The sequence below is a fragment of the Dipodomys ordii genome, unplaced genomic scaffold (assembly GCF_000151885.1).
Source record: "Dipodomys ordii isolate 6190 unplaced genomic scaffold, Dord_2.0 Scaffold30, whole genome shotgun sequence".
Classification (NCBI taxonomy): Eukaryota; Metazoa; Chordata; class Mammalia; order Rodentia; family Heteromyidae; genus Dipodomys; species Dipodomys ordii.
In genome coordinates, this window is record NW_012267246.1 from 4,018,376 (window position 1) to 4,090,464 (window position 72,089).

General features: G+C 45.9%; 1 pseudogene; it reads left to right on the forward strand.

Annotated features, from left to right (window-relative positions):
* The first annotated feature begins 32,110 nt into the window (after positions 1-32,110).
* LOC105985641 lies at positions 32,111-36,859 on the forward strand (annotated as a pseudogene).
* Positions 36,860-72,089: the final 35,230 nt, after the last annotated feature.

The following is a 72,089-nucleotide window of genomic DNA, read 5'->3' on the forward strand; positions in this document are numbered from 1 at the left end:
GGTCCTGAGTTCAAACCCCATTACCACCAAATCCCCCAAACTAAAAACAGAAAAAATAAAATAAAGAGACAAAGTAGTTGAACAAGTTTACACTTCCACCAACAATGCAGTAAGGTTCCCTTCTGTCTACATCCAGCATCTGTTGTTATTAGAGTTCTTGATTATAGCAATTCTAACTGGAGTGAGGTGGTATCTCAGTGTTGTTTTGATTTGCATTTCTTTTATGGCTAGGGAGGTTGAGCATTTCTTTATGTGTCTATTGGCCATCCTTCTTTCCTCTTCAGAGAAGTTTCGCTTTAAGTCTTTAGCCCACTTATTTATTGGGCAGTTGTCTCTTTGAGGATTTGTTGTTGGGGGATTTAATTTTTGAGTTCCAGGTATATTTTAGATATGAGACCCTTGTCCGTTGTATGGCTAGTGAAAATCTTCTCCCCATTCGTGGTCTTGTTGGCATAGGCGGAAATTTTCTTAATAGAGACCCAAAAACACAACAAATCAAAGAAAGGTTGGACAAATGGGATTGCATGAAGCTGCAGAGCTTCTGCATGGCAAAGGACATAGCTAGCAAAATCAATAGAAAGTCCAGCATTCTTCTTCCTTGGCCAGAAAGATAAAGAGCGGCGGGGTAGGCTGGTGGCTTTAGGCCGCCCTTCCCTGTGTGGCGGATGGCTGAGAGGGCAGACTGCGCGAGCGAGGGTGGCCAGACTCTCCTCTTTCCTTAAGCCATCAAGACCTAGGGATTGGAGCAAATTTGTAAAAGAAAATCTGCCTAGACTGAAAAGAATGAAAATGGCATTCGCACCTGAGAACCATCCTAGCTCTTCCTCCCCTTTCTGCCTCAGTCTACTGGTCTATTAAGAAGACAAGGTCAGTGCTTGAATTATGAACTCTTGATGATTGCCGTCCTGCCTCCGCTCCTGGCATGGCTGCCATGCTCACGCTAGTCTAAGGAGGAGGCGAGACCACTCTGCGTGGCCACTGCCATCTCAGGAGGAGACTGGGAGCCCCAGCCTCAGGGACCCAAACAGCCCCCCTTAAACACTCCCCTCGCTCTGGTCAGATCAGCAGAGCAGCCTGACGGAAGGCTCTGTGGGGGAAATGGCCTCAGAGGCAGAGCTCTTCAGATGGCTGGTGATTTATCCTCATTAGGGGGCTGGAGCCCACGTCAGCCGGCCGGACCGCCTCCCTCCACGCCCAGGCGGGTAAGTCTAACTGTTTGGGCCTCTGTCCTGAAGGGCAGTCCAAGGGCACACACACGGCTCAGGCATGCCGTGCAAACCACAGGAGAGACTTTCAGAAAAATACAAATCTCTGCGTCCACAGCTAGAGATTCTGATTCTTTAGATCTGAGATGAAAATCCCAAGAGCAATCTGTAATCTTTAGAAGCTCCTCGAATGAGTCCATGCTATGACAGCCTTGAAGAACTTCTGGGAAGAATTAGGAATTCATAATTAGGGATTCATCCCCTTGTTAACACTTCAAAAATCTAAGTAAGAATCTATCCCCCAAAAACCTTTTTACCCAAAGGCAATCAATATTTACATTTTAGACAACATTTTTTTTCTCCAATCCACTTGACATGCAAATATATATAATTAAAGTAGATGTGGCTTCCCTCGATGAACCAAACACATCTGTAATAAGGAGCCTGTTAGCCAAGGTATTTTAACAATGGGCTTTGGAAAAAAAATTTACAGCAAAATTAGGAATAATATAAGGGCCTACATAGGACTTCTGACAGAAGGAACTATTTAAAAACAAACTATTTAAACACTATTTTAAACAACTATTTAAAAACAAAAGTGTTGGGGCTGGGAAGGTGGCTCAGTGGTAAAGTGCTTGCCTTGCAGGCATGAGGCCCTGGGTTCGATTCCTCAGCACCACATAAGCAAAAAGAAAAAACCCGGAAGTGGCGCTGTGGCTCAAATGGTAGAGTGCTAGCCTTGAGCTGAAGAGCTGAGAGACAGCGCCCACACCCAGAGTTCAGGCCCCATGACCGGACCCCCCCCAAAAAAAAGTGTTAATGTTTACTAAGTGGTTTTCAAGCTCATTTCACACTAGAATTGTCCAGTTTACTGCTAGTCAAAAGGCCAGCAAGGGAACCAGAAATCCTCAGTTCCAAACAGAGCAGTGTTCAGGCTACGAGAAAGGAAGGACAAAGGAAGCTGTCAGAGAGAAAGTGACCGCAGGTGAGAAAATAGAATCTTCAGGTAAAATACAAGATTTCCAACTTGAATTTCAGATGACCTAGTTAGTTTCTTTAGCATCAGTGTGTCCCAATTGATGGATCCAAAACTCAAGTGTGTGGAAATGCTCTGTAGTTTGGGATGCTAATTCTGAAGAACTCAGGAAAAGGGGCCTGCCCTTTGCCATGGCAGAGCTAGCCATAGTGGAGCTGGTGGGCAGTCATGTGTCCGGACTCGAAGGCCAAAGCCTACCGACATGGCAGAACTCGGCCTAGACTGGCACAGTGAGAAATCGAACCATGGAAGAAGAATCCCACACCCAAAGGGTACAGAAGCCCAGTGTGGGAGAGAACTAAGCTCAGCAGAGTGGAAGGGCTGCCTACAAGTTTCCTTCTCCCTAAGGAAGTTGTGAGTGAGACTCCAGCTGAGTTCTTCAGAGCAGTTGTCTGGGTCCTGTGGTTCAATTCTCACTAACTATGTAAACCAGCTTTGGGCGATGGGTCACTTTCCATCTCTTAATGCACTTCTCATTTTTGTGGTCATTTGAACACATCTGGTGAGGCTAGAAGAAGCATGTTCAACCAATTTTTACATAAAGAAATTTCCCTGAACTGGAGCAGAAATTACCTGGTCTGGCCAAGAACATCAAAGGTACTGCTGTCCTTGGTAAGTAGATACAAATCAGAGGGGCCGATTGAGGCCAAGTTCCTGCTGTATCCTGTGTCTCTAAGCTAGCAATACTGTAATGTGATGTGACACAAAGCCTCAGAGCATACGGGGAAAAGATGCCGGAACCTCACAGTATAGAAAGCAGTTGTCCGTGCGAGATATCCCAGTCTCTAGGGGATATCCTCAACTTGTACTGTACTTGGTTTTTTTGGTTTTTTGTTTTGTTGTTTTGGGTTGTTTTTTTTTTTTTGACTCCTAGGGTGACAAAGAATTCTATCCTGGGGTATAAAGTTTGAATAAGCCTTCTAAACATATCACAGTTTTTTTTTCCCTTCTTCCTGCCCCCTTGTCTTCAAAATCCTTTCCACGTATCCCTCAAGAGTACAGCCAAATCTTTCCTTTTTATGCACACCTTGAGCCCTTTCCTACCCCAGTACCTTGGCATGTACAATTCCTGCATACAGTCCTGGGGCCTTGTGTGTGTGGAGGGTGTCTGTCCTACACATTCCAAGTCCAGTGTCTCTTCCTCTGCCAAACCTTCCCTTGCTCCTCAGGCCCTGTGCTTAGTTTATGTAATGCTCTGTACCAAACCAAAGAATCCGGGATGATGGCTGTACCCTCCTCCTCTTCCTTGTTGGGATGTGCAATGTTTGTCCCAGTGGTGTCACAAAGTAACTGTGGCCCCCCAGGGGAGCAGGTCTTAAGGGGAGGAGGCATCTGCCTGGCCCAGTGGGGGGGGGGGACTTAGTTTGCAATGTCGTCACAAGAATTCAAGGGCACATTGAGATAGAGTAGGGAAGTTGGTTAGTAAAGCAAGGTGAACATAGAACGGTGGTGCACATGTACACTGCCCACACACGTGCACGGGCACACCTCATAACAGGGCAGCGAGGGCTTGACCACTGTAGCATTTATGAGGAAGACATGGACTGGGGTTTTGAGGCCCAAATTCACCTCAGCACAAGTGCCGTCTCTTTTGCTCATACATGCCGCATTCCTTCCTTCCTGCAGTGAGGCCAGAGACTCCCCGTGGGCCTGCTCATTAAACTCGGGCACCAAGCATGGTCTCTGTCCCTCCCTCCCTCCAAGACCAGGGTCCAACCTTTAAGACGAGTATTTTCAAACACGTTTTCTGCCCGAGGACTCACTTCCCCAAAGGCTTGTTTCTGTTTGTGGCTTCTTTGTACAAGATACCCTTGCCCAGTTCCAGAGCGGTTCATTCGCTGGGTGAGTGGACAGAAATGGAGAGAATTAGAGAGAGCTGTTCTTCCTCTGCTCTTCTTTTTTCTTTTTTATTTCTTTTCTTTTTTTCTTTTTTGTCTGTCGTTGGGCTTGAACTCTGGGCCTGAGTGCTGTCCCTCAGCTCTTCAGCTCAAGGCAAGCGCTCTCCTGCTTGAGCCACAGCACCACTTCTGGTTTTCTGGTGGCTTATTGGAGATAAGAGTCTCACAGACTTTCCTTCCCTGAGTTGGCCTCCAACTGGGATCCTCTGGTCTCGGTCTCCTGAGTCGGTAGGATTACAGGTATGAGCCACTGGCGCCTGGCTCTTCCTCTCCTTTTCTTTCTTTTACTAAATAAATGCTGCTGCTTATGAGGGAGTATAAGGCCTAAAGTGAAGAAAATAAGGCTTTAATCAAGCTGTTCAGTACTCATTATCATCATCATCATCATGATTATTCAGGGTCTCTGAATGCCTGGCTGCTGGTGCCCATGCCTCATTTTCCCTAAGGGACCACATTTGCAAATGCTGTACAGTTCTCAGGACCACTGAGTCAGAAGAGGAACATGGGTGGCTGTGCTGTGGGAGAGTTTGGTTGTTTTTCCATGCACCTGGATTTTCTTCCTGATGTGTGAAGTGGTGAAGAGCAAAGGAGACAGGCCTGTCTCCAGAGCCCCCGGCCCCCAGAGGCTGCACTCATCCTAGCTAGCCCCGCCCAGCAGGACCGCTGTGGCTGGAATCAGTCCAGGATTGCCCTGATCACCCCTGGCCTCCCCGGCGTGGAAGAGGCACCGGCCCAGCACTAGAAACCGTCATAGACTCAAGATACACAGCCAGCCACGTGCACCTGCTTCCTGGATCCATGGGGTTAAAGAAACGCTGACTCAATACAGAAGGCAAATATCCCAACAAAAGCTGGAGGCGGGCTTTGCTGGCTGGGCCAGTCATTTAGAAGAGAAAATCATCCAGTAATTTTTGCTGAGTGGGTTTTGCTTTGTCTGTGAACATTTTCTCTCTCTTGTTATGTCAACAGGTTAATTGCTTTGGATATTGAGTGGCAATGAAAGACGTCCACCTGCTAAGAGCAAGTTAACTGAAGGAAGCTAGTGATGCAAATATTGAACTCCATCCCTTCCAGGTAGCATATGACACGTGAAGTTATAGCCAAAAGGACTCCCGACACCCGCCTCTAATGCTTCTAAGAGCTTGGCTTTCCCTAAACCAGGCCGTCAGCCACCCAGGGCTCCGTGTTTGTCACAGACGACCCAGAATCCATGCACCACAAATCCTGGACGTCACTCCCAGTCGGGAGCTGTGGCGCTCGCCACGAGAAACCCCACTGCCAGCCTCATTGGCAGAGAGGGAAGCCGATTGTTTCTATATTTAACTACAATTTTATTTCTGAATATAAACTCAGATGGCAGAGAGCATTCATTTCTGAAATATGTTTACCCCAAATACACAAGCCGCACAGCCGCCACATCCTTCAGCGATGGAACTGCTCCCACTGGAGCGCACAGCCCGGCTGTTGGCTTCATTAGCTGCTGTGTGGTGAGATCCACAGGGATGGGAAATGGGGAGGACGGCAGGGCTCGGCCTCTGTGTTGATCAGAGCCTCACTTGCTTAAAATACCTCCCAAATCACTCCATTTCTGAAGGGCTTTTTGCTCAGTGTCTCTCATTAATTCAAGAGCCAGTACCATAATCGCCCAGCCAGTGTGGAGGCAAATTGAGAGGCAGGCAGGCAGAGAGAGATGAAGTTCCCAGCTGGGCAGGGTGTGTGAGGGGAGGGAAGTGCAAGCATGCGGGCCGTCTCTAAATGCCTGCCCAGAAAGGGCAGGGCTGCACTGCTGGCCTCCGTGGTCTTCGTGTGGCAGACACATGACAAGCGTCACTCTACTCCAGTTGTCTTAAAATGGAGGGACAGATGCCAGGCTGTCAATGGAAGAGACTGGAGGGAGAGTCACTACAAACCGCCCAGGTGTGTTCTCTGATCACTCAGTGATGCTATGTCTGCCCTGGTAACAGAGCCAAGCCCAGACTAAGCAGCGGGCACCCCACGCTAGTGAGGTTCTGCAACTCCAAAGCAATCCATCACCTTACGCCAGTACCTGAACTTAGGATGAGCCACGAGTGACAGGAGGGAAAGAGATACAAGTTTACAAGGGAGGTGGACCATGCACAAGGCTTTCTGGGATCTGTCTTATAAGTACATTCTGTTGTCATGGTATTGCTTCGGCCATTGTACTTCCTGATAGGAAACCGATGGTGAACTTCAGCTCGTGAGGAGGAGAGACTCTGGCAGACACATTACTTTTCAGGGTTCGGGGGAACCAAAACGTGCAGTGTCCTGGGGTCTAGCCAGTGTGAGGAGCCTCCCCAGACTTAGAGCTGAAAGGGAGAGAGTTCAGAGTGGTCAGCAGAACCCAAAGAGGGGAGCTGTGCAGATGAGCTGCCTACCCAGAGGTCTTGGGCCCACAAGGAACGTCCCCACGGCTCATGGCCTGGCCTGTCACCGCCCATGCTGGTGCCTCTGATGGGTCCTACCCCACCCGCAGTCAGAGGCCTGGGAAGCCTGTGGATTCCACCTCCCAGTCCCAGAGGTAAAAGCTTCCCCGTTTCTCAGAAGAAGGAGCTGGGGCCCAAGAAGGACAAGGTTCACAGTGAAAGAGCCAGCCCCCAAATTCTTAGGAACAGAGAGCTCCACAGGGATCTTTGTTCATGGAGAAAAGTGGGTGCATTCTGGGTCAGCGAGGCTCTGAACACCTCATTGTTAGGGAAAGCCCATGAGGAAACAGCTAGAAGGAAAGTTTGGGAATCGAGGTCCCTCTTTATGGCAGATACTTGTGTGTTGAACATGGAACTCCATACATAATGACATCTTACTTTCATTTAGGATTTCACTGATTTCATAAAATTTCATATTTGCTATGATAGTTTACCCTCCTAAGAGTTCTTAAGCCAAGCAATGGTGACTCATGCCTGTAACTAGCTAATAGGAGGCGGAAATCAAAAGAATCGTGTTCAAGACCAGCCTGATCAAAAAGTTTGTGAGACCCCAGCTTAGTGGAAAAAGCTAAGTATGGTGGTGTGCACTTGTCATTCCAGTTATAGTGGGAAGCATAAAAAAGGAGAATTGCTGTCCATGCCAGCCAGACAGAAAGCGAGACTCTAATAAATCAAAAATAACCAGAGCAAAAAAAGCTGTGGCTCATTGGTAGAGCATCCGCAAACACAAAACCCTGAGCTCCAGTATGGAAAAGGAAGAAGAGGAAGAGGAGGAGGAGGAGGAGGAAGAGGAGGAGGAGGAGGAAGAAGAGGAGGAGGAGGAGAGAGGAAGAGAAGGAGGAGGAGGAGGAGGAAGAAGAAGAGGAGGAGGAGGAAGAAAGGAAGAGAAGGAGGAGGAGGAGGAGGAAGAGGAGGGGGGAGGAAGAGGAAGAAGAGGACAGAGAAGAAATAGCAGCCATGAGGGGTCATGTGACCTGGCCAAGTTAGTGTATTATTCGTGGAAGTCAGAAAATGCATCTCTCTCCTCAGTTGAGTCGTCCACTATAACAACCAGCTATGATAACATGGTAATGTCAGAAGGATAAAAGACTGAATTTAATTTTTTATCGTCTCTGACTTCATATATTTTTCTTTTTCCAAATATCATCATTTTGCAAAAGAAATTTTTTAAGTTGCGATTCACAAAGAAAGGAAAGCACCTATAATTTAGCAAAGCACTCTTAAGGAAACTAGAAGTGCTCCTTGGGTGATAAGAAAGTTGTCCAATGTCTCCCAGAAACTGGTGATTGCAGCTACTCAAGAGGCAGAGATCACAAAGATGTTAGTTCAAGTCCAGCCTGGGAAGAAAGTTCGCAACACCTCCTCTCAACTAACAAGCCAGGCATGGTGATTCACAGTTGTAATCCTCATTAAACAAGTCATAGAAAGGAAGATCATGGTCCAGGGCTTGTCGTAGGCCCATTGGGAGACTGTGTTCCATTCCAGATTTTAACCTTGTGATCTTCCAAGGTAAAAGTGTCAGCTAATACGGAAATGCAGTACTGAGCTGACACAGGCTCTGCCCAGCTCCCGGGAGGCAGATGGCATTGCCACTCATTTCCCCCTGATTGAGCAGGCACTCAGGAGATGTGTGCACGTTTGAGTTTACATCGCTGGGGAGTATGGAGTCCCAGGTTTGAACACAAGTGATGTGGCTTCCAAGTTGATGCAACTTATCACTCCCAGATCGGCATGGGGAGCTGGAGGAGGAAAGGAGCACGCAGAAATTTCATTTACTCATTTATTTTATGATTTACTTAGGCATTTGTACTGGTCCTGGGGCTGATCTCAGGGCCCTGCCCTGAGATCCTGAGATCCTGAGATCTCAGCCTCCGGAGCAGCTAAGATTACAGGCGTGCGCCACAGGCACCTGGCTGTGCATAGAAATTTCCGTTGCTTTTCTTCAGCAAGTGGCTGATTTGCTAAGGCATCCATCCTTCCTCTGATGTGTGCGATGTGGACGGCAGACTGGCCACAGTGCCCCTGAGGGCTGTGAGTTCTTTTATTTCCTTTCCTTCGGGGGATTTTATTGCCTCATATTAAGCTCTCCCCTCTGTCGTCGGCTGCAATTACATCGCTGTTGAGAGTTCAGTATCCCAGCAGAACTCCAGCGAGTGCCCCGATCTCTTTCTCTTCATTGCATTTTTGAGTCCCAGCTGTCTCATCTCTTTCAACCTAACCACAGCCAGGTTCAATTTTCCGCCTGTGTTTTGGGGGCAATGAGGAGAAGTGACAGAATAGCTCCAGCCTCTCCAACCTCTCCACCCGAACCTTCCCACCCCAGACCCTCGGAGTGCCATCAAGTCTTTAAACAACCAAGTTCAGAAAGGTAATGGCACGGCTTAAACCATGATCAGGTGAAGAGGTGAGGAGGAAGCGCCGATTGGAAATGGTCTCCATTCCGGTTACAGTGCACTAGAACGCTGTGCATTTGGACACCTACATATAAAATGGGATGGGCTTGCTTCGTAGTGTGGGCATCTGAGCCGAACCTGTTGCCTGCAGCCATGCCCCTAGCCAGGGCCGGGGGTGGGGGGGAACACAGCACAGTTTGGGGACCAACAGCCCACCAGGCGTTCCAGGGACATTCAGTCACAAAGTAGATGGGAGACTCTAAGTGCACAGGCAAGGCGACAGGTGCATGGTGACAGGAGGCAGGCGTGAGGCTGTGACCGTGGTTTGGGGTCAGGAACAGCATGTCCAGCAGTAAGGAACTGCGTCTCCAGGGGTTCTGATACTTTGGCTGAGTCTCAGGAAAAGTCTCCAGAGAGCCCAGGAAGAGGGTAAGAGCTGGGGTCCCCAGGGAAAAGGGACCAAGGAGCCTATTGTACATCAGGTCCTCCCTGCTGCACCAGCCCTGCTGTCCAGTGCCGTACGGCCCAGCCATCCCCTCCCCAGTGAAGCCAATTAAAGCGCAATATTTTTTATCATCCATACACATCATGACATGAATCTGCACATCCACAGGTACACACACACACACACACACACACACACACACACACACATCATGACACTAATCTACGAGTAATACTCTGGAAGTCCGGGGAGCTGCATCTTCTCGGTGCCCAGCTCTGTGGGGGCATCTGAGCCATGCTGTGTTTTTCTTCATCCAGTCCAAGTTGTCCTGTACCAGCGCCTCCTGCTGTCAGGTGCCAGATTGGCAGTTCCTGGTGCTCGCTGAGCACTGGAGAAGATCTTGGCTCTCCACACAGATTTGGGAAGCTGTAACCCATCCAGCTGCCCAAACGCCGCCAGAAGCCTCCCAGCCCACAAATCTCCTTTCCAGGGTCCTGCTGGTGTTGGGGGCTCCGGAGCTGGAGACCCCCTGGCTGCATCCCACAAGCCTGTGGCCGGACCATCCACCCCTCTGGGTGGCCAGATCCTGGTCCTCTTCCCACCTGGGCCTGCTCCGCCCTCTGCGAGGCTTCCCTTCCAAGGGTAGACACGCCTTTGAAGCCATTTGAAAGGTGACTTCCAATTAAATGTGTCGATTTACAATGAAGCTGGCAGGCTGGACTGTCAATTTATACCAGGTCATCTATGGGAAGCCCTTCAATAAAAGGAGGAGGAAGAAGAGGAGGAGCAGGAGGAGGAGAAGGGGAGAAGGAAGAGGAGAAGGAGGAGCAGGAGCAGGAAGAGGAGAAAGAAGGGGTGAAAGAAGAGGAGGAGGAGAAGCAGGAGGAGGGAGGAGGAAGAGGAGGAGAGGAGAAGAAAGGAAGGAAGGAAGGAAGGGAGAGAGGGAGAACACAAATGTTCTCTGTTTTAATGGAAAGAGAACACCCCCCCACACACACACACAGAGGCATGCATGCATGAAGAGAAACTGATGAGCCATTTCAAGAGCTTGATTTCTGAAAGCTCTCGCCAAATTCCTGGAAATAAAGAGAAAGAATCACTTCTCAGGACCTGAGCTTTGGCTGCAGGCCTGTGTGCCCCACAGCTTTCACCTCTAGAGCAGTTTGAAGCTTTGCCTTTGTTCCCCCACCACTCCCCCCCCCCACTTATAAAAACTGAGGCATTAGCAGCACCTGAGACAGAAACCCCAGTGAGCCTCCAGGAACCTAGATTAGCACTCTCTCTTCCTGCCAGCCACAGCCCTTGCAAATCTCAGCACCCCACCTGCCTTTCCAGGAAAGCCGTCTTCCAGCTTCCAGAGTAAAAGTGTACCCTTTGGCCTCAGCCAAAACAAAGGCTGCAGAATGCTTCCCATTGTTTATTTGCCAAGAATTTCTCCAGCTGAGACACTGTACTCTTTCTGTTTGTTGTTATTGTTCTTTAATCTAGGCTGCACTCCAAAAGTTTGTAGCATGAGTAAACTCTTGCTCTCTGCTTTCCGGGATTATTTGGCCCAGGAGCCGGTAAAGAAAAAGCAGACCGATGGCACTGTTTTATGCAATATTACATCGTAGAGGTTTTTAGGGTGTAGAGTTTGCTTTATCATCTCTAAAATAAAATCATTACAAAGACGAGAATTGAAATGTGAAGCCTCTGCTATGCCAGGCAGCCCTTTGTCAAATAGTAAAAAGCCTCGGTGAAATCAAATTTATCTTCATCACCACACAGAGCCTAGGTGAAGAGGGATGCATTGAGCTCATCTTACGCAAGGCTGCACAGGACAGGTCCTGTCCTGAGCTTGCTCACTAAGGGGTCACAAAATGAGCTGGAAGCGGGCGATCCCTTGTTCCTGGCCCAAATCCAAAATCTACACCCTCTGAACCCGTTCCCTGGCCACAGGGGATTGGAGACTAATTGAATTGTGAAGAATAAGGTTTTACACAAAAGCCACTATAAACATGTGTGACAGTAACTTGATCATTATACCACTATTAAAATGTTTTCTGCACACTACTAGATTTTTTTTTTGCTTTTGTTTTAGTTCACAATAGGTAGTGGGTGGCAAAGATAATAAGAAAAATGTTATTTAGAAGTCTTTTGAAGACTTCATCTGGAAACAGGAGTGTGTGTAGCCTCATTCCAACTGGGGTGGGAAAAAGACAATGGCATCTTAGAGTTTGTGCTGGCTGCAAAGATGTACTGTACAATAATATAGTACTATGTCCTCTCCCATCTCCTGTTCAGACCCTTCAAGTCAGCTGACCCTGGAATTCTGGGAAATAATACACCCAGCAGGACGAGGTATGGATGAAGCAGGAGAGGGAGAGCAGGCCCTGGGGGCTGCGCCTTACTTAGCTCTGTCCTCTCCTCCACACCATGCCAGGCACAATTCCATGTGCCCAAGGGTGTGGAATGCTCAGATCTGCCAGCAGTGTCCAAAAAATGACTCAACCAGATGGGAACAGGAGAAAGGCCTCTTCCTTTCCTTGATTTCAGCTTCAAGCCTACTCTCACATTTCTTTATTGATCCACCTATTCAAGGCCTGTGGTCACAGCTGGCAGACAAGCCCACGCCACCATGCCCAGCTTTGCCCACTGAGATGGAATTCTACCACTTTTCTGACAAGACCAGCCTAGAAGTGTGATCCTTGCCATCTTAGCTTCCCATGTCCCTGGGATGACAGGCCTATGCTACCATAGCCAGCTAGAGATTGAGAGAGGGTCTCACAAGTCTCACAAGCTTTTCTGCTTATGCTGGCCTTGAACTGTGATCCTCTCATTCTCTGCCTCCCAAGTGCCTAGGATCATATGTATGAGCTGACTGTATAAGAAATATATATATATATACATATATATATATATATAATTCTTACCCTGACATGTCTGATGACTTTCTGACATCCCGATGGGCCCATCCACTGTTCATTACAGGCAGAAGCAAAGCTCAGCCATGCTATGCAAAACTGTGGTTTGGTGTGAATGTGGCATCGGCCCTCCCCTGGCACCGTCCCCTGGTAATCACCTATAACCCACAGGTCCCTGGGGATAGAGAACATTGTGCAGGGTGGAGGCGCGGGGAGGACAGGAATCAGTTAGAACTCACCATACTCCAGGGCCCCCTGCCATGGCCCTTCTGCATGGACCGGAAATACTGCAATGGTAGGGAAGTGGACAATCTCAAGCTAATGTTCAACCTTAGCTTGTTCCTGAGAGGTCTCCTGTGGGCTTTGGAGGAGAAGGAAAGTTATTCCCACGTGACTCAACTTAGCTCCAGCTCTTCTCTCATGTTACTCCCAAGCCAACTTGGAACAAACCCAGGCCACCCTGGTCTTCTCACCCCCCAGTCAGACAATGCCCCTGTTGGTTTCTTTTGTTGTTGTTGTTATTGGTCCTGGGGCTTGAACTCTGGGCCTGGGTGCTGTCCCTCAGCTCTTCAGCTCATGGCGAGTGCTCTACCGCTTGAGCCACAGCACCACTTCCAGCTTTTCCTGAGTAGTTTATTGGAGATAAAGAATCCTACGGACTTTCTTGCCTGGACTGGCTTTGAACCGCGATCCTCAGATCTCAGCCTCCTGAGTAGCTAGGACAGATGTGAGCCACTGGTACCTGGCTATGTAAGATTCCTGTATAAATTTGGAAGGTGTTGGGTAAAAGAATCCTGCAGAGAATACAGGGTGTCCTACAGGCACACCTTGAAAAAGGCGACGCTTTGCATCTGCCATACCTCACCCTCTTTACTCAGGGACCAGACAACTCTGGCGTGCTCTGGTCTATAATAAAAACCCTCTGGAAGCCTCCTGTCCTCCCCTCTACATGTGATCCTCTCCATTGCAGGAGTGGGCTGGTCCTGTGAGGCTGAAAGCTGGTATTTCCGAGTTTGTGAATAAGCAGCCAATTCCAGCACAAGTGGTCCAGGTGTCTCAGACATCAGAGGTGTCCTGTCAAATAATGATGTGTAGTGCTGCATGCTTCAAAACAATTTTGATGGCTTAATGCATCAGGTGACAGGTGTGACGCATCCTGGCCTCACAGCAGCCCTTTAACACAGACCCCACGGAGAGCAAGAAGGTGAGAGCTGTAGATTAACCAGCCACACAGTACAATCAAAGTTGCTTGCGACTCCAAAGCCACTTTCTCATGGACCTTCTCCATCTTTCAAGTGTCATCCAGAGTCTCTCTTAAGACCACAGCTCATTGGGCTGGGAAGGTAGCTCAGTGGTAGAGTGCTTGCCTCGCACGCATGAGGCCCTGGGTTCGATTCTTCAGCACCACATAAGCAGAAAAGGCCAGAAGTGGTACTGTGGCTCAAGCAGTAGAGAGCTGAGGGACGATGCCCAGGCCCAGAGTTCAGACCCCACGACAGACAAAAAAAAAAAGACCAAAGCTCACAGCAGAAGCACGATATGATTCATAGGCTGTAGATGCTGTCAATCAGATCTCACACTTTCCCAATATACAGATGTGCTATGTCCAAGACCAGCAACCCTGGAAGTGGAGAGATGGAGAAGGCCGGAGGGGAGATGGAGGAAGCCCACAGGGAGCAAGAAGGTAGCTGGATGTAGAAATGCGTGCTTCCCTCCAAACTCAGCCATCGCGGACTTACATATTTTAAAAGATGTGCCCACACTCACAGCTGGAGGGCGGCTAGGCAACAGCTTGCTTGAAGATGGACAAATAATAGCACAGTGAGGGCCAGGGGAGCACCCTTGGGCCCCCAGAGCTGCAGAGCCCTGGGAAGACCCATGAAAGCCATCAAGCAAAGACATAGGCCAGAGACCAGAAGAACTGGTTTGGGAACTAGGCCTTGTTCAAAATTCCCTGAGCAGCCTGCATCTGACCCCATGGGTTTCCTCATGCACAAAGTTTGACCCCTCCAGATTCTTCCAGGGTGGGGGAGGGATGAAAGTTTGCCATATACTTGACCCAGGCTTGTACTTTTGGCTTTGGGATGGGAGGGGGCGCTGCTGGAGAGAGCGGCCCGTGGAGAAAGCAAGATTGTGGGGAATGATCCCCTCTGAGTTCAAACAGTGAGCAGGAAACACAGGACAAGTTTGACAGGGAACGTGGACAGAGGAGTTTTTAACAGGACATCCTAATGCTTTATGCATTTTTTTCTCTTGAAAATATTCTTCTCTTGGCCGGGCGCCTGTGGCTCACACCTGTAATCCTAGCTACTCAGGAGGCTGAGATCTGAGATCAAGGTTCAAAGCCAGCCCGGGCAGGAAAGTTCGTGAGACTCTTATCTCCAATAAACTGCTAGAAAACCGGAAGTGGTGCTGTGCCTCAAGCAGTAGAGCACTCGCCTTGAGCTGAAGAGCGCAGGGACAGCGCCCAAGCCCAGAGTTCAAGCCCCACGACTGACAAAAAAAAGAAAGAAAGAAAGAAAGAAAATATTCTTCTTTCTATTGCAACTACTGGTGCACACACAGTGTAGCAAGTCATTCTCTAAAGAAATGCAAAATGGTGGCTCTTGAGACTTGAAATTCCATGGTGGGCTAGAGATGGTGCCAAAGGAGTTGTGTGCCCATCTCTCCCAACTCCATCCACACATTCCACATCTCGTGGCACATTGGTAGCTTGAAATAAGCTGTGGGAGAGCGTTCACACCACAAAAATCAACGAACACTACAGGCCAGGACTCTTCTGGAACGGGGTCAGGTAGAAGGCTCAGAAGTACAATCAGCATGTCAATGGTGGGCCCTCAAGCAAGCCCTACCCCTTTTCTGGTTCCTAGAAGGCAGCAAGCAGGCATCACCAGAGTGAAAAAAAATAGCTTTGCAAGAGAACTATAGGTCTTTTGTGTCTTTTTTAAATCCCATCTATATGATTAGTTTAGCCTGGACTGTGATCCTCCTATTTATACTTCCTACTTAGCTGGGATAACAGGAGGACACTATCTTGCTCAGCTTTGATCGATTGAAATGGAGGTCCCCTGAACTTTCTAACGAGCCCAACTTTGAGCCAAGATCCTCCTGCTCTCTGCTTCCTGAGTAGCTAAAATTAACAGCGTACGATGTGACACTTGACTTGTTTTCTCCAGGACTCGAGGAGCGGGTTAGGAACTTATTAAGGGGAGTAAAGAAATATTGTTTAAAATTGCTAAACAAGCAGTAATACTGTTGGCATAGCAGTTGGAAATACAGAGAGTATATATCTCAAAACAAAAAAAGAAAGAGTTGGAATAGGTTGAAATGAGTTACTCCTGGAAGGTGTAAATACTGCTGTAGAGTTTGGTACAGTACAAATAATAGGATGAAAGGAAGGAGGCTTATTCAGACTTCATATTCCCTTCCACCCATAAGAACCACAGTTTTTCCAGCCAAACAGGAAATACAGAAGCAATAGAGACACACACCTCAAGTGAAATGCGCCAGCAGGTTTATCTTTCATGATGACATCCCTTGATTCTGCCAGATTTCCCTCCCCTCCTGCATTACAGGCCTAATTCTTTCTCTTTCTGAGCCCCTACCATCAGGATGCAGGCAGGGGCGACCCCACAGGGGGTCAGCTGATGGGAATTGTTGTTGCTTCTCAGATCTGTTGGTCCAGCATTTTCTGAGATGCCTACAGTTTGTATTATATGTGAATGGGGCTCGTCATAGCCCAGAACAATTACCGCATTTGAAGCCTTTGTTTCCAGAGGAGTTTCTCCCTCTGCCTAGGCTTTCTTAGATGGAGCAGCAACTATCATCATTATTTTCACGCTGTGGTTGAATAGCTCCTTCAAATGCAAATTTGCCAACACTAGCTGGAAATGAGAGCAGGCCCAGAAAGGAAGGAACGTCCCCAGACCTGAGTTTGCGACTCCCTTCCCATGTATAGAAGCCCACGGGTTCTATGAGCAAAATTTACGATAACTTTGGCCTTCATACACACACACACACACACACACACACACACACACACACACACATATGAGAAGAATCCAAATATTGTAAAGATCTTTTTGCAAACCTGACTTCCAATTTGGAGTTTCAATTGTTTTCTCTCATTCTGAGTCTATCTTTTATCTTTCTTTTTCTTGTGCTTGAACTCAGGGTGCTGTCCCTTCCCTTTTTGGCTCACGGCTTGGTGCTCTACCACTTAAGGCACATCTGCACTTTCAGTTTTCTGGTTATTAATTGGAAATAAAAGTCATAGACTTTCCTTGGCTGGCTTTGAATCCCGATCCTCAGATCTCAGCTTCCTGAATAGCTGGGATTACAGGCATGAGCCACCAGGGCCCAGCTTTATTCATAGTCTTTGGATGATCACCTCTCCCACAGTTACGATTCAGTGGGAGACGATTCAGTGGGAGACCACATGCTTGCCACAGAATCCACAATCTTTGCATCATTTATCTGAGAGCACTGAGTCAAGTATTTCATAACTAGTTCATGGCCAGAGAGCCACGTTGTGTGTGTGTGTGTGTGTGTGTGTGTGTGTGTGTACGCAACATAGTGCTTCTTGTGGGTAAATAAATGAATGACCAAGGCTTCAACTCCTAGACATTCAGGTGACCACTTTTCAATCTGCTCAGCTGGTTCTCATTCCCATGGTGTCCTCTGAAGTTATGTCAAGGCATAGGGACAAACCGACTTTTTTGTACTTGTAAAATCTGGTCCTGCAGGACAGCCAACTAGAAATGCACAGATCGACTGTCCTCTATACATTGTTACTCTGGACACAACTGTGTTTGCAAGAAAGATCAGGCCATAATTTCACAGAGTTTTTTTGTTTTTTTTGTTTTTGTTTTTTGTTTTTAGATAGTTGTGAAGTACCAGGGAAAAGATTTTATGCTATAAATATTTCTTGGAATGGAAAAGTGATGATTTCACTGGCAATGTTTTAAGTTTGCAAGATTTTAGATTTGAATTCATTCAAGAGAATCAAATCAGAAGCACCACGCTGACAGCGAGGTGTTTTCCCCACTGAAGTTAATTGAAGAATTGGAAAAAGAGAGAAATCCATCAATAGCAAAGAGCAAATTAGGTGGTTGGTTTTTAATCAATTCTCAGGGTCTAAGAAGTTATCAAGCACTAAGGATAAGGGATTGTAAAGGAATATGATCTTTTTTGAGTTCATACCATTTACAACTGTTTTCCTTCACTAAATTAAACGTCAGTGTAATAAATATCTCCAGACCCCATCCAGAAGGATCTGAAACCTAGCCACATAGGTTAAAACATTTCTCATTTACCCAGAGTGAAATTGGCATGAAATCAATCTATCAAGGGACTACACTTTTAAAGCATGTTTGTAGGGCCACCTAGGACAAAAACTGAATTCTGTATATTAAAGTAATAATTTCCTTTGAACTATAGCTATTAATGTAAGATGATAGAAACAGTCCCAGATAAACAATTTTCAAAGAGACTATGGCCAAAATACCATCTTTCTTTTTTAATGCTTTATTTGTTGTAGTTTTAGCTGTTCATGCTCTTCAAAGCTAACTATCTGGTTTATTTAGTGCAAGAGTACTCTATCCTTTGAAATAAATAGTAAATTACTATAACCTGTCTACATTAGACTTAGGTATGTGTTTTAATGTTCTTGAATAAAACTTTTGTAAATTGCATTTCTTTAACACCATGTTTTAGGAGCTACCATAGACTAGACTACTGCTAGTCATTGAAAAGGTAGTAATCCCTGTCAGCCTGGAACTCAAAATTTAGCCTAGGGGATTAGACAATTCCACAAATAAGCTCAGAAAAACATGAGAAATGTTGTCATCGAGGAACACCTCACACACACCAAAAAGAAAACCATCGGGCCCAGCAAGATGGGGGTGGGTTGGCTTTGATCAAGATATATTACAAATGCACTCAAAGATGCCCACAAATAGACATGCTAAATTGATAACCCTTTACACAACTCCTTAAAGATACTAATAAAAAGAGAAAAAGGAAACCAAACTTTGCTTCTCTGCCAAGGGCAAGAGACAGGAATAGCCAAGGGAAGGCCTCATAACAATCTGTGAACTAGGCTGGTAAGAAAATGAGACATTAGCGGTAGGAAATGCATCCCAGCTGTGGGCATAGAAATGTGGGGACTGCGTGTGGACTTGTAGCAGTGAAAACTCAGACTGGAAATCCCCAGAGGGGGAAAAAATCCAGTGTTTAATGAGACACACAAAGGCTAAAAGAAATTCATTCTAGAGAAGTCATACAGTAAAATAAGTAATGTCTTTCTGTTGAGAGTTATCGTTGCATTGTCAGTTGCTTTCAATTTAAAAAAAAATATGGAGGGCTGGGAAGGTGGCTCAGTGGTAGAGCGCTTGCCTTGCATGCCTGAGGCCCTGGGTTCGATTCCTCAGCACCACATAAGCAAAAAGAAAAAAGCCGGAAGTGGCGCTGTGGCTCAAGTGGTAGAGCGTTAGCCTTGAGCTGAAGAGCTGAGGGACAGCGCCCAGGCCCAGAGTTCAAGCCCCACGACTGACCAAAAAAAAAAAAAAAAGTCAAACCAAGCGTCCCAGAGTTCAATTCCACCAGTCTACCCAAAACAGATCGTCAGTATCTTCCTAATCCATGTGTGAACAATTGACGCACTGAAGAAATATAAGAGCTACAGTTTGGGAAATCGATTTCATCACAGAGCGTCCCTTAGCTCCGGTCGGCCTTTCTACCTCAACTGGAAGCAGGAGAGCAGCGCAGGCACTCTGGGAAGTGTTAACTCTGCGCTCCAGCCTTTTCTTCACCATTAACTGATGATCACATGACTTTGAACAACGTCCAGCATCATATTTTGCAAAACAGAACATCATCTGTCTTTTAACCACATTGTGAAGATGGAATTTTCCTAGGCTGTGTGTCCTGGATCCCAAACCTAGAAAATACCCATTCAATGACAACTTCCTTCTTTGAAGTCCTTAAACTTTAAGATTTGCATCTAAGTCAGATAGCGTTCATGTTCAGTAATTTTCCACTGACTAATGCTACCCTTTGATAACATTAAATGATATAGTGATGTGTCTTATATTTTGGAGACTGAAGATAAAATAGTTGGGAAATCATCTCACAATAATCATGAATATTCTGCTTGTGCATTCCTGTCAGCTCCTCCCATTGTTGATGATGCCTCAATTCCTGGAGTGGAAAGTTATCTGCACACTGAACTACAAGTAAGAAATTGAGGGGTGCTGATCCCCATTCTCCCAGCAGCTGTGTATGACAGATTAGCAAATCCGCTGCATCTGGGGTCAAGTCTAATCCCATCCCCATAGTGATTCCAGTAATCCTCTGGCCTCCATCTTGGGGGATAAACCTTACTTCAGGCCTAGGAGAGAATGTTGGCTTTTCTATTGTTCTGTGTCTGGATTAGATTCTGTGTTAGTGTCATGTGTACATAAAACAGCCAAGACTCCTACAATTCTGCCACCATTTGTAAGAAAGCTGAGCCAGAATGTTAATCATGAGAAAGGAGTTTATTCAAAACCTGTCAGGCCAGGAGAAAACACTGCTTCACAATCAGAAATGCAGAAGGACTTCAGACCTGACCTCTTGCTCTCATCCCAATGAATAACCACACTCTGTCTCCTGGGACCAGTAAGGGGAGTGCAAAGTTCTGATTTTTTCTTAAGCTAATGTTTCCCTCTGATCAGAAATGCTATAAAGTTAATCGATTCTGTGGCTATAATCAAGAAATCTAATAACAACAGATGCTGGAAGGGATGTAGCCAAAAGGGAACCCTGCTGCATTGTTGGTGGAAGTGTAAACTTGTTCAACCACTCTGGAAACAGTTTAGAGGTTCCTCAAAAGACTACACATAGAGCTCTCCTCTGAGTTCAAATTCTGGTGTTTCTCATATACTCTTTATGTAAGCTGGGAGAAGATTCTCACAATACAAGCTTCAGTATTCTTATATGTAAAAATGGGGAAGGATGTTTACCTCCTTTCAGGGAGGGATGTTATTTAAAGAACAAATGTTCAAAAACAAGCACTTAAAGTTAAAGCCAAGATCAGGGGGAATCACAGTTCCTTGCCAACTTGGACAAAAAAGTTCCTAAGACCCCACCTCTACAAAAGAAGCTGGGAGTGGTGACATTGGCTTATGCATCCAGCTCGTGAAAAGAGAAAAGTAGGAAGACTGTGGGCCAGATACAAGCCCAGGAAAAAGCCAAGATCCTACCTTCAATAACCAGTGCAGAATTGCTGGAGGCATCGCTCAGGAGTGGAATGGCTAGCAAGGATGAGGCTCTTAAGTTCAGACCCCCCATAACACTAAATAATAGCAACAATAACAATAATAGTAAATGCCTGTGACTGTAATAGGCACATGGTAGCCTAGTAATTTGACCAAGTAATTCAAGTTCTGCTTTTAGAACCATTAATCATTGATTTGGATTTGCATGATTAATTATTCAGCATTAATGATTCTCAGTGCCCCCACGGTAGGTCTGGGAGGCTTCGCTCTGTGCAGACTCTAAGAGTCAAACCGTTCCCACACACATAGTGGAGCATGCACTTCAGAAGCCTTCCCGGCCTAGTTCCTCATTTGCTCGAGAGTTCATTCTGTTCTGCTCTTAAATTTTAGCTCCATTTCATGGAGATGAGTTTAAATCGCTTTCGTGGTTAGATATGAATAGAGCTTTTTATTTTCAAATCTTCATTTGAAAATGGAAACCATATCACATAACTTACTGAGAAATGACACTCGTGTCTGACTGGAAATTTGAGAAAATTGCGAGTGTGAATTTCAGAATGCGAGCCTGACGTTTGCAGTTAATTCCTCTGTGAGGGGAAGTCAGCAAGTGGGCGGCGTGGGTGTGGGTACCCGTGCACACATGTATGCCTCTGTGTGTGTGTGTGTGTGTGTGTGTGTGTGTGTGTGTGTGTGTGTGTATCCCCCTGGGACACACTCTCAGACCAACTCTCCACAATCTGCCAGGAAAGAGAAGCAAATGACAGTTTCTTCTAGGAAAATAAAATACTGGTGCTAACTTCTTTGTGGGAATTATATTGAAGAAGGGGGTCTGCTTTAAAGCTGGGAGGAGAGCTGGTTGGGTTCTGTATTCTTTCTGGTGCTAGTGGGACTTAAGGTCTTTTGCTCCCTCTTGGCTTGCTGGTGCTACATCACTTGAGCCACAGCTCCACTGCTGGCTTTTTTGTGGGTTAATTGGAGATAAGAGTCTCCTGGGTTTGTCTGCTTTGACTGGCTTCCAATAAAGATCCTCAGATCTCAGCCTCCTAAGTAGCTGGGATTATAGGCGTGAGCCACAGTGCCGAGGTCCAGCTCACACATATTCTTAACGTGGGCTGGATCTCTGAACACAGCTCGATTTTGTAGCCGTTTGCTGACTCTACAATCAGTGGTTTTGACATTTTAGAGCTTCTGTTTCCCATGTGCATAATAGTAAAACTCAACAAAAATTACCTCCAGGTTTAGAAGGAGGGTTGAAATAAAATAGAACATATGAATAATCTTTAGTCAGGTGCCAAACTTTAGTGGAAACATTACTGTGAGCAGTAGAAATAGTAATGTTGATTCATTGCCTTATATCTAAATAGATGGATGATATATAGATAGATAAATAGATAGATTCATGATTGATAGACAAGTGATGAGTGATAGATGACAGATGAATGGCAGAAGATAATCCCTACGCATATATATGCATATGCATCGTTTGCATTGCTTACCTCAATAATCCCAAGACCACCACATGTGAAGACTTGGCTTATACCTTCCAGCAGCTTCTCCTCTCTCTGTAACTTGGTTCAAGTGTTCATAGTTTACTCAGATAGAGTGGCTGGTTCAAACAAGCACTGGATGGAAGCTGTCATGTGCTGGGGCAGTGGAGACCGCTCCCCGGCACCCCTCCCAGATGAGCAGACGTTCTGGAGCTCTGAGGCACAGGCCAGCAAGGAAAGCCAGGCACACCATCCAGGGTCCAGGGTACTGGGCGGACAGGGAGACTGAGGGCTCCTGCCTTTGAGTAGCAGACTGTGCAACCAATGGGAATGCACCACCTTGCCCCATCTTCCAGTGGTCAGAAAGGCTGCAGGGCAGCAGGAAAAAGCCATTAGTACAGCCATAGCTGGACAGAAGTGGGAGGGAGAGGGAGGGCCCCTCAGGAGACAGAGAGCTATGCAACACAGAGGCCCTGTGGGTGAGGAGGCTCTGAGCATGGAGACAGGCACTGGCTGTGGAGAGGTGGCCACAGATGTCTTGTGGCTGACGGAGCCTCTGTGCACAGGGTGTGATCAGGTCACAAAAGTGAATGAAATCGGCACCTTCAGGCAGTTGCAATCTACCAAAGCATCATCCAAGGCAGCCTCACCGGTCCTCGCTGCTCTGCTTGCTGGGAGGCGGAAGGAGGCTGTCCGTGGAGAACGCTGGCTGCTCCCCACTCCCCACACACTGGCGTGGTCGGAGGCCACGGCTGGGCGTGGCTGACCCTGACACTGGTCTCTGTAGGCCCAGCACCTGCCTGCGGCCTCCAGCGCAGCCTAGCGTCAGCTGAGCCCTGATGTTCAAAGCCAACACACTCAGGGCTGTCAGGAGCCATGACTGACCCCCATCCCCGAACACCAGAAAGCACAGCAGCCCCCATGGAGCTGTAGCAGGGCTGGGGGAGGGGCCTCCATGGGTCATCAGAAGACCATGGTGGCCACAGAAGAGGACAACTTCAAGCTCTAATGGCGTCAGGCTCCAGGGAACAAGAATGGCTGAGACTGTGTAAAACTCCACAGCTTCAGACTTGATAGCCCATAGTGCAGACACTGGGAGAGCGGAGCCTTTAGACCAGACTCTGCGCCTGCCCTCTCCTTCTGCTCCCATTTGGAAGAACGCCACGCCAAGTGGTGTCACCAGCATCACCTCTAACAACACAGGTGCCCGGGCATTGCCTCAACTCCCTGAAAATGCTTTTTTATGTCTACAAAGTCATCAACGATGTGACAATTTCCATTAGCACCTCTGCAGATAACAGGTACCAAATAAAAGGCAAATTGCATTGTGATGAATGCATTATAACAATGATTTTCGACTACTTTTAGATCAACTTTTATTTGGCTTTATAAAAAAGGTACTTAAAAGTACTCCAGCATACAAGAAGTTTGAAAGCCTGAAGCATGTTATTATTAAATTCGGCAAAATATTTTTATAAGTGTAGCAGAATTATTCATCTTGTATCTAACTTGCTTAAGCAAAGCAAAATAAGCTTTTGCTATCTGTTTGTCTATGTGGCCGTATCGACTTCCTTAACGCAGTCTATGTATTCATTATGCAGGGTAGCATCTTCATGAGGGTTATAATATCCTCGAGATATTTATCGAGCATTATTGGCTGGGAAATGTTGTTATTTTTGCAGTGCATGTTTGTTGCATTTATTAGGTTTAGCGGATATGGTGACTGGTGAGTTATGATGTATTTGGTGTAATGGGAGGCTCTCCTGAGAAGTACATAAAATTAGAAAGGAATGAAACCAACCAAATCACTATTCATTCTCACAATGGGCAGGAAGCGCTTTCCCACAGCCCCTGGACGAGAGGCTGCTACACCCACTCTGAGGAGCCCAGCCCAGCGGTCCCCGGGCCCGGCCGGCAGAGGGCAACCTCATGGAGAAGAAGCCGGGATGCACACGCACAAACTAGACAATCATCTTCTTGTCAGTGGTAGCAGTCAGGACAGACCTAAAGGTCAGGGGAGGGGAAGGGGCCAGGCACTGGGAGGGGCGGGGAGGACTTTCACTAGAGGACATCCAGGGAGCCATTTCAGAGGGGACCACGTTTCTGCTGAGATCCAGAGGGCAAGAATCGGAATGAGACATCAGGAAAGTAACAGATGGCACCCAGGACTGTGACCTTGAAGTTGTCAGTTTGGGATAAGGATTCACTGCATCATCATCATCATCATCATCACAGTTACTAGCAGCCATGAGAATAGAATTCAGAGTGCTTTCTTGCTTGAGTCACAACCCCCGTCAAGATTTTTTTCTGCAGATCAAAAAGAGAAGTGGCAGATCTGAGCATGACCGCAGAGAAGCTGGGACAGGAAGATACCTGCTTCACCCCGCCCTCCCAGGCTTCTTTGTGGCCAAGGAGATAGCAAATAATCATGAATCCATGTCCCCGATGGTAGCCATGACATGGTGCCCTGAGGGCCACAGGGCCCCTGGGACCCAGCCGCTCTGCCTCATCGGCAGTCATGGGCCCACTCCACGTGATCCCCCTGCCGGAAAGTCCCTAGAAAGCACCGACATCATATAGGTCCGTTATAAATTGTAGTCGCTAATTTAAGTAGCTCACTAACATTTTATTAATGCTCCCATTGTACAGATGAAGAAAGAGAGGCTCGGGAATTTATAAGTTGCCCGGCTACATCACTTCAGAGTCCTATTCTGATAGGACTCTCAGGTGGTCTTCTGCCTTCAGAGATACCTGCTGCCCTCCTTTTTATCAACCCCCCCTCCAGTCATGGAGCTTGAACTCAGCCTGGGCACTGTCCCTGAGCTTTTTCCACTCAAGGCTGGCACTCCACCACTTTGAGCCACAGCACCACTTCTGGTTTTCTGGTGGTTCATTGGAGATAAGAGTCTCACAGACTGGGCTGGCCTCGAACCACGATCCTCAGATCTCAGCCTCCTAGGTCTCGAGGATTACAGGCATGAGCCACCAGTGCCCCACCCTGCCCCCTCTTCTTCACAGCCTCCATGGTGACAGTGTGTGCCCACAAGTCCAGCTCCTTCCCTTGGACCCTCTCACATTCCTGCTGGAAGAGGGTGTGTTTTCTCAAACACAGTAACCATCTCAAAAGTACACATCAAGTAGATGAGTAGAAGTGCAATGGGCTGTCCTGCCTTTATGAGCATACCTGTAATTACACGTCCACACACACATCAGAAGCACTAGAAACATTGCATCCATCATTCTGGTTAAGACTAGCCCAAGGCAAGACGGACTTGCCAAGAGAGATGCGAGACTTCAGACAGAAGATCAGTGACCTCGCAATTATCCCGTGCCCCCTGAAAGCCCAGCTCAGCCACCAAAGCACATTGGGTACCGTGAGCTCAAGCCTGGCAGTGGCCAGCTCGGCCCATGTACTTTATCCCTTGCATCATTAGCCCAGAGATACAATCAGACAGTGCTAGAGCACACAAATGTCCCACTCCAGCCACAGGCCTGTAGTGCAAGCCGCCACGCTTCATGTGACGCCAACCAAATCTGTCACAGAGTCTAAACTGACCAATAAATCCATATTGAGAGGAGAGAATAATTTGAGTAATGATAAAAGGTAACCGATTGAGTTTCTTTTTATTTTATTGGCCCAAGATTCCTGCTGCCCAGCTGTCATATTTAACTCTTCAGGAAATGACGATACGCATGAGAACCTTCCTGATGTGGGGGTCACCAGTGGGAATTAAGAGTGATGGTCACTCCCCCCCAGGACCTACTAATTGTTAGAGCTGAGGTTGGGTTAATGGGGAAGAAGTGAGTGGAAGAGTTGGCGGGCACTCGGTATGTGGTATGTGGATGCAGTTGCTATGGCAATGGGTTGGTTCACCCAGAGACAGAAGCTGGAAGGCAGGATGCTTGGAAGCCAGGGTGGGCATTGTCAGCATGAAGCTCTTCATCTTGACTTACAGCCATGGCGCTTCTGGGTCGTGGCCACCAAAGGCCATTTGGGTTCTAGCATTGTCTTGGCAGAAGCAGTGGCTCGTAGGCTAATGCCACGGTATCTGGCAAATGTTCTAACTGTGGTGTCTGGCCCACAGCCTCCCACAGCCATACCAGAAAGGACAGCATATTGCCTGGCAATGTGAGGAGGAGATCACCAGGCTCTTACATCTTCAATAGTGGATTTGGTTCATCAAACACTGCAGCTCCTAATACGGACATTCTTTCCAATGCACGGAAATCACATAAATACAGCACCCTGGCTTGTCCCAGTGTTGTGGCCGTGCTGTGCAGATGACAAGATCAGGGGCTTGTTTGCAAATCTGAGGCTGGAGAAGAGGACTATGATTCTCAGGACAGTGAGATGCAGGAGCAATGGGAGGTACTAAAACTAATGGATAACCCTCAAATTGCACATCAGCAGTAGCACGCAGCCTCGTGTCTCTTGTTCAGATGCACTGTGCGTATTAAAGTCTGGGAAAGCCTGAGAAAGATTAAGGAGAAAGTGATGTCCTGTCTTCAAGCATTCCAGGATATCCTAGTGCTAAGGCCTTGTGGTTCTTTCTCATCTCTTGGTTGGTAGATTGGCTTGTCCCCAGCTGCATCTTTGAGCCATTTGCCTAGGACTCCATTCCTTGGGGAATCTAATGCAAGGTCACAGCTTCAAGCCCAGTCCACACGCTGACTCCTTCCATTTAAGCGTCTGCAGTGTCTCTGTGACATCTTACCCTGCTATCAGCCTGACATGTCAGGAAACCCAACAGCGAATTTATTGTTGTCTACCCCAACAATGGGTGCTGTTGACTTTTGTTTTCCAAATTAATGGACACAAAATCATTAATGGCCCAGCCCTTCACGCTCCCACGTAGAGAATTGATTCTTTTTTTTTATTGTTGCTTTGTTTTTGTTTGCTTTCGCCAGTCCTGGGGCTTGAACTCAGGGCCTGGGCACTGTCCCTGAGCTTCTTTTGCTCAAGGCTAGCACTCTACCACTTGAGCCACAGAGCTACTTCCAGCTTTTTCTGTTTATCTGATACTGAAGAATGAAACCCAAGACTTTATGTATGCAAGGCAAGCACTCTATTACTGAGCCACATTCCCAGCTCCTTTAAAGATGTCTTGTGATAAAAATGTTCCTTTTCTAAACTAGCATGATTGGAAAGTACTTAATAGATACCAGTAAATGCATTGTTGCCTTGTAGATTAAGTGAGTTAATGTTTGTGAAAGATGCATTGGAGCTGCACAGTCAGGACTCATAAATGCCAGCTAGGTTTGAATTTGAATTTTGTTTAATCAGCCTTCTCCAAGGTACTTTGAGGAAGCAGTAGAGCAGCCCTGTGTCCTGTCTTTGAACTTGGGTTCAGGACCCCCTCATATAGGAGTGACTAGGAATCCAGCCAATCGTAAAAGCTCCATGCAGACAGACCAACCACACACACCCTGCATCTGCAGTGCCTGGCCCACAGCCTGGCCTACGTCAGAGAGCTCAGAGGTCACCGAGATGAGTGAGCCTATGCTCTCAGCCACTGGCTGAGAGATTGATCACGACAATGTCACTCTCGAAGCTTCACCCACAGCAGCCCCCTGAAGGCCGTGCAGGCTTCACCAGACATTCTGTCCTGCTATCATTGTGCTAATAATGAACTAAAAATATAAAAATAACATCCTTGTTAATGAATCATAACGCCTTTTCTGTGGTGCTTCATGATTTTAAAAAAAAAAAAAACCTCTGAAAAAGCTAGGCGAAGGAGTCATGACATATTAATGATTTCAAATGTGTGCCTGAATGACAGAACAGAAAGCAGCATGAATAATTCAAGTGAGACACCCATTTTTTTTCCATCTTGAAAAGGGTTGAAGCATGAACCGCGGGGGAGGGGAGGCCCTGGAAAGATGGGCTGCTATATTGTGTTGTCCAACAGGATCCGTGCATTTGACGGTTAATGCAAGTTTGAGAAGAACAAGACTGTGGGTAGTGGGTTTCAGGAGATAATGGTCAATCTGTTGATGCCACAGATAGCTTCTTCCAACCCCAGGTGCGCTGGGAGAGTTAAGACTACATGTTTGATGTCCACTGAACTACAGTCTGTTTTGTGAACTCAGATCTCCAAATCCTAAAGGAACGGTCTCTGAGAAGAAAGGGCAGGAAGCGGCAGTGGGGACCCTGGCTTCGTCCACTCCCTGCTGATCTCCATCACATACTGGAACACGTGATAGGAGCTGGACATAGAAAAGTGTGAGAAGGGTCTGACTGACAACATCCAGCTGTACACAACATAGGGCTGCCTCTTGGCCTCCATATTTCTGTCTTTTTCCCTTCAACTACCTTTGAAAGCATAGTCATACTGTGCCCAAGAAAAACGAATCTATGCTGGGCAGTGATACATACCTCTAATCTTAACACCCAGTAGGCTAAGGCAAGAGGATTGTGAGTTCCAAGCCATCCAGGGCTACATAGCAAGACTCTACCTTGAAAAACAAGAAAACAAGTAGTGAAGTCTATTCTAGCTATGTGTAGTTTGTCATGAGTTAACATAGCAGTGGGATCTACCTAATGCAGAGTAAATTACATAGATCTAGTATGCACATAAAATACTATGTGATGCATTATAGACATAAAGTGAATACAGAAAATATATTTTAACAGTGCAGGAAAATGTTTTAGGAAAATCCTGTGTGTCTGCTCAAGGCTCAAATTAATAGGAATTTAGGAGTTGAATGATTAGGGCACAACTGACCTCGGAAAGACCATGAATTCAAAGCTCTCTTTCAGAGGCTCAGTAGAATCCATAAATCAATAAGTATTTGAACCAAACCATAAATTATTTGCTGCAGGTTGTTTTCTAGAAGTTTGTCCAAAGGGATTAAAACAAATGGAAAAGTGGAGATCAGCCCACAGGTTGGCGCAGCAGTCAAAACCAGGAGAAAGGGTAATCTGTCCATCCATTCACCCACTCATCCATCCACCACCCATGCATCCACCCATTTACCAACCTGTCCATGCATCCATTCATTCTCCCATATATCCATTCATCTGACCCATCCATCTATCCACCCACCTATCCATTTACCTATTCATCTCTCCATCCACCTACCTATCCTCCATCCTCCCATCTACCCACCCTCCCATCCATCCACTTTCAGCCATCCACTCATCCATTCAACTATTTCTCCATCTATCCATCCCCCACCCACCTACCTATCTACCCCTTCACCCACCTACATACCCATCCTCTTATTCATCTACTCACTTACCCATCATTCAATCTATTCATTTATCCATCCAGTCATCCAATTCATCTATCCCTCCATCTACTTATTCTCCATATCTAGCCATCCACTCACCCATCCAACTATTTATCCACCCATTCACCCATCCACAATTCACCTATTCACTTGTCCTCCCATTTTCCAACTATTCATCCACTCGTCTCACATCCACCTATCCACCATTCATCATCCCACCTGCTCATCCACTCATATGCAGAATATGTATCAATGTCCAATACTTGCAATGTGCTGTGGATCTGAGATAAAAGTCACTATGCTTTACATAAACTCTCACCTAGGGTGAGACCTCCAGGGAACCCTATAGTCTGGTTAGCATGGGCTACACTGGCAGGAGGAGAAGATAAAGTCTCACAGAGACAGGGCAACGGCTACAATTGAAGGCAGCCTGATATTTCAGGCATTCAAGAGTCAGAATATATCTCCTTCCTGTAAGAATTGGCTACATGAATCTCAACTTCCTAGTTTCTCCCTTATTTTTACCCCATAACTTATCTAATCACTTCTACATGTTTTACAGGCATTTTCCATGAATCCATATAAAAAAAAGTCACACAGGACTGTTTTTGCTAGCTCAGTCACAACTATATATAAATCATATGAGTGCATTTGGTTAAACATCCTACACGTTGTTCAAAAATAGACCAAGGCCTTAATCTAAAGATTTGCAGAGTCTTTATTTAAACATCTCTGTTGTGCCACACTGTGTGGTAGGAAGTTATTTTCTCAGCATCCTGACATCACAATGCATATTATACATGTGTATTTTGGTCGCTAATAGCCTACAACATAAGACACGCAAGTGTTGTTAGCCTAGAATGAAATGGAACATTGTCCAATTCAGAGGGACCTGCAAGTGAAATAGGTTCCCTTTGGTCTACATAACGGGATTGCTTTCAGCTGAGTTTGGTTATTCTTCCTAAGTGTGCTGGGGTAAGTCTCCCACTCCCGTGTGGTCCCCAAGGCTCTGAGTGGGTGAGCTGGACATGCTGGCATGGGCCTTACCTTGTGTAAGTGAGCATGAGCTTCAGAGGAGCTGCTTTACCTCCCAGTCAAAGCTCCACCATCCTGGCCTTCGAGGCCTTTGACATCTGCACACAGATGCCCTCTGACTTATGCAAACTCCACCAGACACCAACACTCCATGACAATTCAGCCACCTCTTTTCCCTACAGCCCAAGGGAAGTCTTCTGGTTCAAAACCTTACAGAGACAGTAACAATTCCTTGAGAACTAAACCCACTGTGGAGTGAAATCTACTTGTTAAACAATTGCAAGGTATAATATGCACACGGTAGAGGCAGGACTACAGTGGGGTTATACCTAGCAAAAGCCCTGCCCTTAGAGCCCACAGGCTGTAAACATCATGTTTGCTATGACCATTAAGAGATAAACAGCATATATAAGTGACACATTCTCTGTAAATTAAAAAAAAAGCCAGGGGCAGTAACTCTTACCTATAATTCCAGCTAGTTGGGAGGTAGAGAACTGGACATCAAGATTCAAGGTCAGCCTGGGTATAAATGCTTATGACACTTCATCTCAATCAGTGTTGAGGTACAGTGGTACATGCCTGTCACCCCAACAACAAAGGGAGGCACAAATAGGAAAATCCAGGCCAGTCAGGGTATAAAGTGAGGCCCTATCTTGAAAAGGGACTAATGGAGTCACTCAAATGGTGCATTGGCTATTTATCAACTCTTAGACCTGAGTTCAAACCCCAGAACCACACAAAAGGAGGAAGGAAAAGGAAGGAAGGAAGGAAGGAAGGAAGGAAGGAAGGAAGGAAGGAAGGAAGGAAGGAAGGAAGGGAGGAAGAGAGGGAGGGAGGAAGGGAGGGAGGGAGGGAGGGAAAGGAGAGGAGAGGAAAGGAGAGGATCAGCTATAAACATGGTCCAGTGCCTCCAGGGAACATCTGGGCAGATGGGTGCAGGAAGTAGAGCTTTGGTGTTCATCAAGCTGTTGGTCTGGGTCCCGACACTGGTAATAGTCACCTGCGGCCCAAAGGACCAAGGAAACCTTAGGGTCTGCTCCTCCAAAGCCAGGAAACCTCCCCCCTCCACCTGCGGGAAGGGCCCTGAATGCTGGGAGTTTGGACATTTGAGCAGCTCTCCTGAGGATTATTCAGGAACACCAACACCCCTAAGCAGCCTCACTGATTAGCGAATACCAACCTGCGTGTCTGGGAAGTGTCCCCCACCCCCAGAGAGGAAGCAGAAAGCCTTCCTGTTCAGCCAAGAGCCGGGTGAACAGCCACCTCTGTCTGCGGCAGGAAGCGTGGGAGGGTGTGCACTGCATTCACTGGTGGACTGTGCGTGGGTATTGGGGTCTGGAGGGGTACAGGATAGAAGAGGGCTCACCCCTCAAAGTTCCTGCGAAAACAGATGGAGTCCTCAACCACTGTGATTATGCCACAGACAGTGCTAGTCGGTTCCGTTCTTGAAATAATCTTTTATTTAAATCACAGCTAATTGCTGTTTAGCAAATTTAAATTCATTGAGCACTTCAGAAATGTCTGCTTCACGGTCGGAAGCATTCACCATCAGGAGGAGTTGCCTTTCTCTGTTCCGTGGAATATTATCTAGTTGGTCTGAGTTGGAATTTTCTTTCTTCACTTCAAACAACAACAACACACACACACACACACACACACACACACACAGAGAGAGCCCCTCAGAAGCAGATCATCAGCTAGAAACCCCTTGGTGTGTGGAACCCCCAGCATGGATAGAAAACTGGCCAGGAATCCGCCGCCATCCTTGGCCTGGGTTTAAGAAATGGGCAAGTTCATGAACCCTGGGAAAGTGGTGCTGGTCCTGGCCGGACGCTACTCCGGACATAAAGCCATCATCGTGAAGAACATTGATGATGGCACTTCAGATCGCCCCTACAGCCATGCTTTGATCGCTATCCCCAAAAAGTGACAGCTAACATGGGCAAGAAGAAGATTGCCAAGAGGTCAAAGATCAAGTCCTTTGTGAAGGTTTATAACTACAATCACCTTATGCCCACAAGATACTCTGTGGATATCCCCTTGGACAAAACTGTGGCTAACAAGGATGTCTTCAGAGACCCAGCTCTTAAATGCAAGGCCCAACAGGAGGCCAAGGTCAAGTTTGAGGAGAGATACAAGACCGGCAAGAACAAGTGGTTCTTCCAGAAGCTTCCGTTTTAGATGTTTTTTGTTTCCATCATTAAAAATAGGGGGGAAAAAAAGAAAAAGAAAGCTGGCCAGGATCTCCTAGAGAGAAGGTGGGGAGAAAGGAGATGGCCACAGGAGGATGCCACCGGTCAGTCGGCCCAGACAAGGCCCTGGGGCAGCCCTGTCCCAGAGCTCGGCACCTGCGTGTCAGGTGGCTGGCTTTCCTACCGCTGAAGCCTCAGACTGAAGGCGTTATAGAGACAGTATTGACTCCTTGCAGATAAAATCACGGGCAGAAATCCATTTGGTAAGTCATTCCAGTGAAGAGCACACACACAAGAGGCAGGAGGGCGCCGCCCTCGGAGCCAGCAGGAAAAGCTACACCGTGGAAGCCCCTCTGGCCATCTTCCAGAAACATCCCAACCTGTTTCTTTCTTTTTTTTTTTTTTGGTCGGTCATGGGGCTTGAACTCTGGGCTTGGACGCTGTCCCTCAGCTCTTCAGCTCTACTGCTTGAGCCACAGCACCACTTCCTGTTTTCTGGTGGTTTATTAGAGATAAGAGTCTCACAGATATTTCTGCCCAGGCTGGCTTTGAACCGCGATCCTCAGATCTCAGCCTCCTGAGTAGCTAGGATTACAGGCGTGAGCCACAGGCACCCAGCTCCAACCTGTTTCTTTTACCCCCCGAGCATCTTGTCTACCTGCAGCAACACCAGCCCTGGTCTTGGTGATGAACTTGGCCCTCCGTACTGAGGATTCCAAAGCAGAGCCTGGTTCTCTTGCCCCACCCATCTCCCAGTGGGGGTGTCTTCATGTCTCCAGCTCACCCTCCTGCTATCCCTTGAGAGTCTTTTGCTCCTCCCCTCCCCCATGTTGACTCTTTTTCCGTGTCATTCCAGGCACACCCACAGCACAGGGCCTCTCCCCCCCCACACACACACCCAGTCACCATTCTTCAGCTACTTCGCCCTGAGATCTGGACCACTGCATGGCCAGCCCCCTGTCTTGGCTCTGTTTTCCCCCTTAGTGCTTACCACATGGGAATGATATGTACCCAGCTTTTGATTCGCTGGGTTGCACCTCTTCCCTTTTAGAACAGAAATTCCACTGGGCGCATAGTAGGCACTCAGTAAATGTGTTGAACAAAAATGTTGACACAGAAGGGCTGGGAATGTGGTTTAGTGGTAGAGTGCTTGCCTAGCATGCACAAAGCCCTGGGTTCAATTCCTCAGTACCACATTAGCAGACAAAGCCAGAAGTAGTGCTGTGGCTCAAGTGGTAGAGTGTTAGCCTTGAGCATAGCTCAAGGATAGAGCCCAGGCCCTGAGTTCAAGGCCCAGGACCAGTAAAAAAAAAAATAATTGTTGACACAATGGACTGTGCATGCTCACCTCGATGCTTAATATTCCTTGGGATTTTACTCAGAAGGGATGGATGTTATCCTGCCCATGCAATTGTAACCCCTCTGTACAGTATGTTCACAAATAAAATAAAATAAAATTAAAAAAAAAGAAGAAGGGATGGATGGCTAGCAAGACATCTGAGAAATCTTACTCCTGGTTCTCTTCTGAAGGCTCCATCTAAATATATGTGATAGAACATTTTATTTTTATTTTATGTCAATATGACTATAAGATCCGAAGCCAAGCCTATTGCTCCATATGCTTCAAGTATTAACTGTTGGAATTCTGCCTTTGCAATTCACTTACCTCTAATGTAGGCGAAAGTAAGCCACAGAGTCCTATGAGGGTGACTGAGGGGGGTGGTTCACACTGAAAGGAGTGGCCAAGTACCATGGCTCACACCTGTCATCCTAGCTACTCAGGAGGTTGAGATCTGAGGATTGAAGTTCAAAGCTAACCAGAGAAGAAAGTTTCCTGTGAGACTCTTATCTCCAATTAACCACTCAAAAAGTGGACGTGGCACTGTGGCTCAAAGTGATAGAGCACTAAGCTTGAGTAAAAGAGCTCAGGGACAGGCCCTGAGTTGAAGGCCTATGATGGATAAGAATAACTAAGGTTTTCAAGACTCCATCTCAACCGCTGCCACACCTGGCCATCTCCATGGCACAGGCAGTACACATAAGAGAGTCACAGCCCGAACAGACCCAGCCTAAGCAATGTGAAACAGGGCTGGGGGCGTAGCTCAAGTGCAGAGCACCTTTCTAGCAAGCACAAGGTCCTAAGTTCAATTCCCAATACCCATCCCATCAAAAATAAAACTAAAAAGAGGAGTGGCCGTGCCACCTCTTGATCTGCAGGTATGGAAGCATGCCCCAGGCATGGCAGGGGTGGAGGGGGGAAGAGGGGGGAGGGCAGGGGAGGGGGTTGTTGATCTCCTTCCTGCCATGAGTGAGAGGCACACAAGGGTCTCACAGACTCCATCTTGGGGTATATTATGGGGAGATGTGCACAGCAGAGTTTTCTTGAGAATATTGTTCTCCTGAGAAGGTCTGGATTATCTAAGAGGGAGGAAGCACAACATATAGTTAATGAAAAAGGAGGAGGAATTAATTTCTGAGGTGGCTTTGTTTGTTTACTTGCTTGTTTAGAGAAGGTCTTACTTTGTAGCCCTATTCAGTCCTTCAGCCCCCGTCTCATAAGAGGTGAATTACGGGCATGCACCACCACATCTAGCTCAGACATACTTCTTTTTCCTTTACTGTAAACCTAATAACATCATGAGGAAAAGATTTTTGAAGCCTTTGGTGAGCCCATGACCTTAATAAAAATTCATTTTCAGTTTTCATTTTTATATCTCTTGTCACTATACGCTTCCATATATATAATGACATAGATCTGTATGCATATAGATCATACTTATGTGCTTGCACTGGGGCTTACACGCAGCGCATCTCTCTTGCTTGACTTCCTTGCTCATGACTGGTGCTCTACCACATCACTCACACCTCCCATCAAGCCTTGTGCTGATTCAGAGCCTCACAGGCTTTTCTGCACAGGCTGACTCTGAACTGTCATCCTCCAGGTCACAACCTCCTGTGTGATGAGGGCTACCAAGGTGAGCGTCCATGCGCCCCGCCTCTCACTCTTCACCTCTGATATAGCTGTAACCATAGCATGAATGAACGCTTGGCACTTCAGACATGAGTTTGGGGTTTGCCTTTGTGATAACAGGCTAGAAGCTTTACCCATGTTATCTTAGCTCCTTCAAACTCATCATAATGTTGATCTGCAATAGTATTGGTCTGCCACAGTTTACCCATTCAGGAAAAGTTGCACCTCTTCCGGACTGCTTCTTTCTCCTCTTTCCCTGGACCTGCCAGCCGTTGGACTTTGTCAAAGCTAATCTTACTATTTACCTGGCATCATTCATGTTATCCCAGCCACAACCCCAGGCCTTCCATGAGGTACAGCAGGTAGTGCACAGAGGTGGGGGAGGGGACAGAGGGAGCCCCGTCCTCAGAAACATGCAGGGAACTCACTAGTGAAAACACGGAAGCTTTCTTATTCTGGAATTCAGTTTCTTCATCTTTCTTCCAAATGACATATATATATATATATTTTAAGTTAAGTACAGGTAGAGACTAGGTATGTAGATTTTTCCCTTCCCCATTCCTTTCCATCTGAAGTAAACACCCAGTGTTTAAAGAAGATGATGGCTAGGGTCCCCTCACAACTGCTGGAGAGGCCAGTCGGGAGTCCACAGCCTTCAGGGAAAACCATGGTTCTGAGAAAGGGACACAGAAGTTGAATGGAGCCATTCGACAAAGCTGGGCACCTGTCAGAATCATTCCTGGTGACATGTGAGACGCACAAGACCGCCATGAACCACAGAGGCCAGGATGCGATCAAACGAATGAGTGATGCACTCGGCCCATAGAATGATGCACTCAGCCCATAGAACAGACCCCTGGCAAATTGAATTCATTTGTCATCTTCTCACCACATAGGTAGATAAATATACATACATATGCAAGTGAGAAAATCAGAATTTTGAATCAATTTGAGCAGAGGTTTACATTAATACTTTAGTGAATAGTTCTGAAGGTGGAATGAAATTTTTCCCATCTCCAAATTAAAAGTGCTATCTATAGTGGTTATATGATCCCTGAACATCCAAGAAGGGATGTGGTGTTTAATGAGCACTAATGCCATAAATTAACACTGCAAAAATGTCTCTACCTGAAAGTATTACCATATCTGGCATTATTACGAGGCATTTATTTGAAGCCGAAAGTTTTCACACAGAACAAGGCATATTCTAAGATCTCTCTTCCCTTCATGGATAAGAAATATACATAAAAAAGAAAACAGATGAAATCTTCCAACTTTATATTTGGAAAGAAATTCGGAGCCTATTTTTCCAGCCCACAGTCTTGGGTGTAGATGAAGTAGATGAAGAGATCGGAAAAGATTGAATTGGATCCCAACCCATATGTAAATGAGTTGCCGCTTTGGTTATGCCAGCTCTGTGTTTTCTATCAGATGACACGGGATCTCTTTCAGCTAGAACTGAAATGTCTGTGAAGACAGAGTGGAAAAGGCACCAGGACTATAGAGAGGCAGCACAGTGTTGCTTCCAGGTTCTTAATCGTGACGGAGGACAGAGCTCTAGGCAATCCTGTGGAGCCAGCCTTTCATTTCCACATCTGCAGTGAACACAAATGATAAGGAAAATCCTTTGACAGGGGGAGGAGGTACAGAAAAAGAAGGATTCACCTCCAGCTAGACCTTCTAAGAACAAAGCCATAGAATCTTCCCATTTGTTTGTTTGTTTGTTTTGAAGATTTGGTTAACAGGTTTTAGAAATGCTTTCAGGAAGCAAACCCACCCATTATTAAGTCAGGTACGGTTATTGCTAAGGGCACGCATGGTTTCCATAGCAACTTCACTTCCATCTGCTTGACTCCACACTTGGTTCAGCCTGGGCCAGCGTGTTTAGACCTGTGGCGAGTTCACGCAGGTGAATGGAGCTGAATACACACCTACATCCAGACAAGGGGTGTTTTCAATAAGAACTGGGATTTCCTTTCTATCACATCATCATCTACTTAACCTTTGAGGCTTAGCTTAACTTTGTTCAGGGCTTTCAAGTCCTACGCACTGTATGAAAATATTCTTGTAATAAAACTTAAATCATGGCCAACTGTGTATTTTTTTAAAAAAATGATCTCATATTAGAAATAACCCAGATCCCAGCTGAGCAGAAACTCTGTACTTGAATCAAGGGACAGGTCTTCTCTGGGCCCCACTGCTAATTCCAGAACCTCAGCAGACAGAACAAAAGATATTTCAACCCCATTGGCCTTGAAAGCTGCTCCCTGGAGGACTCAAAACAGCTCTTCAATCATTTCCAACTGAGCCTCTCAATTGCTCTGTGATTCTTGATAAATTGGTTGATTGGGCTCAATGTATCCATCACACCCAGGGCTCAGTGCTTAGCTGATTGCTGTGTAGTGCAATTAGCAGGCTGAGCTATTTAGTGAGCTTATCTCCTCCTTCTTCTCCCGCCCCCTCAAGAAGACCCTGTCCCAACTCAAGAACTTCTTGTTCCACTGTTTTCTGTGATTGCCTTAGAAATGCAAACACTCTTGGGTATGTTTGGAAATTATTAACACATGGCATACAAGGAACTTGATTGGCTAGTAGAGGACTCAGGCTGAATTTGATTGGCCAGTAGAGGACACAGGCTGAACTTGATTGGCCAGTAGAGGACACAGGCTGAATTTGATTGGCCAGTAGAGGATGCAGGCCAAACGTGATTGGCCAGTAGAGGGCAAGGGCTGATCCTGTCACTAAACACCTTGAATGGAATCACCAAGAATAGCATTACAGAAGATTCTCAATACCATGCCCTTGAAAATGGTTTTAAAATAGTTACTGCCTTGTCATCTTCTTGCATTACATATTCCCTTCTCTCACTCTGAGACCCTGTAGGGCCCTCTGACCTGCCTCCTGCCATCCTCCTACGAAATGCATTGCATTTGTACCCCAATCTGGCTTTCCAGCTCCCAGGAAAGTAATGGTTTCCTAGAACTGCCCCCTTACTTCATCCCACCCTACTTTCTTTCTTTTCCCCACCTTCTCCTCACTGAGGATTTTGAGATGTTCAAGCCACAGGGGGCTCAAAGCTTTTGTCTTGGGGCTCAATGAGGTATCAGCAACCAGCTGAAGACTTGGATCTGAGCCTCCTCGGCTATCCACTGGTTAAAATAAGCCCGTTGTTTCTGTTGTTCAATGTCTGTGTGTTTCACACCACCTGCTACTTTCTTTACCTTCCCCCGACATCAGCTAGAACTTTCACCGGAAAGACACCCTACACACATCACTTTAACCAGAATTCTTGAAAAAAGTCTAAGACCCTCCTGTTCACTAACCAGTCCTTCCTCACCCTCTCTGTCACCAAACCCTGTGAGTATATTTTCTCTTGCAAGTGCCACTTTTGTTTATCACTTCTGGCCTAAGCTTTTGCGCTGGGCTCCTCATTGAGTAATCAAATCTACCACCACCTACCGGCACACCACCCACCTCACAGCTGCCCACTCCTAAGCTTCCAACTTATCCAGTACCACCATGGCACGGTCCGTGACATGTGCCCCTTCAAGTCCTCTATCCCCATAGATTTCAGAATAATGCTCATGCATTATTATATAATAATTACATAATAATTGTATATTATTGTTCAATAATCAGATGCGGTCTACATGCGTAGTTGCCTTTTCTGTCATCCTATCATCCACCTCAATTCTCGCCTGCCCATATGTAGCAGTATAGGTAATGCCTGTAACTCCTGCAGCTGGGACAGACTCTTCGTCTTCATGTGTGCTCCCTGGTTCCGCTCCCTGAAATGCTCCTCTGTCCATGGTTAAGGTGACATCCACGGTGATCGGTCTTACAAGTGTTTGCAGCTCTGTTTACCCGCTGTCACGCACTGCACTACAAACAGTGCATGCATTCCTTGAATCCTAATTCCCACCGAGATGGAGTTCACTAAGCCCCGCAGTACTCAGGGAACACCTCCAGTACTTATCAAGAGAACAGCTTCTGCCCATCAGATCACTTACGCAGTCAGTATTGATTGCCGTCTGTCATGTGATCAGGAAGAACTTAAACAGGTATTCTCCGGTGCCCACCACTGGAGTGTCACAGGAGGCAAAGCAGGCCCCTAGGTATCCAGAGACCAAACAAACAGAGAGTTTTAGTAGTGCCAGGAGAAGCACACTCACCTGCCAGGCTGAAAGAACAGACTCAGAGACACAAAATAGCATGAAACCCAGACCTGAATGGTGGTTGGTGGTCTGGCAAGTCTGGTGTCTGGTGGGCAGGTGCACCACCGGGGTGGCAGGAAGCGATCCTCCCCTGGTGCGGAAGTCCCTCCCCTCAGTCCTATTGGGCAGTGTTAGCACGTGCTCCCCCTCAGGGACTGGAAGAATCTTACAAGTGCTCTTTGCTTGTCTCCACCTGCCTTCGTTCTCTTGCCGCAGGAATGCTTCAGGGATGTGCGCATGCTGGCACACAGAATTTTTATTTACTTTTTAATTTTATCATAGCTGACCCTTCCTGATTCTAGTTGGCCCCCTTGTAATATTATTTCTCACAAATCCATAGGCTTTATTGACTTACTAGAAAATAAAAAGACATGTGAGAGAAGGATATTCTAAAATAAATTCCAAATTTCTGAATGTAGGCAGTTGGGAGTGCTGGTCTTGTATTGAGAATATTTAAAGAAGCAGCATGGTGAGAAAGATGATGCAAAAGGGCTTTTAAAAATAGACAAGCAGGGAAGTGGTGCTGTAGCTCAAGTGGTAGAGCGCTCACCTTGAGCTGAAGAGCTGAGCGAGAGCACTCAGGTCCAGAGTTCAAGCCCCACGACTGACAAAAAAAAAAAAATAGACAAGCAGGCTGGGCCTACGTGGCTCACACTGTAATCCCAGCTGTTTAGGAGACTGAGATAGGAGGATAATGGTTCAAACACAGCCCAGGCAGCAGTGTCTATAAGACTCTTATCTCCAATTAGCCACCAAAAAGCTTGAAGTAGAGTTGTGATTCAAGTGGTAGGTAGAGCACTAGCCTTAAGCAGAACAGCTAAGGGACAGCACCAGGTCCCAAGTTCAAGCCCCAGGACCGGCAAACTAATTAATTAATTAGACAAGTAGAGTTGGCCAGTGGGAATCTGAATACTTGTGGATATAGAGTTCAAAGGTAATGTGAAAGTCACTGTTGTATACATTGTAATTAATTAGATTGTAATTGTATTAGGCTGTGCAAGTCTGACTGCAAGTGGACATACTCCTTCCCTCTGTGTCTCCAAGGTCTTGTGCTTTGTCTGGAAAAGTTGGAGGTTTGGTAATTTTATTGAATAAATAAATGTGAAATATGATCGCCTCTAATTTGCAAAACTTTCTGAATATAAAGTACTGATTTTTTAACTTTCATTGTATTGATAGGCATCAATAAACAATAATGCAGTACTGGGACGCATAACATAAAGAAAAAAATAGTTGGCTAGCATAATGACTTATTTTGAAGGCCAATAAAATGCCTTTCACTTGGACAAATGAAGACTGTTACAGTCCACGACATTAACCAAGCAGATTGCAAATGCAATTTTATTATCGTCATTTGTGCAAAGTCTGTGATGGCGCAATTAAAATTTGATCATCAAATTTGTCTGTGCATAATAATTAGCAAGAGACAAAGAGACTGAAAGGAGAGTTATAGAGAAATCAAAACAAGCAAGCCCTGAGCCCCATTGTCAGCATGACCAGGATCTTTCCACTCAGGCCTGAGGCAGCTTTGCTTCTCAGTTTCCACCGCTGTCTGCACAGAGCTTAAACAAGGGGTGCAGCAAAACTCCTGTGTGTTATCATGGCAATGTGGAGCTGTTTTCAAGAGGAACTCTTCATTTATTCTTTTCTATTGTTGAGCACAACATTTAAATGTAGGAACACATTCTCTTGGTGTCGGCCACTAGAGTACTGGACATTCTCTCCTCTGTTCAAAGACACAAGGGATGTCTCCAATAACTTTTAACAGATCCCCCTTTTCCCTTTTTGATTAAAGACATTTTTTACTCTGTTCCTTGGAATATGGGAAGGTACAACTTGAAGACTTTGTTCTCATTTTTTATATATGACCCCAGTGATCAGTGTGAGGCAGAAAGATAACCACAGGACATTACCACCAGTGATAGTAGAGTAGACCCTGGCCAATCAGACATATGTTCACACTGCACCTGAACTGCCTGGAGGGTGGAGGGTTTTCGAGAAAAGTCCTCCCTGCCTCGCCTCTAAGCTGAGAAGTTGAGTTGGCTATATGGAAACTCTCCTCTAGCTCTATAGTTTTACAAGTCTACCCTCAGGAAATTTTATTGCTTTAACTCTCTGGGCTTTATTAAATTTGACTTTATTATTTCATTATAGCCGTTCTCCATTAAATGCCAACTCTTGATATACTAGTAAAATCTCTGTGCGATGGAAACAAAGAGTAGAGTCACGGTAGTAACACGGGAAGACACTGCTTCCATTCTTGGGGCATTTACCACGGCCTGAGGCATCTGCTCTATTTATCTGCTTATATTTATCTTATATTTAATCTCCACAAGAACCCAACATGGTAAATATTAACATGCTTTTCAGAGAAAAGTGGAGTTATGGCTGAAGTGGTAAAGCACCAATGTGGTAAAGCACCAACCTGGAGCAGACAAAGCCAAATAAGAATACAAGTCTCTGAGGTTAAGCCCAGTGCTGGCACACACACGCACGTGCATGCACGCGCACGCGCGCGCGCACACACACACACACACACACACACACACATGATGAAGCTGAGACTCGTATTTTGTGTTCCTGGGAACCTGATGGCTGAAAAAATCACAAAATTATATCTTGATTTCTGGCTTGGTCCCACTCGGAGAATGAGAGGGAAGGGGAGAAGAAGTGGGGGATGGAGCCATAGTGAGAGGTAATCGAGGAAGACAGATTATACAGCAGGCTGGCAGGCTGTGCACGGCTATGTAGAAGGCCCGGGAGGAAGGACAAGAAAGAGCCAGCTCCATTCCATCATTACCTGAAAGAAATTCTCTTTGGACACAACCTGGTGGTGGTGGAAGGAATCATGGACCAAAGCCCCGGTGGGGTGGTGCTGCTGGAAAGGGGTCTGTGTTGGGAGGTCTTCCAGTGGCTCAGGACTAGACATACAGGAAAGGACACGAGGAGGAAGCGGCCCCAAGGACATCCAAGAGTACTGGCAACCAGAAGACAGAAGAGTGGCTACTACAGCCAACCTCTAAGGGCAAAAAGTTGATGCCAAAACCCCAAAAGTAAGTGGCATCATCAGATACCACTAGCTCTTTTATTCTAACTTGAAATGGAATCTGAACAGATCAGAATTACCAGTTAATGACTCGGAAGGCGTAAGTGAGAGGATCATGATTGAAGGCCAGCTTGGGCAAAGTTAGTATGAGATCCTATCTGCAAAATGTACTAAAAAAAACAGCACGCCAGCAAGGGCAAGGAAGATTTGAGTTCAATCCCCAGTTCTGCCCCCGCTCCCCCTCCAACACACACACATAAAAAGAACTTAAAAAGAAAACACACAAAAGGAACCTCCCTTGGCCCCCATGAATCCAGAGTTCAGTTCTGCTTAGTAACAATTACGTGTGGTGCTACTGGATTCCAAACAGCGGTCTGGGAATTACAGTACACAACCCTGGCAGGGCCCGAGCTGCGGAGGGAAACCTCTGTCCAGGAAACAGCCAAGCAGAGCAGCACCAGGCAGTCGGCCCCCGTGGCAACTGCCTGGCACGTTCATTTTTAATGCAGAGATTGCAGAATGAAGCATGAGCTCGCAGAAAGCCTTCGTTCATGCAGGAACTTCCACCCTGGGCAAGTGTCCCTGTGCGCTGTCACTTGATGAGAATGAATCAGGCGCTGCCCCCCATCTCCACCCCGGCCCCCACCGCTGGCTGTGGTCCCCACCCATCCTCTCTGCCTCACACCCTTGGGTGCTGGCATGCTGGAGTCCCACTACCTCGGTCCAGTACCAAATCATCACCAACAACATGGCTTCCTGTCAAGCCAGTGATCACCTTCATCAAATCGACCAGCTGGGCCTTGTTCCCCTTTGTATCTGAAGACAAGATGCTCAATAGAATTATTTGAGTTATGCACAAAACCTCGGGCAGTATGGGCAGCCCGAGATGGCCTTGAGGTCTCTTTCATTTTGAAAATTATATATGAAAAATATGAAGCTGTCCCTAGGACCTTCAACTAGACCAGAGCACTCTTTTAAAAATCAGCTCCTGAGCTGAGGCTTGTTCACAAGGTAAACCTACACATTTGTGATGTCTTGGAGGTCCTTTCAGCAAAAAGCCCATAAATGATGTGCATGTTAGCACATTGTGCATGTTAACCAGAGAGCACCTATAAAATCATCAACCTCACCTTCATTCGTTAGATTGCAAATGGACAGCACAAAGCGCCTTGTATCTGCAGACTTCAGCTACTAAAGATTAAAAGCTGCACTGAACCCAGGAAAGGAAAAAAAATGCACTCTGCAAACACATTGCCCAAATTCCTCCTATCAGGTAAATTTAAAACCCAATATTAGTTCGGATTGAAATTTCCAGAAAACAAAGCCAGCATTTGAAACTGAGGGAGGGGTTGTTTTCATGTACTTCGTTCTCCAACGATCAGCCCTACCAACTTGAAGATCCAGGGTTTTTAACGCTTCAGAACTTTAAAAACAAAAAACCCAAAACTTAAAAAAAAAAACTATTTTTTCCAGTTCCACACAGATAAGGATTATTTTCAAAGCCAAAGCACTGTGTGAGTGAGTGAGCACCTTGGGAAACAAGTAGACTTCCTTAAAACTGGGCAATGATTTCCATGTGCTTAAACGTTCACTTGATTAAGCCTTTCCTAATTAATTATCAGGATAATTGGTAGGGTATCTATATTGATTCTCTTATCTAGTTTCCATCTTCTGTTTGGGAGTGGATTCATGGTTTTAAATCTAATTCAGCAAAGTGAATCCTGCGTGGCACCTTCCTGTTTGGTTTCAAATGAGGAAAAAGGGTCCACTGTAATCAAATGATTCAACGATGGAAGCTGCAGTAGCCCGGAGAGATCCAGGGACACTTGGCTAAATGCCTAACAGAATTCTTGAACCAACCATTTCTATTGCAGGGAATTGTTTTATCTAAAGTTACAGAAGCATAAACGTTCAGTTTCCAAAACTCTCCCCCCTCTTGTTAACCTAAGAATGCACGGCTGAGGGAAGTTGAATTCAAGTTTGACAGCGAGTAATACAGCTGGGATGGCTTTCCCCTCAGAGCGGTAACTGGCCTCCCATAGCAATATGCGTAAACAACTCCACAAAAAACAAAAGCTATACACTTAAATCAGAGTTCCCACAGCAAAATATCCCATAATACCTTAGAAAAACTGGGCTCCCCAAGCCATCTTCTTCCTGGAGCCCACCCTTCAGCTGGCATCCCATTTCCAAGACACCCCTGTCTCTGCATAATCCAGTTGATCCACAGCAGCCATGCTGGGGGGAGGAGGGGCAGGGAGGGGGCACATCCCCAGCTGTCCAGCGCTCATTCCTGCTAAGAAAGAAGGAACTCCCTCAGGCATCCAGAGAACCTCGTGGTTTCCTTAGTGGGAAACTGTGCTTGCACCCAGCCCCTCTCACTCAATCCATGCAATCTGCCATTCTCCAAACACAACCTTCATTTCTTGCAAGTTCTGAAGTGTCCACCCACCTTTTCTCACTTGATACACTCTCCCTCAGTCCCCACAAGCAAAGCCCAGGTCTTAATGACTCTGGAAGTCTATCTTGACTCCCTTTCTCCAGGCCTTCTTGGCCGCAGTCACATGAGCTAAATACACTGAAAAGTAGCTTCCATCTTCTCTTCCTCTCTGTCAACTGTCAACTGTAGAACGTGTGTGGCATGTCTTTCCCCTGCCGATCACCAAAGGTTGTACCAGGGCTGAGAAACACGATGAGTGAATGAGCAAACAAATGAGTGTGTCTATACTAAAACCATTTTTGCTGGTTAGAGACTCTATTGTTCGTTATCAAAAGATATACTGATTCCCATGACTCCACAGCACACCATTGTTAAATTTAAAAAAATAGAAAAGCAAGTGTTCTGGCACTTAGCAGTGACTTCATACATATTTCATGAGTGAATGAGCTCTTTAATGAATGGCTGTTTCTTGCATTCAGCAATCCTGTTGGAGAGTAAAATGGGGGTTTCCTTCAAAGGAAATCAGCTTTTCAACACTTAAAAGAGCTCCATTAAAAAAAAAATTGGATCTTATCCTTGAGGTTAAACAGCAGAAGCACTCACAAAAGTGAGCAGAAGCGCAACACTAACAAGATGATGTCTTCAAACATTAGTTTTGTCCTCCTTCCCCAACTTCCTTGATGGGACTACCTTGTCTCAAGGAAAGTGTGATGGTTCGATTGGGGGGAAAAGCAGAGAATAACTAGAACATCGTTAGCTTTGTGTTGCAGAAGCAGACTCTTGAAATCACAGATGTCTTGAGGAGGGAGATAAAAACTGGAAGATATTAGATAAGGGCCAAGCCACCAGCCTCTGCCCATCTGGGGGAAGCAAGTCTAGATGATGGAGCATTCAGAGCCAGGGAGCTCAACTTTTTAACATGTCTAACATAGCTATTGTCAGACCCCAGTGAGGACCTGGAGGGAAGGAGACCCAAGCAGCCCCTTCTCACTCCATCTTCTGCCTGTATCCTCAATGGCTGGACACAGGTAGAAACCAGAGAACAAAGGATCCTGAGTAAGGTCAAGCCTCTTGGGCATCCAGCAGGTTAGAAAAGAGCAAATAATGGACCAAAGTAGGAAGGGTGTGGTGGTAAAGGTGGTCCAGTCACCTGGGGTAAACATTTTTGCTATTCAAAGGAATTAGCCCCTTCTTATAAAGATCAAGGTCTTCTCACAGAAGTGTCCAGGGGTCAAAGAGAATGGAGTAGTAGGGAATGAAGATTGAAATATTCTCTAGTCTTACTGGGTCAAGGTAGAGATCCTAGCTCAGATAGTGTGGCATAGTTCTACAAGAGAGTACCTTTGAGTAAAAGCTACGTTAAGACCTCTAATTTAATTTAGTCTTAATAATATTATTTCACATTAAACCTATTAAATAACACGTGACTTCTAAGGACCTCAAAATTAAATGTTTAATTAGACAAGGAAAGTACAGGTTAACGTAAGATCAGATGCTATTTCCTGGTCTTATCATAAAGTACGATTATTTGTTTCCCAAAAAGATGGAGTCTTCCATTTATTTACACCAAAATCTGAAGCTTTTAGGGATTTTTTTTTACACAGTAACAATCAGCAGGCAAATTAGTTCTTGCTGACAGTCCCTCCCTCACTCTTCAACTTGACTACATCTTTAGAATATTGGTTAGATTGAAAAATAATTCCAAGAACAGTCATGAGTAATCATAGTCTCTTGAGACATGAGGGAACTTCATGCCTGAGGACAGAAGGCAGAGAAAACTGAAGAATGCCAGACATCATAAAAAGACAAGAGCAGGAGGAGAGGGGGCAGCTGACTGAAATACCCATTCATCTGTCCTGTTCAAAATTTAACAGGGTATAAACAGGTGTAAGGTACAATAATTGCCTCATACCTGCTAGGATGGCTGTTATCAAAATACGAACAATAACCAGTATACGAAGAAAAGCAGTGGACACTCTCGATAGGGATGGAAATTAGTACCGCCATTTTGGAAAACAATATAGAGATTTCTCAAAAAAAAAAAAAAGCACTAAAGATAGAATTAGCATGTGCCCCATGCTGGAACATGTGAAGCACCCCACTTTAAGTTAGTAGAGACTACAAGAGTGGTCATGAAGCTGGAAGGGAGGGCTGACCATCATGAAAGGTCAGGCTTGAGGCTCTGAGTTCACTCACTAGTGTCAAATTGTGTGTGTACATGTACATATGTACATGTGTATGTGTGTGTGATTGTTGCTTAGGTGGACATCATTTTGTGGTGTGTGTATACCAGTCCTGGGGCTGGAACTCAGGGCCTGGGTGCTGTCCCTGAGGTTTTGTGCTCAAAGCTAGCTCTCTATCACTGGAGCTGTACCTCTACTTCCAGCTTTTTTTTTTTTTTGGTTAATTGGAGATAAGAGTCTCACAGACTTTCCTGCCTGGGCTGGCTTCAAACCATGATCCTCAGATCTTAGCCTCCTGAACAGGATCACAGGTATGAGCCACCAGCAGCCAGCTCAGACATCTTTTTACTAAGCACTTTCTGTATTACCTCCTCTGATTGTCTCAGCCTTATGGAGAAGTGCATGACCTGTTCTTATGTCTATTTTCTGAGCTCCGAGTGGCTGGTGGTTTCGTCTGTGGAACCTCAAAACTAGATCGGGGTGCTCCTTCTCTGTGTTCAGTTCTCATTTCCTTGCTCTTCATGTTGGTCTCCATGTAGCAATGATAAAATATGCCTGGAGCCCTTAGGGTTCCAAGGAGCAGAAAGGGCAGAGAAAGGGCATCTGCTCCTCTCTAGCTGGCGCTGTGGCTGTGTGTGTGCCCGCAGGTGTTATGCAATCTCTTGTCTAAGTCCCTAGTGAGAATCTTAATTTATCCCCAATTTGGTTTCACTTTGCTTCTTCTCAGTCCTCTTAAAGAGGACAAAGTAGAACCAAGATGGATTAGAGACCTGGCTAGATTCTAGTGTTTTGTTTTACCAAAATACTTTGTCTTTTGTTTTTGAAATAGAGTGGCCTACTTTTGCCTGGGCCATCTTCTGCCCTTGATCCTTCTCCTAAGCAGGTGAGATTACAGGTGTAAACCACCATTATTAGCTTGATTCTGTGATAGCGTATTGCTAACTTTTGCCAGAGCTAGCTGTGATTATCAGTTCTCTTGCTTCTGCCTCCCAATTTAGCTGGGATTACAGGTCCACCATGCAGAGACTTGTGTCTTACAAAATTTTACTATAATAATATACATGAAAGTATAATATATAATATACATTATATATATGATATATATATAATATACAATAATATACATGAAAGTGCTTACTCCAAAGGTCAAAGAAAGAAAGTTATCTGAAATATTGGTGAAGATGTTGAGAAATTATCATTTCTGATGCTTGGGTAACAAATTTGTTTGCAGGTGTGGTTGCTAAGTCTTAGCCTCCCATAAAATTGAAATGGAACTAATTTTTGTTACTAGTTGATTAGAGTGTTAAATATTGTTTCATAAATCTTTGTATGCATATAAGTCAATCAGAGTGGAGCAACATTACTAGACTGCCTTCATTCCCATTACATACAAGACTTCTCTATGTTTTTATTACAATTTTGTTTTTAGGCAGGTGCTGGTGGCTCACACCTGTAATCCTAGCTACTCAGGAGGCTGAGATCTGAGGATCACAATTCAAAGCTAGTCCAGGTTGGAAAGTACATGAGACTCCAAAAAAAATGATTTTCAGGGATTTTAGTTTATGTAGTCTTGAGAATTGCCTATCAAAGTTGCAATACAGTTGGATACCAGTGGCTCACACCTGTAATCCTAGCTACTCAGGAGGCTGATCTGAAGATCACAGTTCGAAGCCAGCAGGGACAGGAAAGGCTATGAGACTCCTATCTCCAATTAACCACCAGAAAACTGGAAATGGAGCTAGTGATAGAGCACTAGCTTTGAACATAAAAGCTCAGGAACAGCACCCAGGCCCAGAGTTCAAGCCTCACAAACAACAAACAAAAAGTTATAATACACCCATTGTGTTTTAATCACTTATTTCCTAGATTCATCAGGGTGGCAAAAGCCCCCTTACAATAACCCATACCCCTAAAAGCTTAGTGGCTTAACCCAACATGCTCATTGCACGGTCAATCTGGTGTCAGTGAGTTGCTCTTGAGGAACTTTTTTTCCAAGTGTTATCTAGTAGTTCTGCTTCCTACTTGTATCTCTGCAATTTCAGAGTCCAACCGGGAAGGGGAAGGAGGGAGCAAGGAAGAGAAAGAGAGGGAGAGAAGGGTGAAGAGAGGGAGGGAGAATAAGAAGAGGGAGAGGGAGAATAAGAGGGAAACTGGGAGAGGGAGAAGGGAATGGAGAAGAGGGAAGAAGAGTAGAGTCTGAAAGCTGGGAGAAGAAGGAAAGAAGAAGAGAGAAGAGAGGAGAGGGAGAGGGGAATTCTGTTTACTCTTAACCTCTCAGGACAGCAAACAGCACATCATTTCTGCTCACACTCTCAATGGAGAACAGAGAAATGAAGGAAACTTCCTGGACTTGTAGAAAGGGAAGAAGGTATGGAAGGGTGTGTGCCAGGCATTGTCTCTGCTGCAGGCAGGACCTTCGAGTCATGCATTTATCAGAAAACAGTGAAATGACATCTCCATCCAATGAATTGTCATGTAAGAGCCTGTGGTCACAGAAAAAACATACAATTTCATGTCATTTCTATTAAGGTAAATACTCTTGAACACATAAATATATTTTATTAGGATACAATATATGTATATTTATATATATATATGTTGCCCAAATATATTTTTATATTATGTATTACATATTATAACACTGTATAATATTACATATTATAATACTCTATAATAATATGGCATATAATATTATATATTATGCACATTTATATATATATAGATAATAGAATTCCTTTAGAAAGCTAGAATTTTCAGCAGACCATGTTTAATATCCTTTGCAAGTATTTAAGCTTTTGATAAATTTCTGTTTTTAAGATTACAACATAAAACTTGAGAAGCATTCTTAGTTCTTCAAAATTGTTTTTAGATTATATTGAACAAAAATGTTGAACACCCCTCTCTTTAGGGAAACACCTGACCAGTTGATTTCATTGCTTAAAACTAGCAAGAAAGCCGTGTACTGATGTCTCATGCCTGTAACCCTGGCCACTTTGAACTTCAGTTTAAACCCAACCCTAGTAGAAAAGTCCGAGAGACTCCATATCCAATTCACCAGCAGAATGCTGGACTACAAGCATGGTTCAAGTGGCAGAGAGCCAGCCATAAATGTACAAACCAGGGAGAATGTGAGACCCTTCAAGCCCTAGTCCTGACAACAAAAAAATAAAATAAAATAAAAATAACAAGAAGCCAGATGGTGTAGGTCTTTAATCCCCTCACTCAGAAGGCTAAAGCAGGAGAAGCCTGAGTCTGAGACCAGACTGGACTATATAGACCCTGTCTCAAAACACTAGAGACTAACAAGAAAAGGAGAAAAAAAATCAGTTAATCTGTTGACAGGGCTTGTTTGTCTGTGCTGGTTTGGAATCTCCCTCTGCTGCAAACCAGTCCTTGGGGAAGGCAGCTCCCAGGGGAAGTCTATAGACAGGAGAGTAACCTTTCTTATGTCAAGGTGACAAGCAGCCCCATCTGCTTATACTGCTGTTTGGACCAGGTCAAGCAAGCTACCTGAGGATTTAAGGCTTTCTCCCTGAAGGTGGCAATTTCTTCTTACCTCACCCATAAACTGGTCAGACGGTGGTACTCTCCTAGCTGCCCGACCCACCTCTTTCCAGAAAAAAAAACAAACACCATGTGCTTCCTGACTTTTTGCTTGCCAAAGATGGCCGTTTTGGACAGGGGTCTGGCTCTCCTCTCTAAAAAGGCCCATTGGCCTTTATCGCAAAGGCCGTGTTTTGTGGGCACAGTAAAGGGTGAATCTTCCTGTGGCCTAAAACAGCTCCCTGTTGCTCCCCTTAGTCAGCTCTGTCGAGGGCCCTGCTGAGCAGCCTTCCTTGTGCATGCGCCGTTTTCCCAGGTGCAAATCTTTACAGAAGCACAACTCCTAGGTAGTTTCTGAAATCATTGGGAGAGAAGACGGTTGAAGGGTCAGGCCCATTAGTGAGCAGGTGTTTGTTGACTGGAATTTGAGGTCACGTGACTGTTGCCTTTGCTCTTTGGTAACGTGTATGTGCAACTGACATTATGCCCAACATGATATGGGGCAGCACAAAGGCAGGCAGAGACAGCGCCACCATCTGACACTTAGACCTTTTCAAGCTTCTGAAAAGAAAATGTAATGATTCCATAATGTACTCTACTATCAGCCATTTGCAAGATGAACTGGCCAGTTGATGCTTATGGATTAATACAATGTGATTTCCCTCTCAGGAGGAGTCTCTCTCTATGTAACCCAGGCTAGTCTCAAACTCAAAGTCCTCTGGCTCAGCCTCTCAAGTGCTAGGATTACAGAAATGTGCTATCCTGTGTATCTGGGGATGTCACCTGTATTGTCCACTACTATAGCCCCAGAATTCTGAACCAACCATCACATTGTAGACTTTCAACAAACCTTGAATGCATTCCAACCCTAAAGAGGAGCACAAACTCACAAAGGAATATCAGGTGTCAAATACCGACCATCTCTGTCCAAGTATGAAGAAGATGGAAAGAAGCTCAAAGAAATAAGGGTCTTGGGGAACTGTAGGATTGCAGACAGAAGCAAGGTTCGTAGAGAAAGGGGTCAAGTTGGACTTCAATTCCCAGTCTAGTCAGGGACTGGGAGGAGCAACCACGTGAGGAAGACACAGGCAGTACAGAAAGTCCAGGCTTCCTATCCATAACTTCCATGCAAAGTCCTCCTCTGTAGTCCATCCAGCCTACCTCCTTCTGCGCTGGTCAGTCCTTCAGGAACATGAGTGCACAGATGATTCCAAGTTCTTCCCTTCCCTTAGGTCACATCCAGCGTCTAAAGGGCAGGCAGGGTAGTGGCGTAGCTCAATGGTAGCTCACTTGCCTAGTGTCTGCAAGGCCCTAAAGTTGATCTCCAGCTCCAGTAAACAAACGAGCGACATAATGTCCATAATGTCAGATAATGCCAGAATTGTCCTGCCAGTATTTTAGGCAAAACTGTGTGCTTATGGATGAGGGAGCATGCAGATGAACACTTTCCAGAAGGAAATTAATCATTCCATAAAGAGTCAGGAAACTGGCCTTACCCCAGTGTCGGAGGTGATCAGCTCCTCCTCCTCTTCCTTCCCCTCTACTTCCTCCCCTGCTTCCTCTCTGGATGCAGCCAGTACTCCCAAACTCTAAGAGGTGGGAGCTCCATTGATATGGGGAGGCAGATGGAGAAGGCAGGTACCAGCCCCATGAGAACCTGCAGTGAGGCTGAGCTACACCGTGCAACCTGTCTTCCATGGACTTCCACTTCCAGCCAGGTCTTGTACGCTTCATCCTGGTATCTGCTGTCTTGTGAGCTAAAAGGGAGACGTGGTCTCGGGTGGTTGCAGTGACACCAAGGAAGGAGTTCCTGTTCCTCTCTGGTTCCCAGGGAGGCCGGTGTGGACCTGCAGCATGGGTCACCAGGAGAAGAAGATTGGGTCTAGAAGCATCTTGAAAAAGCCTTAGGTAGTTGTGTGACAGGACAGCAACTCAGATGGCCTCCATTCTAGAGCCCCAGGAGCCTTGGAGGAACTGGGGACAGCAGGAGGAAGACCGGCTCAGGGCCAGCAGCTCTTGTTCACCCTTCCTGCGCACCTGGTGTGAGAGGTGCAGGCTGCCACATTCAGTTACATTGCCGCGAGATCCCCTGTCTGATTCATCCTGAACAACAGAGACAGGTGCTAAGCCCCTAGAGCCACTGGGCAGAGATAAAAGCCTTTTTGAAAGCCCACATCCATTCAGTAGCAAGGAAGATGTGTGTTACCACCCAAGTGAGGAGTCAATTAAGCTCCATTTTCATCCTGGAATTTAGCATTTCGTAATAGCTTTCAATCCACCCGAGCTTTGCATTTAAATGTCATCAGTCTGAAATGTTTGCTCTTGCATCCTGCTGTTGTAACTAAGGCCTAGGCAGTCTCTGGAGCCCAGGGAGCTCAGGAGGGCCGCCCCAGAGTGGAGGAGGTTGAGTGCCCAGCTGAAGGCCCTGACAAAGGGGCAAGGCAGCATGTGTTTATCTGTTTAAGAATCCATTGCTGCCATTCACAGAGCAAAATCAGGCTGGGCATGGTGGTACACACCTGTAATCCCAACAATTCAGGAGGCAGAGGCTGGAAGATCTCAAGTTTAAAGACAACTCAGGCAAAGTAAGGGAGTCTCAAAAGTAAAATAAATTTTTTTTAAAAAAAAGAGCTGAGGGCAGATGGTAGAGGGAAGGTCCTCTAGACCCTAGGTTCAATCCCCAGTACTGCAGAAAATAAGACAAGACCAAAAGATCAAATGGTCTGCACTCTGTTTAATTTTCAAGTTGCAGGTATCTTAAACTCCCACACCGCAGCACAGGCTGCACTGCTTTGGTCTTCTTTTGCCTCCATCCAAGGATGGGTGGTCTACCTTGCCCATCTCTTTGAAGTGTGCAGAATCTTTGGTTTCTTGGAAGCCAAACCTGAAACTAGAAGCCAAGGTCTTTTCAGGTAACCGAGGCCCACAGTGCCCCCAAGCCCTTTGGACAAGCCTCACAAACGAACACCATGAGGCTTAATTACAGGCGTAATGAACCTGCCTACTCTGCTGGGATCCTGGGGTACTAATGGCTCCAGAAAACCCCAGAAGGCTTAGGCCCGCTCAGCAGGCTCAGCACCCCAAGACTAGTTGCCTAAACAGGTCCCAAAGCAGCCTGCTGAGAGACTTGGTGAAAAGCACCCGTCCCTTTAAGGCCAGGAGACTTGTCTGCTGCAGCCCCTGGGAAGTTCAGAGCCAGCCTCCTCCTGGGTCTGGTTCGTGCAGCTGTGCAGGTCAGTCCCCACCACCACCCCAACACCTCCTCCCCTCCCCCTACCCCGTCATAGCTCTCCTGATGGGTGGAAAACGCTGTTCCAAAAGGGTGAGAGAGCTGCAGGCTCCACAGAGCTGGTGGTGTTTGGAGAAGTTGGAATGGAAGGGGAAGCCGGCTTCCTGGAGAAACGTGCAGAAATACAGTCAGCCAGGAAGTATCCCATCCCCAGAGGAAGGGAGCTGCAGGGTTACCAAGGGCCCCAGGCCTTCCAGAACAGGGCAAATCCGCAGGAAAAGGGGGGCCGGGTCTAGGCAGGACCATAAGGACCTCGCTTAGACTCTGGCTGGCAACCCTGTGAACCCCAAGTTCAAAGCCACCGTTGCATTTCCAGCTGCTGAGAGTTTTGTGGGAGCTGGAGCCCCAGCTCTGACTGCAGTGGGGAAAGTCCGGCAGATGTGCATGCATGTATGCTGCAACCTTAACCCTTCCTGCCAGCTGGCTGCCCAGCAGGTTGGATGGGATGCCCATCCCCCCACCCCCTCACCCTTCTCACTCCCCCCCCCATGAAGTGGGTGGTCAGGACCAGTGTGTGGGGACTGGGCTTGGGCTCTGGTCTCCCCAGGCTACATGCAGACCCATGCAGAGATGTTCTTACATTGTGAGCATGTAAGGGGACTGTGGCTTTGTCATGTACTCACCCAGCTTCCTGGTGGTGTAGCTGCCCATTTAGAGCCTCTGAACATCTTAATCTGAAATTAACTACCAGCATTTTCTTTTCACAGCTAAAGACTTGGAAAGTGTGTGTGTGTGTGTGTGTGTGTGTGTGTGTGTGTGTGTGTAAGGTTAAGATGTATGCAGTTAGGGCTGAGATTTTATTGATTGCAATAAAGAGGATGTGGCATGGTCATTTGACCCCACGTGAAAGGCTACAGCCCCAAATAAATAAATAAACCCTTGGGCATTTACCCAAATGTTCACAAACAAGACCACACTAAAGCTACCAGCACAACTATGTTTATTGCAGTATTATTTACCATAGCTAAGATATGGAACCAACCCAGATGCCCCTCAGTAGATGAATGGATCAAGAAAATGTGGTATATATACACAATGGAATTCTATGCCTCCATCAGAAAGAATGACATTGCCCCATTTGTTAGGAAATGGAAAGACTTGGAAAAAATTATATTAAGTGAAGTAAGTCAGGCCCAAAGAAACATAGGTCCCATGGTTTCCCTTATTTGCAATAACTAGTATATGTCTGAGTCAAGCAGAAAGTTGATGTTAGGGAAATGAACCTTAAAATATGTATTCAAATGTTTTTTTTTTTCATGTGATTGTTTCTAACACATTTATAAGATTATTTCTTTGTTACTTTGTATGTCCCTCCCCCATGATATAACCTCTGCTTTCACTGTATATGATGTTGGTATAATTTGTGGAGGGGAAGGGAAAAAAACAAATCGTTAAAACAGGGATACAGGTGGACCCATTGCAACAATGAGATGTACAAGTCCTTATGTCAAAAAACAACTTTACAACTTTGGTGGGAGGGGGGAGGAGGATTCGGTGGAGGGGGGGAGGGGGAGAGGGGGGAGGATGGTAAGGGATAGGAAGGGGAAACAAAGGAGGAGGCAACAATACTTGATAAGAAATGTACTCATTATTTTGCCCATGTAATTGTAACCCCTCTGGACAGTATTTTCACAATAAATAAAATAAATAAATAAATAAACCCAAATTCCCGCTAGGAAATCCAGGAATTAGGAGCCATGTTGCATTGCCTGCCAACTTCCTGCCCCTTGAATCTGGGGCCACTCATGGGGGGGGGGGCGTGAGCCCCCAGCAGCTGCTGGGGGTGAGGGAGGGAGCTGGGATGGGGGAGGGGAGTGGGCATGGAACTCTGTGGCTGGATTAAAATTCTTTACATTCCCCAGGCCTGGGGGGGTGGGGAACTCAGTCTGTCACTGAAGAATTCTTTTTATTATTAACTAGAAAGTGCTCTGTCCACTTCCTAGTGCTTCCCAAAGACCGCCTGAGCTTGAAAAATTAAAAACATTAAACAAGGATGAGAAGGAAAGCAAAGATTTGTTTTATCAACGGGGATTTGTTCATACAAGAATGTCTCTTTTCTCACTTCTGTGTTGGGCAGACCAAGTGATAATTAATACTTGAAAAGTGGGAAGACATGTTGTGAGACTGTGAACTCTAACATCAGAAAGGACTCTCAAGTTTGACCCATTTGCAACCCTCTCTGAGCAAAATGGTTAATTTTTACCTTTACTGCATTGGAGAGGGCTGAGTAGATGGGCATAGGCTTGCTCCTTTAAAAAAAAAATCAAGCTAAATACAGAAACCAAGATCAAACAGAACATCAAAAATCCCATCATCAAAGGAAATCTCTAAGAGTAACAGACTATGAACTTTCAAAAGGAAGCCAGGCGCTTCAGGAGGCAGAGATCTGAGGATCTCCATTCTAAGCCAGCCCAGGCAGAGAAGTCTGTGAGACTCTTACCTCTAATTTACCACCAAAAATACCAGAAGTTGAGATGTGGCTCAAGTGGTAGAGGGCTAGCCTTGAGCACAAAAGCTCAAGGACAGCACCCAGGCCCTGAGTTCAATCCCTAGAACTGGAAGGAAAAAAAAAAAGTTAAAGCATTTAAAAGGAGAAAAAAAATGATAAAAGCCTCACCTCCATGAGCATTTCACAAGGTTGCAGTCCTAGACCCACTCTACACGGGTTATTTACCTGCACCTCAGTTTCCTTAGCCTCAAAATTGTAGCTTTTTGGGAGAAATATCCCAGTACAGTGTAAAGACCCATCAGAATCTAGTGGACCTGGGTTCAATTTCCAACCCATTCCTTGACATGCTGCAGCTGCAGACATGTTACATGGGCTGTTTAAGCTCAGTGCTTTATCAGTCATGGGAACTGAGCCACACTTTGTGCTTTCTCTCTCCCCACCCCTCTTGGAGGAAGGGTGACCTGCTGATACAGAAAACCACTCCTTATAGTTAACCAGCAGCACCCTAGGCGCCCCCAGCAAGCATGCTTCTACTTTGTGTGTTCAGAGACCTAAGGGAAGATGGGTCCATTTCCTGTGCTATCACATTTGAAGTGCAGTGTTTGAAGCATACTAGGACAGTCTCTTGACGCTTACAGAAAGGTAGTTCACTGGGAAGTATGTTTGCAAAGCATTTTTGGTGATTGTAAGGCCCCTCTTACAAGCGCTTCAATAATCACCAGTGGCTCTGTTCTCTAAAATCTCCCCGTTGTGTTACTGTGGTGGTTTTTGTCTTTCCGGCCCATGTTTGAGCAGCACTGCGCATTGTGCATTGAATGACAGGAGGCTGGGGAAGGAGGCGATAACCAGCGGCTCAGAGGCTGCAGCCTGAATCCAGCACGGAGCTCGCCCCTGTGGAAAAGGCAGCTCCCTCCCTGAGCTGACCTTCCAGCCCAGGCTGGTGCTCCTCCATCCCACCGTGGCGTGTCTGAGACTACACATGGACAGGTAGAGACATCTCTGGGAGACTCTGGACAAACTGAGAGTGATGATACCATTTCACATAGCCAGCTGAGGCTGGATAATTAGGACACCCGGAAGATGCCAACTGATCTCTGATAACTTCCTTGAACCCTATCGACAGGATGCTGAACCAGACACTGGAGGCTCATGCCTGTCATCCTAGCTACTCAGGAGGCTGAGATGTGAAGATTAAGGTTCGAAGCCAGCCGGGTCAGAAAAGTCTGAGAGACTCTTAGCTCCAATTAACCAGCCAGAAAATCTCGACTGGAGGCATGGCTGAAGTGCTAGAGCACCAATCATGGGTGAAAAAAAAAATCAAGAGCTTGAGGCCCTGAGTTCAAACCCCACTAATGGCCTAAATAAATAAACAAAATAAATAAAACAATAAAATGCTATCCCAGATCTCTGTACACATAACTGTCTGCAAGGACGGGGATGTGTCTCAGGATTTGTAAGCTCAATTGATAATAAAAATCTAGATTTCCAATCAAGTAGAACCAAAGGGAGAGACTTAGCAACATGCTGGAACATCAGGGCAGGGGGGGGGTAACTCTGGAAACAAATGGCAGCTGTGAATGTGGTCTCAGGGCTATGAGGCCTGGTCTACACGAAGTACTTGTGGTATGGGTAAGCTGGCGGAGGAAGAGAAGCAAGCAAGAGGGCTGCAGGGAGGGGAGGGGGGTAGACAGAGTGCCTGCCTGGAGCTGCTCAGAAGAACCAGGGAGCAACAGGCTTAGACCAGCTCAGCCCCGGGTCTCCAGTCAGAGCCGCACTTCCCGGTCTAACCTGGCTGACATCAGGTGAGCACAGCTCCCTCCCCTCATAGGTCCTCTGCTCCAGCCTCTGCTCCAGCCTCCTCCTCTCCAGGGCAGAGATCTCCAAGCTAGAGAGAGCATAGAACAGGATGTTCCCACACAGACTGTCCCCAGCGCACTTGTTTAGGTCCAGGCTGGGTCCTGCATGTTAGAAATCTCTAAGCAAGTCATCTGGGAGCTACTCCTGAGGACCAGCTCCCATGGTCCGGAGCTGTGGGCCCTGAGCCTGCTACCATCACCCAAGGCCAGTGGTCTGGGCACTTCATCCATAGCTTACGTCCGTCCACTCATTATAATCCCTCAACAGCCCTCCACAGTCCACGCAGACCCACAGGTGTGGGATGACAGGGAGAAGTTAAGCAACCCAGCTCTTCCCAGGTGACGGAAGGAGGCACACTCCTCAAACAGACCTTTCTGGAAGGTTGTTGCTCTGTCCACGTTTCTCAAGCTGGAGAAGAAAGTTTAACTTGGATGTCACCATCAAGTCGCCTGGAGCCCTGCTTGAGGAATTCCTGGTGGGACGGGGGGGTGAGCAGGAGGGAGTTCTGGAATGGGTGAGCCATAGCTGTGAAGACACAGAAGGAACAGCAATGGCCAGCGAGCCCTGTCCTGGCGGGGCTTGGTGGGTGGACCCTGTGTGGGGTGAGCTGGGGGATGTATCTTCAGATCTGTGCTGGGAGAATGCTACAGCTTTCTGGGAACTTTTGAGCCTTGACTTTTGTGAAGTCCAATGAGACGCAGATGTTTCTAGAGCACATTGAACCCTTCTGGGACACTGTGTGTGTCCTGAGCGGTGGGGACAGGAGAACATGCTTCCTTTACCATCTGCACTCGCTGTGGGTCCAGCTGTCGGCTGCCTTATAGGGAAGTAACCTGGTGAGCCTGTGCCTAGCTCAGTGTCTCCCTCCGCGGTAATCTTCAGTATGGGACTAGGGGTTCTTAGTGATGCGGTGCTTTCTAGAAAAGTGCATTTTGCTAATAATGCCTTTCTGCTTTACTTCACCATTTATCGGGAGTGTTATCGAGAACGTTTCAATGTCATTATAAATGGCACGTGACTTAATGGTATCTCCTTTATTCAACAAATATTTCTAAAACGTGTGTCCCTAGCCACTGAAGGTAGAGCTGGGAACACAACAGACTGTTCTCATGGAACTTATATTTTAGAGAGGAGACACCAACAACAAGCAGTAAATCCCTAGTGGTAAGGTGGCGTGTGGGGTGCAGGCTGAGTATTAGTGCATGTGAGAGTCTTGCTACTTGACATTTAGGGTGCTCCAAGAAATCTTATCTAAGCAAGCCAACATTAATTTTAAAAAGAGAGAGCCCTCCACACAGGGCAGTCACCTATGCAAATGTCCTCAGTGTAGCAGAAGCCAGATTAAGTAGGCTAGGAAGTTTTCCTGGGAGGGTGGGTGAGCCCTCTGCCCTGGCCTCTGAGTGTAGGAAGATAGGAAGATGCGCAGATCACAATTTGAATGTGGAATGCAAGAGTTGAAAGGGGGTGGCTGTTGGCTTTTCTTTTGCACAGTGTTTGTTTCCATTTGTACCAAATCACCAGAGAGGTTATTTATATTCGGTTGTTTCCTTTTTGCCTTTTCTTCAATTAGTGAAACAAGCGCTATCTAGGAAGCCCAGGCTGAGCTCACCTATCATCCCAGCAACTTGGGAGGCTCAGGCAGGAGGACTGTGGGTTTGAGGCCTGCCTGGGCCACACAGCACCAAGTTTTTAACAGGCCAGAGGCGTTAAGCCTCTTGCAGTGTGTTGGATGGACTCACACAAGGCTTGCATGGCTCAAAGGGGCTGCAAAAATGGCCTCTTCTGAGAACCTGTGAAGTTCCCGGAGGGCAGAGAAAGGCACTTGGCCTGAAGGGAGTTCTTGCAAATAGATGGGCTTGGGGCTGGAGTGGAGGGAGAGGTGGGAGTGGAGGAGCAGCAGGAGGGCGGTGAGGGTCCGGAGCACAGACAGCAGTTGAGGAAGGAAATGGTTTTCACCTTCTGCAAAGATGACTGGGAGCTGAGCATGAAACCACGTCTCTGCAATGTACTATGCAACTTTCTCCACTCATCATCCACTGCTTTGCTCCCTCTATTCACTCAGCAGAATCCCCAGGCTCTCCATTGCACTTGCTTCCACACTCAGGACCTGGCCACCTCCAAGTTTAACCTTCTGTTAAACCGCTCATCCGTCCACCTTTCAATTGTTCACTGCTGGGGAAGGTGATCTATTTGATTTGGACACGAAAAACAGAGAGAGAGAGAGAGAGAGAAATAATGACCTGTGCTGCTTGCATAACACAACGTGATTTCTTTCCCTGACAACTCAACACCAATTCGTCTGCATATATCATTTTCTCTACTGGCACCTCTAACCCCATGAATATCAGGCACGGAGTCTGCATTTATTCTGTCCAGAGAGTAATGTGAGCTGGGCGCTGGTGGCTCATGCCTGTAATTCTAGCTTCTCAGGAAGCTGAGATCTGGGGATCCTGGTTCAAAACCAGCCTGGGCAGGAAAATCCACGAGACTCTCACCTCTAATTAATCACAGAGAAAAACTAGAAACAGAGCTGTGGCTCAACTAGTAGAGTGCTAGCCTTGAGCCAAAAAGCTCAGGGACAGTGCCCAGGCCCTGAGTTCAAGCCCTAGGACTAACCACCCCCCCACACACACCAAAATAAACTTTAAAAAAAAATAAGAAAGAATAACAGTAGTGAACAGGAGAGGTGCTGACGAGGCTGCGGGCTTCTCCGAGGTGAAAGCCTGGAGAAGAGTTTCCAGGTGCAATTCTGCTTTCTGGCAGCCGGCGCCCTGCCCTTCCTCACAGCCGGTCTCTTCATTCGATACCCCATGGGAGGTGACCCTGGACAGCCCCTCCCCATGCCCCACACATGGAGACCCCACAGGGCAGGAAGGCTCTCCAGCGGGGAGAAGAATCTTTCCCCAATGTGGAGGTTCAGGACTGGGAGAGAAGGGAGGCACACCCCTGCCCTGTGTGGTACCTCATCTCAGGAGCCTGGCATGGGGACCTGGCTCTCCCCCCTCCCCGCCACCCCGAGGATCCCTGCCAGCCAGGCCCCGGGGGCAGCACAGGGAATATCTCCATTCTCACCACAGAGCCCGGAGCCCGCAGCTCATCTACCCATGGGCTTAAGCCCTGCTTGCAAAGTGAGGAGCAAGTATCAGGAACTCAATGATGTTTGGTTTTCCTGTCTAGTCTGCAAAGAAGCAACTCACCCAGATGGTTCTTAGCACTATCTGGGGAGGCAGAGGGGGAAGTGTACCATGACACCATGGCACAGGTGTAGGTGAGCACAATAATAATGCTTATTCTGGCTCATTTCAGACACACCAGAGGCCTTGCGTGTGACCTTCCTGAAGCTGGCTCTTCCCAGCTGCTGTAACCATGAGAGATGGAAAGCCTGCTACTATTGCTCTTTTTTTTGGTTTCCGTAGATCCCTTTTGAATCCTCATCTTTCCTATGCCGATCCAATTTTATCTTAGACTTGTGCTCTAGCCTCAGTCTTTTGAACTGGTATTTTAAATCTCAATTAGAAACAGGAAAAAAAAATGTAGATGCACATTAAGAATACCTCTAGGTATTCAGGCATGGTACTACATGCCTATAATCCCAGCATTCAGGAGATTGAGACTGAAGGAGTTCAAGGCCAGCTTGGGTCACATAGCAAGACCTTGCTCAAACAAACCAAAAAGAACACCTCTGCCCTAGCACAATATTTCTTATTTGCTTTGCATCCCTCCAACAGCGTAGCCAAGTTCCTTGCACTTGGTTCCTTTGATCCTTCTACTAAAATCAATCTCTTCCCCTACTTATTTTCTGTTCTACTTCTTTGAATCCCTTCCAATTTCTTCAAGGAGCCCAGGTGCTTAAATAAAAACTCTGGATGAGATTCAGGCAAAATGAGAGACAGGCAACTGCCTGCCCCAGGCCTCGGGCTGCCTTGTCTTTAAGGGGCTTGGGTGGTTTACCAAGACACCCCACATTCCAGAGCCCCCAATGTGCCAGTACCTGGCACACAGCAGGTCCTCACCAAGTCCAAATGGATGAGCTAATGGAGATCTCTGTGAGCTAGTCCACATTCTTCTTAATGTTTCCCATCCAACCTCAGCCAAGTCTCCTCCTACTTTCCGGGATTTTTTTTTCTGGTCTTACAGTTATTTCATAGTTTCTTTCTTTGATGCTTTATGCCCTTTAAAGGTTGGATTTCTTTTTCATTCCTGTTCATATAGATGTAACTCATTAGTTTAATTCATGTTGTAGGACTTCAGCAGTAACCTGGCTTACCAGGTTAGCATGATTTAGAAATGACTCTATTTTATCCCTTTCTGCAAATGACTCATAGTCATATTTAATGTATTGTTTTACTTCTCTTTATAAGAGAATAGGCTTTAGTTTTCAAATTTTTTTCCTAACTAGATGCAGTAAAATGTTCATAGGAATGCTAGACTATCTCTGATTCTGACCCAGATTTGAGCTAAAGATAAAGACCATCCCCTTAAAATGATGCAATAACTGGAGAATTGTTCAGAATAATGCACTGGGGCAAGGGAAGAGTGTCACAGGTAAAATGAGATCACCATGCTTGCTAATTCTGCAGCTGGATGCTGATGTCAGGGAGTTCTTATACTATTTGATTATGCAAATGCCTGAAGTGTTTCCAGAACAAAAGAAGGGTTTCCATAAGTGTGTGTGTGTGTGTGTGTGTGTGTGTGCATGCATGTGTGATCCTAAGGGTTGAACTTAGGGCCTTGTGCATGCTAGACAAATGCTCTACAACCAAGATACATTTCCAGAGAAAAGTATTTTTTAAATAAAAGAAAAAGACTGAAAACTGGGCATAGTGGTACCTAACTACAATCCTGGCACCAGACAGGCTGAGACAGGAGGATTACGAGTGAAGAGACCGGCCTGGGCTACAATAGCAAGATCCAGGATCACTCCTGTCATCCTAGCTACTCAGAAGCCTGAGATCTGAGGGTCAAGTTTCAAAATCAGCCTGGGCAGGAAAGTCCATGAGACTGTTACCTCCAATTAACCACCAAAAAGCCATGGCGCTGTGGCACAAAGTGTGGCAGAGTGCTAGCCTTGAGCAAATAAGCTCAGGGACAGTGCCCAGGCCCTGAGTTCAAGCCCTGAGATTAGCATACACAGAAAGAAAGAGCTTGAGCTGTAGTTCGGTGGCAGAGCACTTGCCTGGCAGGCACAAATTACCACTAACCTGCTCTTCTAATGACCGCCTCTGTTGTTGTCCTTTATGGTGGTCTAGCCAGTCCTCTGTGTTCATTATTCCAAGCTCTGACTCTGTCCACACGCTGATCATCCGCACTCCCATCTCCCAGTCTTCTAGCAACCCACTGTCCTTGACTCTCCTTGAAGGCTAAGGCCTTCCAGTTACAGTCTGCTAAAAGGTTAATTTTTCTTCTGTTACTCAGCTTTTGCCTGGCTGATGCTGTATCACCTGAGCCATGCCTCCAGCACAGCTTTTTGCTGGTTATTTTGGAGTTGGAGGCTCATGGAGCCATGCCTTCTTCTCAGGGTTGGCCTTGAACCATGCTCCCTAGATCTCAGCCTCCTGAGAAGCTAGGATTACAGGTGTGAGCCACCAGAAGATATATAGAGAAGATATGTGTGTGTGTGTGTGTGTGTGTGTGTGTGTGTGTATCCCAATATCTTCTACATATAGAAGATACATATCCAAATATCTTCTATATATAGAAAAAATATATGTGTGTATGTGTGTGTGTATATATCTATCAATCGATCGATCGATCGATAGATAGATAGATCGCTCTTGGCTTAAAATCTTTCAGGCCTGCCCATCAACTTCCAGTTGCCACCCATCCTTGCTTTCCTGCCCTGCCATTCTGGCCTCTTCCTGACATCTTCTAGGGTTCCCTTTGTTTCCAGCTATAAAATGTCATCCATTTGTGGGTGACAAACCCAGCTTTCTTCCATCTCCAAGCTCTGACCATCCTCTTTGCTCAGATTGCTTCCGTCTCCGGGGCAACTTTAAGAAACCCTTGTCTATATTTGCAAGACTTGATTTCTTCTCCCTGAAGGCTGCCCGGGGCTGCGTGTGTTAATTTCCACCCTAGCGCTTTCTCCGCAGCACCCTTCGACGAGGCTGGAACCCTGCTGCAAGACTGAAACCCTGCTGCAATCGCAGCTTGCTTCTTTTCTACACCATGAGCTCGGTAGCCTCGGTCACCTCTCTCTCGCTTCAGAATCCAGCCCAGTGCCCAGAACACAGTGGGTGTTTGGATGAATGAGTAACGGACTCAACAGGGCAATAGATGAATGAAAACTGTTAACAGTCTCCTGAAGTAGCGACTCCTTACCCAGGGGCTCCTCTGGAGATCTGGCTCCGTGCTCCTAGCTCTAGAAAACCTTTCTTGGCCTCTCATCTGCTCTGTTTTAACCTGGCTGCATGGCTCCAGCTACCCCCTTGTCCCTGTCTCTGCCAAATCCTTTTATTTAGTACTTTAACCAGAGGAGCATTTCCCGCCATGCGCTACACAATTATTTTCAGATGGCGCTCAGGTCAATGTGCCTTGACAGTCTTGTAGTTACATTCAGATATATTCAGGGGGAAGAGGAAATAGCAGAGCAAACCTGTAATTCCACAGAGACTCTTGTTTAGAATAAGCCAAGTACAGGGAGAACCTTGGCGATCAACTTCTTCAGGCTCCTGGATCAGGGGCAGCGTGTTCACAGGTAATCACAGCTGTCGAAGCCTTCCACACAGGAACCCAGGGCCAGGCAGGCCTATTGGACGAGCAGCCAGTCAGGACAACAGACAGCCAAAGACATGTTAACGCTGAGTCCCAAAGGTACCAACCCACAGACTTGCAAAGGAAAGTCATGTTCAGCCAATGGCATAATTTTTGGATTGTCCAGCTGTATCCTCATGCGGGTGCTAGCCAATAGAATATCCAGGTTTGTCAAATTGTTGTTGTTGCTTTGGTTTTTGGCCATATTTGGGTTTGAACTTACGGCCCTGTGCTTGCTAGGCAGGCATTCTGCCAGTTAAGCTACACCCCAGCTCTAATAACCAGATATCCTATTTGTTTTTATTATTGCCTTTAAGTAGTTGCACGCAGGGGTTTCCGTTAAACATGGCCGTTTGTGAGCGCAATGCATCTCTATCAGCGTCACTCCTTATCCTTCCCCCTATTTCCTCCAAGCCCCACCCAGCCCCTCATGTCACCTGCTGCCATTGCCACCTGTGTATACTGAATATTAGGACCCTTTTCACCTACCCTTGCTTTTTCTATTCGTCTGCCCTCCCTCATTCTCTTAAACCCCATCTCCTCAGACAAAACATGTTTCAGCTTCCAGGTATTCATTTTGTTAAACTGTCAGTTAATTGTTCAAAGGACTCTCACCACTGGAACCCACTTCCACAAACCATGCACTTGTCAATATCTAGCTATTGTCATAAAAATGCCCAGCCCTCTAAAAGGAACTTACTTCAGATACACACTGAACGTCAATTTGAATTATTTTATTTTCCATTTTCTGTGTTTACTTTGTTTTTAAAAGTTTAGTAACAGAATTCATCAGATTAATACACCATCAATATGAAAAACATAGCATTACTCTGTTTGCCATTAAGAACAATAGAGGGGCTGGGAAAGTGGCTCAGTGGTAGAGCGCTTGCCTTGCATGCATGAGGCCCTGGGTTGGATTCCTCAGCACCACATAAGCAAAACGAAAAAAGCCGGAAGTGGTGCTGTGGCTCAAGTGGTAGAGCGCTAGCCTTGAGCTGAAGAGCTGAGGGACAGCACCCAAGCCCAGAGTTCAGACCCCACAACCAGACACCCCCCCCAAAAAAAGAACAATAGAAATGTAAGGTAGGCTCTAGTAATTCTAGGTACAATGAAGCCTGGGACCTGAAGGATTATGATTCAAGGCAGTTGGTTAGAAAAAGTCCTATAGACTCCATCTTTAAGACAACCAGCAAAAGCCAGTCTGGAGGTATGACTCAAGTGGTAGAACACCAGCTGCGAACATGCAAGCTGAGCAAGTGCAAGGCCCTGAGCTGAATCCCTAGCACCGAAAAAAACAAGAAACACAAGAAAAAACAGAAATGAGCTGGGCTAGGAATGTGGCCCAATGGCAAAGTACTTGTCTGGTATGTACATGGCCCTGGTTTGATCCCCGGCACTGGTAAATGAATAAACGAGCAATCAAATAAGTATCAAAAATGTTGTAAAAATTGTAAGATGTGATCTGGGAAATATGGCTTTGTGATAGAGAAGTTGTCCAACATGTGTGAGGCCCTGGGCTCTATCTCCAGTGCTACATATACATGGTAATACTACTACTACTACTACTAATAATAATAATAGTGATATTATCGGTTGCAAGACTCAATTTTCAGAGTGTGACAATCACAGTTTTCACAGTAAAAGTGGAAATTGTGATTTCAGCTGAAACACACAGCACCTGTATACCACTTCTAGTTAAGTACATGATACCTGTGTATCTGATAGTCGAGATACAAGGTTTCCTTCTAAATAATGTTAACTTAAAAAAGAGTTGATTTAAAGCACAACAATCCAGTCTAAACAAGAGAGGGGGGAAGGTTCTGGAGGTGGCATCTGGTGGTTGGGATGCGGCCTTACCATCTAGGCCCAGGAATCACTCCCCAGTCCAGTGTGCCAACTCCAGCCAACCTTGCCAACCCCAGCACTGTGCTGGGCTCCAGCGTGGGCAGAGCCCCGGGCCTTCCACAGAGCATGGAGAGAGGTCTGCACAATCATGCCAAGGCCGTGGCAAGGGCCTGTAACTCCCCAAGTCATTCCCATGACAGTGGAGGAAATTCCTGAGAAACAGACTCATCAGAGGAACTAGAATGTTCTAGACGCCCCTTTCCTCAACAGCACCCAGAGTTTCCTGTTTTGTTTCCTCCTATATAAGGAAGGAGGGGGCGGGGAAGTATTTCAGTCTCTGATGCTGGCTGATCTATTTACAAATTATGACTCACAAAAACACTAAGCATTCATTTTCTGTGATTATCAAATCAAGCCCCATGATCTACTTTATTTTTTATAGTGGATTTACCAATTGAAAAGAGATGATGAGTAACTCGTAGCAACATGCAATTCGTCAAAGTAATTTCCTACTTCTAGAATAAGAAAAGTGGAGCGAGTCGTGTAGATGTGTGGTATGGGGGTGCTCAGTGGACTTAGGTTTCTGGGGCTCGGCTCCCCTCTGTGCCCGGTACAGTGTCTGCTGTGTGCAGACTTTTCCTCAGCCCGCAGACTCCTTGCTTGTTCCTGAAGGTTGTTGTGAAACATTGCCCAGGACACAATAGAGCATGAAGTCACAGTCATATGGGCCTGGCTACTTGCATGTTGCCTGTTTTTGCAAGTTGATTGTGAAGGTTGTAATGTAGACATAATTGAAAAGATAAATTGAACACATATGCATGTCCTAATAAAGGTATTCTTTGCAGTCAGCAAATGTTCACATCATATTAAGCATCAGTGAACCTATTATGGTATAATAAAACAGAAAGGTCCTACTGCAGAAGATTATTTATAGGCTATTAGTTATTAGCATCATTTTAATATGTAATCAGTAACAATTACCAAAATTGATCATATTGGATATGCAGCCATTTCCTGAATAATGCTAGCAATTATTCTAACTAGTAATGTCAATTCAATTGAATATTAAACCTCTTCCAAATTCTTTGCTTATCCTTCCGGATGTCCTTGTTTATCAGGTAATTGTACAATAACTTTGTAAGAAGTATTTCATAGGGCAGAGGATGTGTAGAGGTGTAGAGTACCTGCCTAGTAAGTGAGGGGCCCTGAATTCAAACCCCAGTACTGCCTAATAATAATAATAATATACTAAGAATTATTGATAGTATACACTTTAAGTTCCTACATAGAATAAAAGAAAAATATAAAGGTACTTCGACCCATTACTTTCTCAAGTAGCTCTACCAGCCCCCAAAGCCAAATATATTCAGCAAATGGAATTATGACACTTGGTGTCTTGAGTTCCCTAGAAGCAAAGCCAAGGCAGGGATTGTGTGCAGGCGGTTTGTCCAGAAGGAAACGCGGTGGTGTGGAGCAGGGAAAGTGGGAGAGCCAGAGAGGAAATGCCACATAGGAGGTAGAATCAGAAATGCCTGCCCTTGGCCTGGTGCCGCCTAGAACTCCATCTCCCCACAGAGCAGCTGTGAGTCCCCAGCACGGCCTCCCGCATCTGCCTGGTGCTTTAATAACGGCAGCTATTCTTGCTGAAGAGCTGAGAAGGAGGTGCGGCACAGTGGCTCTAGGGTTTGGGGCATGAGCCATGAAATAGGTGTTTTCTATGTAATCAAAAACCAGTCCCCTTGTAATACCAAAACGTCTTACAGGTATGGAAAAATATAGCAAAAGATTCTTTACCTTACAAAGAAAGTGTATTTATTTAGTGTTTATTCTAGGTTAGAAACACCAACTGTTTGTCAACTCTTTTTCAGTTTTCCATTAAAAATATATGAACAGTTTTTGAAGTGTTCTACTTTCTGACCTTTACTTAAGGAGTCTGCTTCCAGCTGACAATAGACACAAGCCGGTTCCATTACTCAAAAAGTTGAAGATTCCTCTGCCTACAATCCCAGTTGTATTTCAGCTTTCAAAGACAAGATAGTTAAGCCTTATTCTTAAGCCTCAGCCTTTATTAGCCCAATGATCTTCCCACTGGGGTTAGTCAGCCAGAGGCTCTCTAGGAACCTATTTTTGCCTGGCCTATGAGGGAGATGTTTTACATTTTCAGAGAGTCTCTTTAAACACACACACACACACACACACACACACAGCCCAAAGTCTGTATGGCCCAAACACACACACACACACACACACAGCCCAAAGTCTGTATGGCCCAAAAGGCTGAAAATCTTTGCTATCTAGCACTTTCCTTTAACAAAAAGTTTATCCACCTCTTCTTCCAAACTTGTTTTTCCAAAGATGTTGCTAGCTCAATCTATATATAAAAAAAAAAAACAACTTCAGAGTAGCAGATGATTTTTCTAAAACAAATCTTTACAGAATTTACATAAATTAAGTCATGCTATTCTGTATCATCCTTCCTTCCTCCCTTCTTTGATCCCTTCCTCCGTCCCTCCCTCCCTACTTTCCTTCCTTCCTTTGTTCCATCATTCTTGCTCCTCCCTCCCTTCCTGTCAGGGCTTGTGTTTGTACTTGTGAGAAACTCACCCACCCACCCCAAGCTCAAAGCAGCTGACTTCCCAGTGTTCAGCTCCCTGGCAAGCACTGTGGGGAGTACAATCTTCCTGTATTTTTTAAAGTTTTTTTTTTTAATCCTTAAGTAGTGGTACAGAGGGTTTCAGGTCAGCTTGTCAGTTTGTGAGTATACTACGCCTTAAGATGCCTTAATCAAGATGGGCACCGGTGGCTCACACCTGTAATCCTAGCTACTCAGAAGGCTGAGATCTGAGGATCACTGTTTAAAGCCAGCTCGGGCAGGAAAATTTGTGAGACTCTTATCTCCAATAAACCACTCAGAAAACCGGAAGTGATGCTGTGGCTCAAGTGGTAGAGTGCTTGCCTTGAGCTGAATTGCTGAGGGACAGCGCCCAGGCCCAGAGTTCAAGCCCCATGACCAAAAAAAAAAAGATGCCTTAATCAGTGTCATCCTCTCAATCATTCTTTCCCATCTCTCCTAACCCCCCATCCTTCAGTTGACCTGGTTCCATTTTCACCTATATGCATTTGTCTTCTCTCCTCTTCAACACCTCAAGTACCAGCTTCTCATGTGCATTTTTTTAGACTATAAATTTGTTGTTCAAAGGAGTTAACACCATTAGAATCCTCCTGTTAATACCACACTTTAATTATTCAATTTGTGTATATGTGACCTTGTATGTGTCATGTATGACCTTGTATATGTTTACATATGTTTTTACAAATTAGACTTTACAAATTAGATTTGACATTTGAGAGAAAACATACATCTTTGCCTCTCTGGGCCTGACTTACATCATTCAACATAAATTTTTCCAGGTGCATTCATTTCCCTGCATATGACATACTATTATTCTTCCTGGTGGATGAGTAAAATTCATATATATATATATATATATATACATATACATACATACATACACATATATGTGTGTGCACATGTGTATATATATTCACATATATGTGTGTGTGTATAATTTTCTTTCCCCATTGAATTATATCTGGGCTGTTCCACAACTTGGCTATAGCAAACTGTGCATCAATGAACATGGGTGTGCATGTGTCTTTACTGTATCCTGACTTTCTTTAGGATAAATGCCCTAGAGTGGTATTGCTGGATCATAAGGTAGTTCTACACACAATAGAGTTAAATAGTAACTTGTCAGAAGAAGTAAAATGTCCAGTAGACACATGAAGAAATACTCAACATCTCTGGCCATAAAGGAAATGCAAATCAAAATAGCATGGAGATTCCATCCTACTCCAGCAAGATGGGCCGTTATCAAGAATACTAACAACAGCAGATACCATCAGGAAGTAGGGGGAAGGAACCTCAATACCCCATTGGTGGGAATGTAGACTGCTGTGACCACTATGGAAGGAAGACTGGAGAGGCCTCAAAACACAAATCATTATTTTAGAGTATTCTTCCTGTTTCCTTCCTTGTTTAAGTTTACACTTTTTTTTTTCAATGCACTTGTTTCCTCTTTCTCTGTTGGCTCCCATCAATATCCTGTTTGCCTCTGGCTGACCAGGTGCGTGAACTTTGTGGCTGCCACATCAAATTCTTCCATAGGCAAGCCACCAGAAAATTTCCACTTTGGGTCAGATATCTTAGTTCTGAAAATGGACCACCAGTTATGATTTCCCAGTGTACTCAGAGCCTGTGCTTCTAGGCAGGTGCTGCACCACTTGAACCACACCTCCAGCCCTTTTGCCTTATGTATTTTCTAGGCCTATATGACTACTTAACTCTTGAGAATGTGGCTTGTGTTGTAAATATAGTGCGACATCCTCTTTAACTCAGTCTTACAACTTCCACAGCATCTTTCTCACTGTATTTCTCCCACAGAATGAATATGTCATAGTTGGTTTCTTCCTTTTTTTTTTTTCCTTGATGTTTTAAGTTGAGGGTTATGTTTCACTATTGTAAAGGCCACTCTGGGGACTTGCTCTGTAGATCTTGATTCTTCCTTCTGTATCCTTAGGTTTAATGTTTAGTCAGGGTCCCCTGTCTCTTCCCCTGCTGCCCTCTGCCTTCCTTACTGCTACTGGGCTACAACCTCCTTGCTATTGTTCCTTACAGGAAAAGACCCCTCCTAAATTGCTGAGGAAGCCAACGCTGATGCCTCTCTCAGCCTATTCAGTTACTAGGTCCTGTTAATTCTGCTTCCCACACGCACATCTTTAATGGTTCATGTGGGTCTGTCCGCTTCCTGACTGTGCCCCCCGCCCCACCTGTCCCTTACTCCATTCTCTGCCATGCACTTCTGAAACTATCAACCGGTTTTCACAGCCTATGAGTGGCTGTAAGTTAGGATGAAGATCTAACTGGCAGCCCCTCCCCACGTTGTATCCACTGGCTTCAAGCCGCTGGT